A 72,089-nucleotide genomic window follows, 5' to 3' on the forward strand; every position below is an offset into this window, starting at 1 on the left:
TTAATTGATGTTCTTAGCTTTTCACTTTTCCTGGCCCAGCAAGGTTTTGCTGTGGTTACTATTAAGGGTTACTTGTCGGCTTTATCAGCCTTCCTTTGTTCGTCTGATCAGCCTTCGTTGTTCAAGTCTCCCATAGTTATGAGGTTTAATAAGAGCCTCACTATTCATTTCCTCCCACTCCCTTCATTATGCCTCAGTGGGACTTGAATTTGGTTCTGACTTTCCTGATGAATTCTACTTTTGAGCCTCTTCATAGTTGCTTGTTGCACTTCTCACATTCAGGGCTGTTTTTCTAATTGCTATTACCTCTGCCAGTAGGGTAAGCAAGCTTCAGGTTCTTAGTTTTAAGCCTCTTTTTACATCTATGCAGACAAGATAGTTATCAGGACCAGAGCTGCTTTGCTGCCTAAGGTAGTCACTCCTTTTCATCTAGGGCAGACCATCACTTTACCCACTTTCTATCCTCCCCTCACCCTTCCAAGGAGGACAGACTTCCCCGCCTAGATCCTGGAAAGGCGGTAAGCTTCTACTTGGACAGAACCAAGGACTTGAGGCTGGACGATCCGCTCTTTGTTGGTTACGTGTGACATATGAAGGGCAAAGCTGTCCATAAGAGAACGCTTTCCAGCTGGATCATCTTGTGCATCAAGATATACTAAGCTTGGCCTAGAAGGAGCCGCCTGAAGGTATTAGAGCTCATTCTACTAGGGCAAAGCCTTCTTCTTCAGCTTTGGCTAGAGGTGTCCCTATGGTAGACATCTGTAAGGCGGCAACACGGGCCTCCCTCCACACTTTCGCAAAGCATTATTGCCTGGATTCAGAAGTGAGGAGGGACGGCCATTTTGCACGTTCTGTACTGCAGGATTTTTTAGTTTAAATAGGTGGACACCCTTTGCCAGGAGAGGGACTGCTTGGGGATTCAATTTAAAAGGCGAGGAATCCACAGGCAGATGAATCCATCAGAAGAACAAGTTACTTACCTTCGGTACTGCTTTTTCTGGTGGATACAGTATCTGCCTGTAGTTTCCTCACTGACCCACCCTCCTCCCTGTTGTCGACCTAGTCGTACCGAAAAGTTTTTTGTGCATGACATTTGTGTACTTCAATGTCATTTGCTTTGCTATGATGCTTGTTGTAAGGTAATGTCTCAGCTTTGGCTTTTCCTGTTTTCCTTTTTATTCTTTGATATGCTGTGTATATTTGCATATATATTGTATACTTGCAAAATGTGGTTGGTCTACCTGTTTGCCTCGAAGGCACTGAAACTGAGGTCAGCACGCCGACGAGGTCTTCTTATGGCTCTGGTGAGGTCATACGGAGTCACAAGCGGAGCCGTGCTATTGTGATGTCCTCGTCGATGTGGGAGAGCTATGAATAAAGTTTCTGTGTAATGCTGGCGTAAGGGTAACTCAGAAGGTGAGGAATACACAGGCAGATACTGTATCCACCAGAAAAAATAATACCGAAAGTAAATGACTTGATTTTCTAGTACTGCTACAGTTTCATTACTGAAGCAGCGCTATTAGTGGCCAGGTCTTACAAAACAGACCAAGGACTTTGTCTTCAAATGTGACATCTGCCAGCAGATGAAGGGTTCCGCCATAGCTTGTCCACCATAGACCACCTCTATTGATCTCAAACAGGCCTTTGGCGTGTGTATATTTGGATCACTGCAGCCCCTTACAATCTGGTGGGGCTTACAAGTACATTTTGGTGGCAGTATATTCATGATCTTGATTCCTATGAGTATGGCCACAGCGTTCAGCTGACGCCCGAACTGTTATCAATGATTTCTGAGTCTTTATCAGGACATATGCAATTGACACACTAAATTCCGACCAGGGTCCGCCATTTATCTCTCGGGCTTACAAAGAAGCCATGGGAAGTTTGAGTGTTACATTGCAGTACTCCTCCCCTTATCATATTGTTGAAAATTCGGTAGTTGAGAGGAAAAAACTGGACTTAACAGCAAGGGTACTAGGTTCAGGTCACAGTTGGGTCCACCACCTATAAGGGGTCTTGGGGGCATTCAATAACATGCCAAGAAAATCCCAGGCTAGTTGTGCTCCATATGAAATCCTGTTTGGAGGGAGAATGTGGGTCCCAGTCCTCGATTATGTCAGCATAGTGGCGGCAGACATCAATGAACGTTTCGCTCTTTTACAGGAGCTAAATTAATTGCGGGAGACACAAAGCAACGTCCAAGTAAAACGCACCGCCACTGGAAAAGTGAAGGTTGTACCATCAAGAATTGGCTGTGTCCCGAAGATTGGGGATCTGGTCAGGCAGATAATTGTGGACAAGGATGAATTTGGGCCATCTTACAGAGTGCCTGTACCTGTCCTTGCTGTCAAAGGCACCAGAACTGTACTTCTTCCACCCCTTACCAATCGCAGAGACAAAAGGTTTGTCTCAATTGATCTGATCAAACCACACTATGTGGCCGATTATCTAAAGTAGGTCACGTGGACTCCTGGGTAACTACCGCACTCCTCTCGCTACCATTCAAGAAGTACAGATGGAAGCTTTAATAACTAAAGAAGATTCCCCTCTCCAACAAGAAACAGCAAACAACAATGAACTATTTGTCCTTCCTGTTGAAAAAAACTACAACTGTACAGTCAACTAGTACAGACACAAATTTCAATTAAACATTTTTACAAGATCTACATGAAAATGCCATAGAGTGAGTCATCGCCCTGTGCTACAAAACCTGCTGAGCTGCCAAAAATAGACCAAAAGGCATCTGGCTAATTCGTGAACTATGATGATTTCTCATCGGATTCAACTGAACCTGAGATGCCACCGCTGTTGTTTCTTCTTTTTAAGCCACAAGTGCGTGCTCTCTATCTTTGACTGAAAAATACATACTTGGTTACACCTTTGGATTACAATTTGATTACTTTTCTTGGTCCTGTGGATTGGTTTGCTGACTGTCTTTTTCCTGCTTCTGAACAGACATTATCTACCAAAATTCTCTGCAGCACAACTTGTGTACTTGGTATGGACACCACATTCATCATCGCACTGTGAACAAAGGGACCTGTCCCTGGTGAACATTACAGCAGCTCCAGTTACGAAAGGAATAGTGTGGGATAGGGTATCGTATGATATGTATCGTCCTATTAAACTTTTACAAATACTATATTTGTTTAAAATTTACTTAATTGATATCATTACCTCTAGTAATTTCCCTGATGATTGGGAAATTGATACAGTGCATATCATGTCAGAAGATCTAGAGCAGTCAATGGTGTTTTCTTCTGATGAATTGTATCATGGTACATCTAATTACGGTGATATGCTCTGTTTTCAAAATTATGGTCACCATTTTTACAAAATGCAAGTATCCCACGTGCTGTTTATTATTTCACCCAATGGGAACGCTGTCCAACACCGCCAAAAGGTAGTTCAAAAACATTTGCACAAAAGTTTGCCTATATTTCTGGTTTTGACACATCAGACCCGGCCTCTTATTATAGGTTTGCAACTAAACCTGCAAAGAAAAATATGCTAACAAACACCAAGCTGATATACTTTGCTTTCTTTCTTTCCCAGCTATATGTACAATGTTTCGACTTTTAGAAAGACGCAATACATACAAAATCTGTTTGGGGTACAAAAGATTGGCAGGTTCAAGAAACTGAGGCCATGTTTAGAGCATGCCTATTACCACATCAAATAATGTTCCTGAATAAAACAGTGCAAGAATCTTCCTGTCTTGGAATAGCCAAGATGAAAGATTTGAACACACCTCGTATTCCCACATTCACACGTTGTTAGAACTGGCAGCATTTCACACAACACAGTTGATATGTAATGGCTCTTACAATTCATCAGACCCCATTTGGAAGGGATGGTTGGTTTTGCCTGTGGACACTAATGGGTGTCAGTCTAAATTCCTGGCCAATGCTGAATGGTTTAAAATAAATATGCCTGACCAACGATAAGTACAATCAGAACAATCGGGTGGTGACATCATATAGCGTGGGAAGTTGTGTCTTTACTGGCTAAAAACCTCAACACTTTCTCGGGTGAAACAGTAATTGTCCCTTCTTTCTGGTGACCTGGATCTCAGAGATTTCTTGTTTGGTACTTGGAACCCACGTCAATAACGCTTCTTGTATGCAATATACCACGAGCTGTGGAAAGTTTCTCAACAGGAAGCTGCTGAGAGACTGCATGAGATTGATAGGATTAATTTAGAAATAGCTTTGGCTGTGGTTGAATGGTATGATCACATTATTCTCCAAGATATATTCGCTGGGCAACATTGTATCTTCTGTAATTGATTTATTACAGCAGGAAATACAGCATGGACAATCACAACTACAGGCCATTGTATTATTAAGCTGGACACTTCAAACATTAGGTTCTGGCCATGTGCCATGGTGTTATATAAACAGCATTAGTCTGTTTTATGGATACGATCTAACTGAAAGACAGATATTGATGGTTCGAAGAGAAGCAAAATAAACCATGTTGCAGATTGGAAAATCAGATCAATTACCTTTCACCATGGCTGAGACACCAGCCACAGACTGGATAATCCATGGATACATTACCCTAATGGTCACAACTTTCCAATTCCAATATTGTCTACAATACCCCCAAGTAGGCAGATCTGAATCGCTAGGAAAACGTTATGTGCATGAATACTGGGAATTACCATTCAAGTTTAGATTCAGGAATGAGGACATGAAGTCTTTCTTAGCGGTTCAGACTGTATGAATGTTTTGAGCTGGTCCTTAGTATGCAAGGATATTTCACTTCATGGGGCTTGTAACGCTTTGGTTGTGAACTTCTCCTGTTATCTGAAGGGTTCTCCAGCTGCTGTGATCTGACCGGTTTTCAGACTGTTCTCTATTGGGAATTACTTGATGCTGAACGATCAAGGCTGCTTCGGTATGGAACCAGGCATTGCTTATCTGTTGACGATTAATTCCATAGTCACTTGTTGCACAGAAGTACTGTATCCACCTGTCTGCACAATTAGGGATGCATCAATATGGACGTTGATTAATGTTCCCAACATATGGTTTGATTGTCTGAGAAAACTGAAATCAATGTGTTTCGAAAAGATGTGGATTTAACATCAGCCAGAAAGACATTTGATCTCCAGGTTGTAAGGTCCTCGTCTAAGATACATAGGGAACTTCATACTAACTTTCAGCTGCAGATTGGGGAGCTGGTCCATCGTATCTTTAATATTTCTGATACGAAGAGAATAGTGCACTTTTTAAATGTATTGGATCTGGACTGGTTAGCACCTTTCAGAATATTTTGAAAGGTATACCATATTTTATTCACTCTCTGTAGGGAAACGTTTTTGGAGGTCTTCAGTTTGCCTTCTACTTGTGTTGGGAATTCTGATTTTAATTTTTCTGCTCTGCAATGGATGTCCCAGATCAACCTGGAATGGAGAAAGCACTGGCTGTGCTGCAATGCCATGAGCATATGATACACTGCTTCGGCATACATCGGCTTCAAGAACTGAATGAGAACTGGTTCTTATTGTTCAGGCCTGTGCTGCTTCTCCTCCTACAACCTGTATTCCGCGGCCTGCTTTGCAGCCATGAATGTGTATTGGATTTCTGTCTCTGATTGTAATTGGTTGCGCCATTGTACATTTAGGTAGCAATGGACCCCTTAAAGGCCCTGAGGGATGGGCGTATGTATGGATGAGGAGGTTGCTTTTTAGTCTCAATGATGGTTCATTAGAGAACCCAATTGGTAAAGAAACCTGTTTTTCATGAGCTATAGTTCGTAGATATGGTATGGTCTGGTTGTTCCTGATTTTTCCTTCTTCTTTCATCTTTTTTCTCACAATGTCCGCAAGATGGTATGGCGCTCAGGGTCTCGGAGAAAAGAGAAACAGCACCCGTAAGTATTTTGTCTCTTTTCTGGGTTTATTTAGGATACCCGTATCCTCACACTTGGTCGTGTAAAAGTTCATTACGAGGCAGAAGAGTGGGTTTTCTTTTGCCACTCTGAGAAGTTTCTTAACCCCAGGGATTTTTCCTCCAAATAACATGCACTTTTGTTTCCTGGATTCTGTTTTTTAAAGCACTGTTGGGATTAACGTGAACAAAAAAAAAAAATTACCTGAAATCATAGAAACGCAGGAGCAAATATCCTTTGAATGTCCTATGCTCTCTCCCACTTTTAATGCCAAAATTACTTCAGGGTTTCACATGCTACCCTAGTTTTTGGGACTTTTCGTGTACATGCAAACAATAAGAAAGTGAAAATAATGGGCAGGCACAGTGAGAGGTTTCTTTGGTAATACCTGATCCCTTATTACACCTAAGGGCCCGTCCCACAAGCTCTCTGTCCCTCCTGTCTGCCAAAATCCATTCAACCCTCACTTATTTGGACTCACCCGCTACGCTGCAACTTTCCTGGGTTGCGCCAGCCTTCTCAGCGTCAGCATAACCACCAATATTCGATCCACACCTTGGTGTCAGCTTCTAAATCCGTTGCATCTTCGCTGGCCCGATGTCTTCTCTGCCTTCCGCGCTCCTGAGGTCCTCTTCTAAGCAAACCAGGCGTCTCCCTTCTTCTGGTGTCTTGCTTCTTGACATGCGCGCTGGGTTACTGATGCCAGTGTCTTTTTCAATTTCTCTTGATGAACACCATTGGCTCTCTTCCAGGCAGAAATCGGTGTTCTGTTTAAAGAGACAGGACTCCTTTTTATACATAGATGTGTCTTTGGGGTTTTGTAGAGGAGCGTGCAGGGATTGGTTCCGATCCACTGCACAGGCCCATGGGTATTGTTTGCCCCCATCGTTTTCCACTGCTAATTAATGCATTCTTCGAGCCACTCTGAGATGCTTTGACTCCTAGGTAAACCGATACTGACTCTGCGGAACACTTACAGGGTGCAGTCTCTCCATCGGCTGATGCTGTGGGAACTGGATGGAATCCATAAACCTGCTTTGAGGTGCGCCTCTGGGAACATTGTCTGTGGTTGCCAATGACAGCAATATCTGAAAGAAACACGTTAGTGCTAGATTCCTTACCTTAGAATATCCCCAGGCGTCAGTCTGGATCCGGAAACTTTTGCGTAGCAGTACCCCTGCGCGTCGGTAGGCGTCGTCTGCAGGCGTCCCCTGCGGCTCCGCGTCCGTCGTCGGCGTCGTGCGCCGTGATGACGTCGCTGGAGTATATAGACGCCGTCTCCGCGCGCTGACGTCAGTTCTTCTTTTTTCCGCGCCAGTGGACGCAGATCTGAAGAGCAGTACTCCGGTCTTTTGACCAAGTTTTTCGATAGTTATTTCTCTCTTTGTGCCTGATAGGATGCCTGGGTTCAAGCACTGTGATGACTGTGAGCGCACGATGTCGGTCACAGACCATCACCGCCTCTGTCTCCGGTGTCTGGGCCCCGACCACGACGTGGACTCCTGCGTCGACTGCCGGGCCCTCACCAACAAGGCTAGGCGGGAGCGGTCCCGCAAGCTACTGGAGCTCCGGGTGTCGGCCCCACGTCGGGACCGGGAGCGGTCCCGGTCCGGCCAGAGGTCGAGAGAGCGTTCGAGGGAGCGGTCGCGGAGCCGCGCCGAGCGTTCCGGAAGTCGACACCACTCGTCAGGCTCATCAGGTAAGAAGCACAAGAAGTCGGGGCGTCGTCATCGTACCCCCGACTCCCCCCCGACGCTCGCGCGATGCGGCCGGGGGCTCGGGTGACCCCAACCCCGCGGCTCCGCGAGAGTCGCTGGCGCGGCCTGCCTCATACCCTCCGGTCCCTGGGCACGGCGCGACGCCTGAGGAGATCGAGGCGTTCCTCATGGCCATGAGGGCGCTCGCTTCTCCGACGGGGCCTACGGCGCCTTCGGGCCCAGTGCTACCGTCTGGGGGCCCTGGCGGTTCGGGTGTCCCTGCCTCGGCGCCGTCGGGTGCTCCGGCCCCGGCGCCGCCGACGGCTCCGACCCCGGCGCCGCAAGGGCCTTCGGGATCGGCGCCGGCTGGTCTTCCGGCCTCTCCGGCGCCGTTACCATCGGGGTTACCCCCGACGCCGCCCCCGCGCGGCGCCGGTTCTCCGGTGCCGGCTCCGGCTGGCAGCGGGGCTCCGACGCCGGCTCCGGGCGGCGCCGTTCCCCTACCTTCCCCGACGCCGGACGCGGAGCCGGACCGGCGTCGCTCGACGCCGGTCCCGGCGCCGATGGGGCCCATGAACCCCGAGGAGCCGGTCTACATCGTTCACTCCGAATACGGAGAGGATGAAGAGTTCGGTGAAGGTTGGGAGGGGTCCAAGGACCCTCTGTCACGCGAATGCCAGTATGACCCGGACTGGACAGGTGACTTGGGGGATGCCAGTGGTCTGGACGACTCTCCTAACCCTGGTTTGATCTCTCCTCCAACCGTGGCATCGGTGGAGGGAGCTGCATATTCAGTGGTGCTGATGAGGGCTGCCAAGGCCTTACACCTTGAGCTCCCCGTCGCGGCCGTGAGGCCTAACATCCTCACTGAGGTCTTCAAACCGCAGTCATGCCCACAGGAGCCACTGCTGCCGTTTAATGAAGCCTTGTCAGACGTTCTGTTGGGCACGTGGTCCAGGCCCGCTTCAGGTGCACCTGTTGATCGGAACGTGGCCAGGCGCCACAGTCCTTGTCCGGACGACCCCAAGTTCCTGTCTACCCACCCCACTCCTGAGAGTCTGGTGATCCAGGCCTCGACCTCCCAGTCCGCAGTCCCGTCGGCCCCGCCCGACCGGGAATCCAAGAGGTATGACCAGTTTGGCAAGAAGGTCTTCTCGTCCATTAGTTTGGGCCTGCGGTCTTGCAACACCGGTTGCCTCTTGGGCCGCTACACCCACTCTGTGCGGGACACGGTCGCGGAACTGCTGCCAGAATGCCCCATGGAGGTACGGGCAAAACTCGGTCAGGCTGTGGCTGAGGGCCGAGATGCAGCGAAATATTCGATACGGTGTGGTCTTGATATGACCGACTCGCTGGGCAGGGCTATGTCAATGACGGTGGCGATTCGTCGCCACGCCTGGCTGAGATCCGCCAACTTTTCGGCTGATGTCCAGAATACATTGATGGACATGCCGTTCGATGGCTGTCACCTGTTCGGTGACAAGGCGGACCACGCGCTGGAACGCTTCAAGGACTCCAGGGTCACGGCCAAGTCCTTGGGTCTCTCGACCCAGCGTCAGCAAACGGGTTCGTTTCGTCCCTTTCGTGGCCAAGGAAGGGGCGCCCCCACACGTGCTGCCAGCCACGCGCCGCAACAATCCTTTCAACGCGGTGGTGGCCGTGGAAACCGCCGTGGCGGCGGTCGGGGACAACGGCGGGGTCAGACCACACCTCCCCCCGCAGCATCTGCCTCAAAATCCTCCTAGTCCGTGCTTTCGGCCCCACGTGACGCCAGTGGGTGGCAGGGTTCGCCATCACCACGCTCACTGGCGCACGATCACTTCGGACAGGTGGGTGCTGCAAATCGTCCGAAGGGGCTACTCCCTCCCCTTCGAGACCACTCCTCCAGCCATGCCACCGCAGAACCACCGTGTGTCGGGGGACCACTTGACACTTCTGCAGGAGGAAGTTACGGCCCTCTTGGCCAAGGGGGCCATCGAGCGCGTTCCTGGGCCAGAAGTAGGGCGTGGTTGTTATTCCCACTACTTTCTGGTACCCAAGAAGGACAAGGGGGGCCTACGTCCTATCTTGGATCTAAGGAACGTCAACGGCTTCCTCCGGAAGGAGAAGTTCAAGATGTTGACGTTAGCTCAGGTCTTGGCTGCTCTAGACCCACAAGACTGGATGGTAGCGTTGGACTTGCAGGATGCCTATTTTCACATCCCCGTCCTGCCGGCCCACCGGCGTTACCTGCGGTTCACGGTAGGCCAGGAGCACTTTCAGTTTATCGTGCTTCCCTTCGGCCAGCGCCCCACGGGTGTTCACAAAGGTGATGGCGGTGGTCGCAGCCCATCTGCGCAGGTTGGGGGTTTCAGTCTTCCCCTACCTAGACGACTGGTTGTTGAAGGCGGGCTCGCCCCAAACAGTCGTCCACCACCTTCAGATGACGGCAGACCTCTTACACGACCTGGGGTTCTCCATCAATGTGCCAAAATCACACCTGTGTCCCTCTCAAAAGCTCCTTTTCATCGGAGCGGTTCTGGACTCGGCGCAGTTTCGGGTTTATCCTCCGGAACGGCGGGTCCGGGATATTCAGGCTTTGATTCCCATCTTTCAGCCGCTATCCCGGGTTTCGGTCAGGTTGACGCTGCGGCTGCTGGGACTGATGGCTTCCTGCATCCTTCTGGTGCATCACGCCCGGTGGCGGATGCGGGCTCTGCAGTGGGACCTGAAGTTTCAGTGGGCCCAGCATCAGGGCAACTTGTCCGACCACGTCTTGATCTCGGAGGGCACTGCGAGTCGACTGCAGTGGTGGCTTACGGACCGCGATTGGGTCAGAGGCAGATCCCTCTCCCTTCCCCAACCGGAGCACGTTGTTGTGACGGACGCGTCCCTCCAGGGCTGGGGGGGCCACTTGGGAGAGGCAGAAATCAGAGGCATCTGGTCTCCGGCGGAGTCCCGGCTCCATATCAACCTGTTGGAGCTGCGGGCGATTCGTCTGGCACTGAAAGCATTCCTCCCCTTTGTCAACGGGAGTGTGGTGCAGGTGTTCACCGACAACACCACCGCCATGTGGTACTGCAACAAATAGGGCGGAGTGGGGTCGTGGACCCTTTGCCAGGAGGCTCTGCGCCTCTGGCAATGGCTGGAACGTCAGGGCGTGACTCTGACGGTTCAACACCTGGCAGGTTCCCTGAACGCCAGGGCGGACGAACTCAGCCGTCGGTGCTCGATGGATCACGAATGGCGTCTGAACTCGGACGTGGCGCGAGGCATCTTTCTGCAATGGGGAGAGCCTTGGTTAGATCTATTCGCCACAGAAGAGAACGCGCAATGTCATCAGTTCTGCGCGTTGGAGTTTCCAAGACGGCACTCGCACGGCGACGCCTTTCGGCGCGAGTGGAGTTGCGGTCTGTTATACGCCTTTCCGCCTATACCACTTCTGCCCAGAGTGCTGAAGAAGATCAGGCGCGACCGGGCCCAAGTTATCCTTGTGACTCCGGACTGGGCTCGAAGGTACTGGTATCCCGAGCTACTCAGCATGTCAGTCGGTCCCCCGATCCGCCTGCCTCTTCAGGAGGACCTTCTGTTGCAGCAGCAGGGGACGGTCCTCCACCCGAACCTGTCCAGTCTCCACCTCCATGCTTGGAGATTGAGCGGCGGCAGTTGAGGCCATTTGACTTGCCTCCTGAAGTCTGTGATGTAATTCTGGCAGCCAGGCGTCCCTCCACTAAGTCGGTATACGCCTGTCGGTGGAACAGATTTGTGGCATGGTGCACAGCAAAGGCTGTGGATCCACTCTCTGCCCCTCTTTCCGAGGTTCTTCTGTTTCTTCTCTCTCTTGCCCAGCAGGGCTCTGCTCTGGGCACTATCAAGGGCTACCTTTCTGCCCTTTCAGCTTTTTTAAGGCTTCCTGATCAGCCTTCTTTGTTCAAATCCCCGATTGTAACTCGATTCTTGAAGGGCATCACTCACATGTTTCCACCTGTTCCGTTTGTGATGCCTCAGTGGGATTTGAACCTGGTTCTGACCTTTCTGATGTGTGCTCTCTTTGATCCCCTTCATTCTTGCCCTCTCCGTCTCCTGACTTTAAAGACGGCTTTCCTGGTTGCCATCACCTCTGCCAGGAGGGTGAGTGAGCTCCAGGCTCTTTCTGTCAAACCTCCTTTCTTGTCCATTCATCCTGACAAGGTGGTTCTGAGGACTAGACCCTCTTTCCTGCCCAAGGTTGTTTCGGCCTTTCACATCGGGCAGTCCATCACCCTCCCTTCCTTCTTCCCGCCTCCGCATCCTTCAAAGGATGAAGAGCGGCTCCATCGTCTGGACCCAAAACGTGCGCTTTCATTTTATATGGATCGCACACGCCAGTTCCGGGTGGATGACCAACTGTTTGTTGGCTAAGTGGGTGCGAAGAAGGGACGGGCGGTCCATAAACGGACCATCTCTTGATGGGTCGTTCTCTGCATCAAAGCGTGCTACTCTTTGGCTCGGAAGGTGCCTCCTGTTGGGCTGAGGGCCCATTCCACTCGGGCCACGGCGGCTACTACTGCCTTGGGCCGGGGAGTCCCTTTGCAGGACATTTGCCAGGCGGCTACGTGGGCCTCGCTGCACACTTTCGCGAGGCACTACTGCCTGGACAGTCAAGTCCGGAGGGATGGCTTCTTTGGCCGTTCTGTCCTCCAGGACTTTCTGGTGTAGGAATGTATTGGTTCGCAGACCCACCACCGGGGTTGGTATTGCTGGGGTATCTATTCTAAGGTAAGGAATCTAACACTAACGTGTTTCTTTCAGATGAACAAGTTACTTACCTTCGGTAACGATATATCTGTAAGAAACATTAGTTAGTGTTAGATTCCTTACCGAACCCACCCATCCTCCCCGTTCTGCGAACTGATACCTAGGGTTAAGGACATCCCTTTCAGGGCCCTAGTTTTACATGGCACCAGTGTTGGTTCTCTCATGGCTCTGCGTCTCCTGGCGCGGAAAAGCTGTGTACAAAGAACTGACGTCAGCGCGCGGAGGCGGCGTCTATATACTCCAGCGACGTCATCACGGCGCACGACGCCGACGATGGACGCGGAGCCGCAGGGGACGCCTGCAGTCGACGCCTACCGACGCGCAGGGGTACTGCTACGCAAAAGTTTCCGGATCCAGACTGACGCCTGGGGATATTCTAAGGTAAGGAATCTAACACTAACTAATGTTTCTTACAGATATATCGTTACCGAAGGTAAGTAACTTGTTCGTTGCGACTATCTAACGAAAAACATAAACAATTGGCTTTTCCATGTGGTGGGAATGATTTGGTATATTTTTTAAACAAAATGACTATAATAATGATTTTCTGCTTTTCTAGGCACCATGGATTTCTGAGTGGGTGGGGGTTCAAATGGTATAATGATTTTTAAAAGCTTTTATGAATATTTTAAAGGGAAACTTGCTTTTAGATGATTTTGAAGTGGTTTAAGATGTTTTTAGTTTGAATTTCATTATAGCCTGCTGGCTTTTCAGAATGCTTTTATATATCGGCCCTTAGTATGAGGAGTGGGTGTTGAAGGACTGGGTTAGGACCATGTAGCAAAGCAGCACATTATCTTACATTGTCCTCTTTTTGTACAATAACATTGCTGCTGTGACTTTTTGCACATATTCGCTTACATGACAATGTTGGATTGGTTACTACTTTCTCTGAAACAACTTCTGTTTAAACATCTGTCTTTGCATAACATTATCGCAATGGCTCGAACACCAAGTACAATGTCCATAGCATTACTAATCTATATGCACATCGCAAGTATGCTTTTTAATTAAAAATAATAAGCATCTCAGAGGATTAGTAGAGAAGGCACTTCAGCTGCCACCGAGGGTCCCTGCATGCTGAGACTTCACCAAGTAGCAGTCTGACATCTCAGTGAGGGGTGTCCAGTTTGTGACTAAGACAGGGTCCTACATTCTCTCCCGTCAGGTAATGGGGTTGGATCATCCCTTGGGGGATTCTTGGCTATACACCTACACACACCCTAGGCACACACAGAGCACGCCTGTACAGTAGGATTATGCCTGATTACTAACCTGTTTTATATGCCTGCCTATATATACATACTGTTTTAGCACCATGGTAGAACAATGTCAACTATTTACTCTTTTTGTGCTTGTAATCACTTTCATCTGCTTCTGCCTACTGATTATTGGAGCACATTTATTTTATACAAGATTAGCATTGGTTCAATAAATGTACTGAAAACGTCCCACTGTGTATTCTCTGTATATTTCTCTGAGAACAAGTAAGTGTGAGTGACTGAGCCGAAAGGTTCTGATCTGTTACCACGATGCCTGAGGGGTCATGGTTGTCATGTTCAGTGGTTGCCAGAAAGCATTCACTCCATGGTTGGGTTAGGGGGGCTCATGGTGGCACTGTGAGCTAGCGGGTCTCTAGGCTAACATATCCTGCGGGTGTTTGAAATCAGCCTAGGCACCTCACCCAAAGTTTATGTTGTCCAACAAACGCTCAGATCCTACAGATTAGTGGGGAACTAGGAGTTCGTTCCCAATGTATCTCTCATGCTTTGGTTGGTTGATCTCCGTTCACCTACCACTGGTGCATCTCTAAATGTGCTCCCCAACTCACCATGTTACCGGAGTACTGTTTTTTCCAATTCGCCAGAAGAATCTGCATGAGTCTCAGAAGGTGGTACCTCCTCCGAATATCTGAAGGCGGTGAGTGGGGACTGAAAGAAAGCAGTTAGAGAGCGTGGTGTCAGGAAACACATGCTGCCTTGATTTGTAAGAAGACCGAAACATCTCTCTCAAATCAAACCTCTTGAGTGTTTGGCTCCTCGATGTGGCAACTCCTTTCAAAACCAAACACAAATATCAAACGCAGCTGAAAGGACACAGCCTCTTTAAATAAAGGTACCATCTCAGAAGGCGGTGCCCTAAAGCATGGTCTAATACTTACACCTGTTGACAAAAGGAAACAACAATGAAGTCATCAGAGTTAGCACAAACAGATGAGTGATCAGGGTCAGCAGGTCATTTGTTCCAGAACCTACACCTGCTGCCAAAGAGAAACAACAAATGAGTCACCAGAGTCTGCACAAACAAATGAGTCACATAGTGAACCCCATTACTGGTATGACTGTTAAAGCACACACAACAATAACAATAAAGACATCACATAACACAACATACCTTGCTGCTTAAGCATTGTACTATTATTTGTACACACATGTTTGTTGGTGAGATGGACTTTTTAAACTTGTTTTAATACTTGTGGCAAAGAGTTTGTGACAGCTGTTCTTCTCTGAATGCCATGAGAGATCAACCTCTGAGGCCAACGCCTCACATCTCGAGGTTCAATGGATGGCTTCAGGAAGACTAACCACACACAGGCTCAGCATCCTTGCCCCTTCTTTGAGCATCTTCAGCATCCCGTATCCCTTGCATCAGGACCACTCCATTAAGTTCAATGGTGACTTTACCATAGGGTTCAGAACTTGAAGGGAGACTTCTAAAAGCAACAGGTATCTGTCACCCTGGACTGTCTCTTCCCTGTGACTGGCTTACTGTCACCCCAAGAGTGCGCTTATAGCTGTTTTCAACTTGCTTGTTTTAGCTAATCCTAAACCGTGATCATGATAGATTACATTGAGGTGTCTTTTTAAAGGTGGAAAATATGATAATATGAAATATGATTGCATGTTAAATTTTGATTGTGTTGCATTTTCTTCTTATTCACTTTTTTGGTACTTCTTAATCTTTTGCACACATTCTTTTTGATAACACCTAACTGCTATGTGCCACAGCTTCCCAAAGCAGAGCTAAGGGTTTACAGATAAAGCTGACTGGACCTCTGACGTATTTTGATAGGGTGAGACTACACAGAATGGGGAAAACGGCGGATGATAAGTGTCTCCGTTGCCAAAGTGAGGGAGGGGATTTCTTTCATATAATATGGACCTGTCCCACAATACAATCCTATTGGACCCTCATCTTTACTGAACTGAGGGAAGTTCTGTCTGTACCGAAGGAGCAAGAGCCCAAATTAGCTATTCTGGGAATGACTAATGATGTCGATCTCCTCCGTCCCCTGTTTGTGTTCCTGGCCTTGGCTTTAGTGGTGGCAAAAAGGGATATTGCAAAATATTGGGGTGCAGCGACCGCCCCTAATGTGGAGGAGTGGAGACGAGGGTTGGACCTTTATATGGCAGCAGAGCGGGTGACATATAAATCAAGAGGATGCCTGAGAAAGTTCAGAAAGGTCTGGTCTAAGTGGAGACACTATCACGGTCTAGATGGAGGGCTGGGAGAGGGTGGCACATGGATGCATTACACGCTGGCGGGGAGAGATGGGATGGGGTGGAGACACGTGTACTGAGTGGATCCTGCTGTATTAGGACTTGCGGGTGGACGAACATTATATGCATCAACTGTATGCCAGGTGCGGGGGAAGGGATGGGACCTAGGGGAATGTATAAGGCCACTGACATAACTGTACTGTTGAGTTATGAACAAAATGTTAACATGCTGATTTTTCCATTAAAGCATTGTTTGGCGGGGGGGGTGGTATATAAGAGAAAAGCGGATGCCCAGATGGCTTCAACGGATGCCCACTATGTTAGGTTGACCATGTTTGGATATCACACCATCGCTATTGGCAGATTGATACTTGAGATGAATATCGAATGGACATGTGTGGCTCCGCTGCCTGTATTCTGATATGTAATGTTGTTTATTAGAATAACTGTCAATGTTTACCCCTCTTTTCTCTGAGTATATGGAATAAAAAGAATTTAAAAAAAAAAAAAGCTGACTGGACCTCATACAAAACTGAACCATTATTACATGCCAAGGTCACACAACACCACCTTATAATGATCCACTCTACATTTCTCACAGTTTTGGACAGTAAAAGTGGCAAATTTGCTATTGCCATTCCAAGCCAAACCATTTTGCAGAAGAATTGGCACACTAAAGGGGATATGTTTGCTAATCCCAATCTGTGTGTGTGGTGTGTGTGTTTGTTAAAGTAACCTTATAGTTAGGGGAATATGTCAGTGACAACATCAACTTTTAAAAGGAAAAAACAAAAACACAAAAATCGCCAGTTATAGTTAGCAGAGCTAACTATAATTTGCGCCCCCACCATGCACTCCTTATGACCTCACATATTACATCACTCATGACATGTTCTATGTCATCATTTAAGACATCACTCATGACATCTCAAAGTACATCTTTGATGACATCACTGATGATGTCCCCCAAACTTATTTTGTACACAGTACTCTATCAACTAGTGTGGCATTAGAGGCCAGACAGTAAGCATAAAATAGCTCAAAATAATATGAAGCATCATTACAGATACAAATCCCTTAGATGTAGCAGCCATGTGTTACGTGCAACATTGACCCCATACAATACACTTCCCAGTTCAATTTAACAATCAACCACAGATATATAGGAAACCCTCATTGCACTGTGTTCAATATATAAATATATATAACTGTTCAGAGAAAGCCAAGTTCCTCAAGATACTCAAAGTCTGTTCCAAAATGAATACCCTACTATGGACAATTTGTACCTGTATTAAACCCCTCCAAGTCACCGACCTTACATTGAGAAATTAAGTTAGCATGACTAGAAAAGTGGGTAAAGTAAACAGTGTTTATTGTGATCCAGCGCTGGACCAACCCTCTTAGCATTGATTATTCGATTCATCTTTTTGTGCGACTGAGAGGTGGTGGGAGTTAGCTCTTGGTCAAGCACTTATAATTAACAGTGTAATCCATTTGGCTACACAATGAGGACCAGGAATCAGTAAATAATGTCAAGAAGGTTTATTACAAGATAGCAAGCAGGTTAATATTAGTACCATGCTGTAAAGATACAGAATAACAACTGGATAGCCAAACCTCCTGAAGAAATACAGGTCCATAAGTACAAGACAAACACGAAGTTCAGTCAAGCAATACAAACAAAACAGCAGAATCTGATGCTCAGAAAACAGTCTTCAATGTTATCTTCTAAACATTAATAATACCAAGTTCCCCAAATTTAGTCTAAAACTAGAGAGGATGGTTAAGTGTAACAGGATCTCAAAAGGTAGGGAAACTGCAGCAAAAGAGAAAAAAAAGGGAAAAAATGCAGGAAGTTGTGGGGAGGTGTCAGCATTTCTGAAGCTCAATGAAGAGTTTTCTAGGGATAGGGAGATAAGTGTTAGCCTGAGCCACTCTCAGCAAAGAATCAAAGGGGTAAGCATAGAGGTCTGTACCTCTCAAACTCCAAGGAAAAAGTAGCCCACATCAACCTGTGACAACACTAGATAATACCACAAGACTCATATGGAGAACACCAATTGTTCACACCATCAGGGGTCCTTTGTCCATTCCATTCTCATGTTGTGAGCTATAACAGCAGATTTTCCTATGCCAGTCTTGAGAATGAATTTGTCCTTGGTCACTTGTAACTCCTTCGCCCCATTTCAAAATAGAGGCTGTCATTTAATGCTCTGGCTCTTCATGTTCTTTGTCAAGGTATTCAATTCAATTCAATTCAATTCAAAATCTTTATTCGATTGTAAATTTTACAATCATAAAAGTACAACTCATAAGTAAACAGTTAAAAACAATCCAAGCAATTCATTTCATGTAACATATAAGAGACACAACATACAGTACAAGGTAGAAAAAGGAGAGCAACGGGCACTATGAGCAAGAGCAATATTAGGTGTGTATTAAAAACATAAATTACTATATTGATTAAAAAAATACCTAAAACATTCACAGCATAATTAACCATCCATACTTTTCCTGAAGGAGATGGCTTTTTAAAAAAAGTTACAGACAAATAAAGTGCAATCACAGTTCAGTAATTGGAGGTAGTAAATTGCAGGTTTGATTTGTGCAAAATTCAATTTTTTGAGACACGGTTTAAGATATAGTTTCCGTGGTATAGTGTAATAAGGGCAAATAAAAAGAAAGTGTGCCAGGTCTTGAGGAGACTTCCCGTCGCAGCCACAAGCTGGCAACACTTCACCCCGTTGAGCCCCACTTGGAACCGCCAGTAGGAGATGAAATAGGTCAAAACGGAACCTTATTAGCAGAAAACGTTCATAGCCAGTCATAGGCCATGACAGATAAGGTTCCATTCGTGGGCAGGTTTTAAGTAGTAGGTGTTTCCTGACACTGACCTTCTGTATCTCAACCTCTTCTCTGTCTGTACATCTTAGTAATAATATGGCATTTTTTACCAAGATAACGTCAGGTTTTGTGATCAAGTTGGGAGCATAAAACAAATCAGGTCGGCCAATTGCCGTCAAACAGTCCTTTATATACTTCAACCACGGGACTTTAAACCTCCCATCTTGTGTTAAGGCTTCTTTCAATATAGCGTGAGTGAGCGGAATATCGGTATTGAGCCAACAATTCAGCCAGCACAGAACCGGGTTTACTGCTATTCTATCACTTAAGGTATTCTTTTCAGGCTTACTATCGCTAATACAGTGTTACATCTTTTCTCAAATTAACAAACCATGTGAACGTACCGGCAAGGAGAAGACAAGCAAGGAGAAATGGAAAGCAGTATTTTTCAAAGAAAAAAAAACAGGCTTACTCATGTTAACTTAACGTGTTAACTCCAGTGTACACATTTAATATGCATGTGCACATACAACTACAAATGACTAAGAAATGTCAGTGCATTAGGTTCAGAATTAGATTAAATAAATGTAAAGCAAATTTGAATGTACGAATACAAATTTAACTAAGAACTACATAATGAATACCAATGCAAACACAATGGTGCACACATTCACATAAATCAATCTCGTTTCTAATGTAAAGACATTTTAATAGTGTCAGGATGTTTTTTTATCAAATCTTTAAGTCGTATATATCTCTTTCAATAAAGTTAACGCACACAGTATATATGAATTCCTAATTCTACAGTGAATGCACTTCAGTACTGAGTTCAAGTGCAACATTTTTACATTAATAACGTTATGACACGCTGGAAAACGAGTTGACGAATATAGACAGTTCCAATGACATCACAGACCCTTCCCTTAAATGGGAATCTCTTTTATTAGAATTCAATGACCTCGCAGAAAGGGAGGCCACCCTACTAGTCAAATACCAGGCAGCTGGCAGATATGGGGTGGGAGAATGTCCTAGTAGGACATTGGCCAGCCTGGTACGCTCCCCTTTAGGGGCCGGACACATCACATCCTTGCGTCTGGAAGTTGACACGGCTGTCACGGATAACGTAGAAATATTAAGGGAATGAGTAACATACTACAAGATGCTATACACCAGTAAGCTCCCTGCAAACGTCGCTTCCCATCTGGCCTATTTGGAGGAGGTGGTGATGGTGCGGCTAACTATTGGACAGGCTCAATTCCTTAGCGAGCCCTTCACTGCTGAAGAGTTCGGTCAGGTAACTGATTCGCTTGTTGGTTCGAAGGCACCTGGTCTAGATGGCCTATCCGGAACATTCTACAAGGCATTTAAATAGACGCTGACACCCCATCTGCTAGAGGTCTATTCTGAATCCCTTGACAGCAGCGTACTCCCGCCAACAATGCAGGAGGCAGCAATCTCCCTCTTACTGAAACCCGGTAAGGATCCCGCCAGATGCCCCTCCTACAGGCCTTTATCATTGTTAAACTTTGACAATAAGCTATTGGCCAAGATGTTGGCAAACAGGCTATCACTGCTTCTAGACCAGATCCTCTCCCCGGTGCAGTCCAGTTTCATACCCACAGGTCAACCGCTCTCAACCTCAGAACTGTCTTCTCGGTGTTAAACAGGATAGCACCTAAAACTCCTGTAGCAGTAGCGCTCCTAGATGCTGAGAAGGCCTTCAACTCATTGGAGTGGCCTTTTCTCTATGCAACATTCCGCAAACTTGGCATGCCCAACAACTTTTTTGTGCTAACTTGACTTTTGTACTCCTTTCCCACAGCTAGGCTTCGGCTGAATGGGTCCCTTTCCGAGCCATTCCCGATATCACGTGGCACACGACTGGGCTGCCCATTGTCGCCGTTGCTTTTTATTATAGCCATGGATCCCCTGGTTAGGCATTTGTAGGAGAAGCACATGCACCGAGGACTTCAGTTCCATTCTGGCTCTCTATTAATCTCCATGTATGCAGATTACATTCTGCTGTTTATAAGGGACCTGCTGTAATTCTGAACCCTCTTATGGATGAGAATGGCCGCTTCTGAGAAATGTCGGGCCTGCACATAAACTGGGGTAGTCCGAGCTTTTCCCTCTGATGGACTTGACGATTCCCCTCTAGCGGCACCGGCCCCCTTCGGTGGGCGACCAATATCTCCAAATATCTAGGAATCACACTACATAGGAACAAGGAACATATACTCCATCTGAATTACAGACCTGCCATGGATAAGCTGACCACCTAGGAGGACCGCTGGATCCAATTGCCGCTGTCCATGGCCGGCCGTATAGCCCTCATCAAAATGAACATCCTCCCTCGCTTTTTATATTTCTTCGTAAACATCGCTATCCTTCTGACAAAAACAATCTTCTCACAGCTCCGCGGCCAACTGCTCCGCCTGGTCTGAGCTGGTTAAAGGCTGCGAATAGCATGGGACACACTTACACTTCCTTATGAGCACAGTGGATTTGCAGTCCCTGATTTCAACTTATATTATATAGCCGCACAGGCCCAGTTCGCCTACAACTGGTTTCATCCTGATGCCCGAATACCCTATAACAAACCCAAGCAGGACCTAGCAGACCCCGTCCCACTCAATGTGATATTCCCGCAAGGCATTCCGAGGGACCCTGACGAAGTACAAACTTCTCTTCTACATGTTGGGCCTGGCAGACGCTTGGCCAGCTTTTGGGATCTGGCTCTCTGTATTCCGCTAAACTTCCACTGCCTCAAAATTCATGGATCCCGTAAAAATTCGTGAAATTAGTACAACGTACCTTACGAAAGCTACGTGTTTACACATTCGGGTATCTGGTCCCTGTTGGGCACATCAGAACATTAACAGATCTCTCTACTCATACGGAATTATCATACATGGATAGATTAATTATTACTAGACTGCATGGTGCCTTACATGCAGTGATCCCGTCCTTCCCCCTCCCCCAGAGGAAGTCCCACCTCTTACACTCCTATCATAGGCAATGATGGTTCACACCTGATTACTAAACTCTACCGCTCTTGCCTGACTCTAAAGCAGGTACAAGGCAGAGGGGCGTGGCGTCATTGGGAGGAGGATCTGGGACAACCGCTCACAGACAAGAAATGGGCTTGTTGCTTCGAGCAAATAAAGCGGGTCTCGATTAACCACCGACACAAACTCCTACACTTTAAGTTCGTCCATAGATTTTATATAACCTCCAGAGAATTGGCCAAATGTGAGTCCTCTAAAACTCCACAATGCCCCAAATGCCACCACCTAAGAGAGGACTTCTCTCATATGACCTGGACCTGCCCTGTCATATCCGCTTATTGGAAATCTGTGTTTCAGGTGCTATCAACCATGATATTCACAACACTCACACCATCTCCCAAGTTAGCACTATCAGACATCCTGACCAGCTATTGGTTAAAAAAAACATTTTTTTTATATATTTTGTTGGCATTTTCAACCTTAAATACAGTTCATTCTGCACAATATGTACATTTGCATGTAATAAGACACATTTTTTAAACCAGCATTTATACAAAAAAGCATGTGTTGGACCATAAATAGCAGGCTCTGGCATCCCCCAACGATGTGCATGCCCAGCAGTAGTGCCTGTTCATACCAGCTAATAGAACTTTAGCAGAAATTAAACAATAACCAATAACCCTTCCTTCTGAACCATACAATTTCATTTTTTTTGTGACTACCATTAGTCCAATATGATATATCTATTATTCAGGTGTCGGGTGTGTCTATCCGGGTTTCCACCTGAGTTATCCCCATGAGTATCATGCCTGTCTTGAGAGTTTTGTGTAGGGTGACTCTGCATTTCCTGCAAATCTGATATCATGGACACCCAGGCTAAGTTCTCATCCTCTGCTTTTTCGTCTTGCCTTACAAATCGCAGCCGGACCAACTCTGCCGTTGCCCACTCATTTATATCTTGTACCCAATTTGAATGCTTCGGGGGTCTTGGTTGCATCCAGGGAATTACCACCCATCTTTTGGTTAACACTAGTCCCAGTTTTACAAAGCGACTGCTCAGTTCTTTATTTTTAGGAGTTGGTAGTAGGCCCAGTAACACCGTCCTGATATCCTGTGTAATAGTCCAGCCAGTGGCCCTTCCCAGTTTTCCTAGTACTACCTCCCAGTAAAACAGCAATGTGAGACAAGTCCAGATCATATGAATGAATTCCGCCCCCTGTGTATGACATCTAGGGCAGCAGTCTTCCAGAGCGGGGTATATTACATGTAACGTACGGGGGGTTAAATATACCTGGATAACATTGAAGTGGAGTAATTTATAGCAAGCATTTGTGCTAACTTTACGGACACCCCCATGTATTTTCTACCATTCTGCCTCCATCAGGGGCTCTTCCAGTGCATCATCCCATTTCTGCTGAAGACGCAACAACTCTCTTGGAAGAGCATCTCTTACAGCTCTATATAAGTACAAATTCAGTCCCACCGCCCTCCCCGGACCATTCCTAGCATATTTTAAAGGATACTAGTAATGGGTGGCTCATCCGGATAAGTCTGCCATAGCTCTTGTGTGATCCTCGATATTTTGGCATATTGTAAAAATTGGCCTGGACCTAGGTTAAATTCAGTTTGTGCCTCTTCATGGGTCATGAAGCGCCCATTCCTATACAGGTCCCCCATCAGCAGACAGCCCCCTCCCTCCAGCGACTAACTGACATAGAATCCGCTATTGCTGTAAATGGACGAATCGCCCGTAAAGGCATGTCTGGTGCATAGGGGGCTTGTCGGACTATCCTATGTAACACCTGCTTCCACACAGTTGCCAAATGTTGTATTATATAGGGGTATTTATCAGAGATCGAAGATCCCTTCATTATTAATGCGGTCAGCGACTCGTCTCCATATGTTCCGGCCAACAGATTTTTCTCCCAGTTATCTTCGTCATCTAACCAGTGAACTGCATATTGCAATTGAGATACCACATAGTACATGTCCAGCCGTGGTACCTCTAAGCCACCTCCCTTCCATGTCCTTTGTAATGTTGCTAGTCGGACTCTTCTTCGTTTTTTCCCCGACAGGAGTGTGCCAATTTGGGTGTCCAGGTTAATAAAACATGATCTCGGTATCACATAAAAAGATTGTTGTAAGATATATAGATACTGGGGGAGAATAATCATTTTAACAATTGCTAAACGTTCCATAAGCGATAGAGGTAGATCAGTCCAGAAGCGTATCGAGCCCCGTAGCCCTTCAAGGACACGCCCAATATTGGCTGCATAAAAGGTGTCCTCAGAGTAAGCCAAGATTATTCCCAGGTATTGTTCCCCTTCCGCGGCCCAAGGGAGGTCTATATTTGGTCATACTTCCGGTTGGCAAGCAGCCATCCTACCCAGCGGTATCACCCTTGACTTGCCGGGATTAATACGCAGCCCTGAGTTGTCCCCAAATTGCCCAGTTCACGTAAGAGCACCAGGATGGATGTTCCTGGCTGACGCAGATATTGCAGCGTATCGTCTGCATATAATGAAATTACATGATGGGTGTTACCTAATTCTATCCCCCAACTGTCCATGACTGCCCGTATGCGAACTGCCAGTGGTTCCAGGGTGATCGCAAAAAGCAGGGGAGAAAGCGGGCATCCCTGTCCCATTCCTCTGTGTAATTTGATCTGTCTTTAAGGTACCGCTGTCCAAACCTCAGGACCTACCACATGTAAGGCCACTCCACAGAGTCTAATGCCTGCTCAATATCAAGGGATACTACCACACTATCGGAGTCCGCTAGGCAGTGAGCATGCCAGACATGTGCCATCCGTTGTAAATTATATGTAGTATTCCGTCCAGGAATAAACCCGGCCTGGTCTGTGTGAATCAAAATCCCATATAAGGGAGGAGGAGGTTAGCCATAATACCACTCAGTATCTTGGCATCTATATTCAGCAAAGAGATAGGCCTGTAGGAGCTCGGCAAGTCAGAATCCTTGTCCTTTTTGGGAAACATAGCTACTAGTGCTTTGCTCATAGTGGGTGGGCAGAAGCCTATCTGCAACGCCTCATTATAAACTGCCAGTAGTCGATCCACGAAGAGCGGCGCAACTCTGTAGTATAGCAGTAGTTGGTGTCTCCTGCTTTACAAGGCATGCTAACAAGGCCCCAGTTTTATCCCCCTCCCTATAAAGTTGCTGACGATATGTTGTATAGACTTATTTCTCCATTCTGCCGAGGTCCGTCATGAGTGCTTCCTTAGCATCAATCCACTCTGTCAGTTTCTGGGGGTCTGTACTTAGTTCTGTCTGCAGTTTCCCTAGCCTAGTTTGGTGGAGAGCGACATCTTTTTCTAATTGGGTCCGCACTCCATAAGCCGTTTTTATACAAACTCCTCTATCAACAACCTTCATAGCTTCCCATTCACTAGCCGGGCTTTTATAGCTTCCCATTCACTAGCCGGGCTGGTGGCTGTCTCCTAATTTTCTCTGAAATAGTTATTCAATTCTGCCGATACCGTGGACAAAAATGGAGGATCAGTTAACGCCTCACTTTTTAATCGCCACAATGGTATCTGAGATCTGACCCAGTTAGTCCCCATCTCCAGCAAGACCGGGGAATGGTCCGACAAATAGCTTGTTTGATACGTTATACCCCAACCATGTGGCCCAGCTCAGAGGATAAAAACCAGTAGTCTAGTCTGCTGGAAGTGCTCGAAGCAGGAGTACAGCAGGAGAACTGTCTCGTGAGGGGCAAGCGTTCTCGCCATACAACTCGGAGTTGTAAGCCCTGCAATATTTGATGGAGCGCCAGTGTCATCCCTGGTTTTGTGTGCATTTTGGGGGGTTCTCTATCCAGCGCGCCATCCAGGACACAATTAAAGTCCCCTGTTAATAGTATTGGAGCCCCATGATATGGAGAAGCTGCTTCTAAGAGATCACTAAAAAAGGAGGAGCTGTCATTGTTCGGTGCATACACATTTATACTACAGATTTCGAATCCATCAAGTCTCCCATGCAGTACAACATACTGGCCATCCACATCAACCATGTGATGTAAGTGTTGGAATGGGACTCCCAATGCTACCCATATGAGGACATCACTTGCAAACCCGGAATAAGGGGTGGCATAAATCTACTCTCGCCACCTTTTTTTCAGACATTTTATGGAATCACCCCAGACATGTGTTTCTTGAAGACACACCACTTACACTTTGTATCTCTTCAGGTAAGCAAATACTCGTCTTTGTTTATCTAATTTAGCGATACCGCATACATTCGATGTAAGTAATTTAGTCATGGTGGACGCCATAGCATTCCCCCTCAACACTCCTCCCAGAAGAATCCCTCCTATCTCCCAGGACAATAAGCGGTGTCCCCTGGTCATGCAACCTCTGGCAGTTCACAAGGTGCTCCACATAAAGGAAGGCCCAATCCCAAAATAGAACTACCCCAACAACACCCCTCCCCTTTGGCAACTTCATATTTTCCTCCCTGGCAAACCCACGCTCAGTGAGGGCATGTAGACAATGCCCCATTCCCCTATAGTATAACTCTGCAAATTCAAACTAACACAACTATAGTAACTGCAGCACAGTCGTGTAAGCTCCCGCCCACCCCGTTCTACAGAAGTGAGTTGCAAGCCGCTGAGGTGTGGGGCCAAACCTCCAACTCCATCGACAGGTACCAGTCACTAGGGGGGCATGCCCCCGTCAAAGAAAGCATTGCGTACGGAAAGAAAAGTCAGTGTATCAATGGAGTCCCCCTTTCATTATACCTCGAAACCCCACATTAGGTCTATCTTACCAATCAGGAGTGTCCGGTCACATATCGTACCAATTGTCCCACTTAAGGAGCAACAAAGCCCTTGAGTCTGGAACAACCTCCAAGGCCTGCAATGTGCCATCTGGGCAGACTGTTATTCTTCTAGGAAAGCGATGACTGGTGGTCCCCTGAGAGTATTTCTACAATCTCTGGCTCCTAGACAGATCACGAATACCGGGCTTGCTAGGCGTTATCATAGAGGGAACTAGACATGGTCCCGGAGAGCTGCTTGCATCCAGCCAGTCAGCCGCCTCTCCTGTTGTAAAGAAAAACAGAGCCTTTCCGTTGTGCTCCACTCTCAGTTTGGCTGGATAGAATAGGCTATATTTAAGATTTAAGTAACGCAGGTGTCGCTTCACAGCCAAAAAAGAGCTTCTTTGTTCTTGTACCCGCTGGGTATAATCAGGGTATATCACAATTTTGATGTCCCTCAAGAATAATTTGTCTCTTCGTACGTGCTAGTTTCAATAGGAGATCCCAGTCCCGGAAATTGAGAAAACGGGCTATGATGGCTCTGGGAGGTGTCCCTGGTTTTGGAGGAGCCACAAGTACCCTATGTGCTCTCTCTACTGTAAAGAACTTTGAAAGCCCCCTGGGGGCTGAGATCTCCATCAGCCATTCCTCGAGGAACAGTTCCGCTGATGATCCCTCCGCCTTTTCAAGAAAGCCAATGAAGCGAAAATTGTTCCGCCATTAACGTTCCTCTGCGTCTTCGGCCGGGTCATCCAGGTGCACTCATTTTTTCTGGAGGGCAAGCACAGTGCCCCGGAGACTGTGCAGCTCCAATTACATTGTATCAACAGTTCATTTTGTGATTGTAACCCTGTCTGAGATTTTTCGCAGGTCGCAACAGAGTAGATTAACGTTGATGGTGACCGCTTCAATTCTGTTTTTCAATTCGCCCCTTGTATCGTGGATATCTGTAAGTATTTTGGCAATATATTAGGTCTATCCACAGCTGACGGTGGGTCAGCTGTTTCCGCAGATTGGGGCATCGCTGAGGCTCGCTGTTCCATATTAAGCGGCTGGGCATAGTTTGATATTTTGTTGGATTGGGGTTTGCTTCCTTTATCTTTTGCCAACATATGAGCAGGTGCACAGACTGGGGAGACAAACAGTACAGTCTCAGTGCCCTCTCCCGTGACGTGGCTTGGCGATATGCCACAGAGCAGCAACCACCACCAGCTGGGCGTTCTTGTTCCTCAGATCCTCCCCAGGCGCCACACCGCAGTGCAGCCAGACTGGTGCAGATTAATTGCAGTAGTACTCCCTGTACAATATGGAGAGCAGCAGTCAGGGCCCCAGCAGCAATGTGAATCCTCTGTATAAGCACAGGTCCGGGCACTACCAGCCCTCTGTTTTAATTGAGAAAATGACAGTCTATTCCCAGCATCTCACCCATTTACATTAGCACTGAGTCACAACACATCTAGGATCCATATGGGGTGAATTCTCTCATGGATTATGCAGGCACCAGGTCCCTCGATAGCAGCCTAAAGCTCGCTGGGCAGCCTCCACCCGTTTGGAAGAGCAACCTAGGTCCGGCTCATAGGACAGGCGTCTCTCATGCAGTACAGGCAGCAAGTGGGCAGGCCACAGACATCCAGGCACAATTCAGGCTCAATCGGCGTGGCTCCAACATACGCCTCTTCGGGCCATCAGGTGCAGCAGTGCCTCCACCGCTTCAATATGGCACAAATACAGCCCCGTAAGGCACCATACACAGCGAGCCGGTTTCACCCCCACAGTCCGGACAAGGAAACCAATTAAACACTGGCCTGGCCTCAGTCGCAGATTGCCAGGGGTTCACGCCCATGTACTGGCTCTGCATGCCCCGTCCTGTAGCGGCCAGGACAATCGTAGCGGAAGGCAGCGGCACCACTTCGGTCCTCCAGCGCGGCAGTCCCAGCAGGACGTCCAGCTCCACAGTCTCCAGACACCAAACCCCAGCCGTACACACTGTTCCGGGAAGGCCGGGAAAAAGGCTGACAGCTCCAGCAGTCAGCTAAAATAGCGTGCAATACACCATCCCACAAGGTCCATGGCTACAAAAACAGGTATCCCTTATTCAGAAAAGGGGTCACATTATCTGTATGTGTTCAAATTATTAAGGTTCCTACGCCAGGATGCTGATCGGATTCATGGATGACAGGAGCTCTTCACAGGCACGTCTACTCCGCCATCTTACTTAGCCAAGCCCCATCCCGACCTGCTATCGTAGGTTCATAACTATAGTATTGTTACAGACCAAAAGGGAAATTGTAGTACATTTTGCGGCTCAATGTCACCCCACAAAAGAGGCATGGCTCTGCAGCATGGCATACTGCGACATGCAAACCGAGATCTTCTCTACACTGCAGCCTCCCGCCCAAAGGGCATTTGGCACATATACCGTACCTATCTATGCACCCATCAACGCGATTCCACTGCATCCTTTTCCCCCTCAACTCTTGGATATGACAGGACCCCTCCTGTCCCTCTACAGCCCGCGCCCACCATCGGTCTAAGCCACACGAAGCCCTGTGAGATTTACATGCATGTATCTCCTCCCGTATACATCGATAAAGCTGGACTTTTCCGCAAAGTTATATCCTTGGCTGAACAAACTTACCCCAAGTGTTTATATATCTACTCTGTCCTCCCCCCGCTCACCTCCCCCTGATTCCTTTATATGTAAGATGCTACTGCTTTATTTTTGTCATCTTTTTATATAATAATCTTCTCAAACGCTGTTAAGTACAGTTTATAAAAAAAAGTATTGTAATTGTAAATTGTAATTGTAAGATAGTTTTTATAGAGTGCATACTATCGCTCCAAGGAGCATCTTGGCGCTGTAATTCCGTAGCCTAGAATGGTGGGCCGGAAATACTACTCACATCAATTTCAAAGTACCTGAAGGTTTATTAGAGCCTAGACTAACTGTTTACTAACCGTGTCTGGTAGATTAAAAATCCAGGTTTTCAGGGCTTTCCTGAATTCGATTTCAGTGGGGGTTTGCCATAGGCTTTGTGGGAGTTTATTCCAGGCTTTAGTACCAAGGACAGCAAGAGATCTTCCTCCTTTTGTGGCTAGTCTAAATCTGGGGACTGTTAGAAGACACATGTCTGATGACCTCAAGTTCCGACTTGGTATGTACGGCTTGAACCGAGGGAGCAGATATTTAGGCCCTTTTTTATGGTATGCTCTAAAAGTAATTACCAGAATCTTAAAGAGCACTTGCTTATGTATGGGGAGCCAGTGTAACTGTTTTAAGGCAGCAGAAGCAGAAGATCTCCTTGGAAGATTGAGCACCAGGCGTGCAGCAGCATTTTGGACAACCTGCAACCTGTGCAGGGTAGATCTATTCACTCCTGCGTATATGCTGTTGCAGTAGTCTAAACGTGATGACATTAGTGCCACTGCAACTGTCTTTTTTGCTTCCAAAGGGATAAAGTTGAAAAACTTTCGAAGACCACGTATGATGTTGAAACAGGATCCTGCCACTGCATTCACTTGTTGTTTAAAACAGAGTTTTTCATCAAATCTGACTCCCAGGTTACGTGCGGATAGTACTGTTTTTGGCGGAATTTCCTCATTAGGGGGCCACCATAGCTGGGGGGAAAACAGATTTTGGGGACCCACAGGGAGAATTTCAGTCTTGCCCGTGTTGCATTTCAGATGGTTAGTCTTCATCCAGTTAAAGGTTGCGGTGAGGCATTTTCCAAGATTCTCCTCCGCTCTTGTAGATTTGCTGTCTAAGACTAAGATGAGCTGAGTATCATCTGCGTATGATACTGTATTGATGTTAAATGATGTTATTAGCTCAACTAGGGGTGTCATATATAGATTAAACAGCACCGGGCTTAGCCTTGATCCCTGGGGTACACCTGTTGGATTAGATTTTTTAGCTGATAGATACTGTCCCAGGACAGTAGTTTGTTTCCTGTCCGCAAGGAGATTTTCCATCCATGCCAAGGCCGTGCCCCCTATGCCCACCGTAGCTAAACGGTTGATCAGTATCTCATGCGAGATCATGTCGAAGGCCGCCGACAGATCCAGGAGAACAAGGACTGCCCTGTCCCCCTGGTCCATGGCGGCCCTCAGTGTCTCCGTTGTGTAAAGGAGAGCTGATTCCGTTGAGTGGGCGGCTCTGAAACCCGTTTGGTTGTGGTGTAACAGATCCTCATCCTCCAGAAATTTGGTCAGTTGATTGTTTACAACTGCCTCGGTGAGTTTGAAGAGAAACGGTAGTAATGAGATTGGCCGTAGGTTTGATAGAGTGGTGGGATCGGCCATCGCTTTCTTCTGTAGGGGTTTGACCGCCGCTAACTTCCATTCCTGAGGGATTTTAGCTGATGTAAGAGAGGAATTTATTATGTTATTAATAATCGGGTTCACTAGATCAATCAAAGAGTGTAGTATCTTGGGGGGGCATGGATCAAAAGGTGAACCGGATCTTCCAAGTATCATTGTGTTGTTGCAGGGATTCTGCTCCGTCACAGGACTGTGCACAGAGACTCAGGAGCTCAGTGAATTAGGGTGTGCCAAAACTCACCTTAGTATCCAAAATCCCCTACCAGACTAGCATCAGTGTCACATTAGCTCTTTGTCCTTTAGCAAAGTCACCAATGATTAGACAACCCAGAACATGCATCTTTGGATACTTCAGGTAAGGTGAGAAACATGAGCACTCTTTCGTTATACTCTCATACCAGTCCAGAACAGGGAGTAAAGGGAGACACGAGCAAGTTTAAAATATTTATTTCAACGCCGTGATCTCAGATGCAGCATCTTAGCTAATACAAGCAGACATATGATAAGAAATAAGATTGTCAGCATAGTTACTATTCCATAATATACAAAGGGAGAAAGCATGGTATAATGCTAAATGGAAACAGGTTAAATATATACCTATATTTCACCCTCCCTTGCTAGTAGGTTATTTTATAACTATAGAAGGTCTCTTAGGCTTGTGTAGGTGACCCCATACCTCAGAGTTTAGCGAATCACATTGAGTTCAGCACAAGCTCTCAGCATATGAATGTTCTCCAAGAGCGTTCAATCATGCCTACACAGTGTATTATTAAAGGCGCCAGTATCTGAGCTGTCCACAGCTGCATATATGTTATGTCTAGAACGTGCACTGATCAGTTCGAACAAAAGCAACATTGTTGATAACCTTGAAGGCCTCGGCACTCACTGTTCAGACTATGCTTACGCGGCAAGTCTAGCAATGTAGAAAAACAAGTTATTCTCATGCGAAGCAAAACTCTCAGCCTAGCATGAAACAATAACTAACGTGTGTGTTGTGTGCAAAAGAAGGCAAAAAGGTAAAATGGCTTTTAAACTTCTAATAAGCTAATGCTAACTTAACACTGTGGAAATGCAAGGCTCAGCCCCACTACACCCTCCCTTGATCGGAGCACGGATAAGAAATGTGGGCAAAGCAGGAACGCAGAGTTCAAGTTCAAGTGATAGAATCAAGATCAAATTTGCCATAATGGAAAATACGGGAGCAAAACTTCTAATTTTGAGAAGAAAAAAAAACAAAACCTCAAATTAGTAATCACTTCCGGGCATACTAAAGCCAATAGGCCTCCAAAAAAATAGCAAAAATCTGATGTCCAACATGTGACTCCAGTCGTGAAAGAGAGAGTGCAGGAAATGCACCTCACTCCAATAGTGTATATGCACAGTACGTTGCAACAGCCTCCAACAGGAAGTCATTGTTCTCATCTGAAAACATTTCAGCCACCCAATTCAGTAATGGGAATGAATATGCATGTTCCTCAATAACCGGAGCCTCTAGTACAGTGGTCTTCAAACTTTTTGATGTCAAGACCCCCTTGTCAAACCTTTTAGGTGTAAGGACCCCCTTCTGACAACATTTTCTAGAAACTGGTTCTTCTAGTCATCAACATATATCGATAACTATAAATTCCCCTGTTATACCTGCCATCTTTTGGCATGTTTCTCCTGTTTTTTTCCTTTCTGACCTAGTTTTGCTGGTTCAGTGTCTGCACTCTTCCTCATTGATGTTCAGTATTGAAGTGCAAGTGCTCTTATTATAAATCGTACTATGGATTGGTGTTTCCATGATTGGCATGTATGACTTACTGGTAAGTCCCTAGTAAAGTGCACTGAGGGTGCCAGAACCTGTAAATCAAATGCTGCTGGTGGTCCTACAGTACTGATTATGCCACTCACCCAAGCAGCCCTTAAAAGGGTTATCAGACCTGCCACTGCAGTGTCTGCGTGAAGTTTGTAACTGCCATGTCGACCTGGCAAGTGCACCCACTTGCCAAGCCCAAATCTTCACATTTCTTACATGTAAGTCATTCCTAAGGTAGGCCCAAGTTACCCCTGTGGGCAGGGTGCTGTGTATGTAATAGGTAAGACATGTACTGCTGTGTGTGACACGTTCTGGAAGTGAATTACAGTGTGTTCCTTTTTTCACTATCGAAAGGCTATCTGTCCCATAGAATAGAATGGGAGTTTACTTATAACATTATATGAGCATATCCAAACCAAAGGTCATTGAACGTAGGGGTGTAGCCAAAGGTGTAGCTAAAAACAAAGGGCCTTATTTATGAGGAATTGGCGAAGGACATCGCTGCAAGTCTTCTTGCGGCGCTGCCCAATGCCAATGTGAAAGGGCAGGAATAAACTATAATTATGAAATATGGTGTATTCCAGTTCTTTTCCCTTCACAAATTACTGTCTAGCACTACTATGGGAAGAGGCACCTTCGTTCACCAAAACAATCCTGAGGGGCGTTTTCCTATTTCTATGAGAGCTGCAGAATGCAGCACACATGGAAAGAGGAAAGAATGAGGAGAAATTAGAACATTGCTCCTCGTTACGCCTCCACTGGAGAGGTGTCAGTTTCTGGAGCTGCCCCAGGTTTACATGATTTTGTAAATATGGGGCAGCATCAAAATCCATGGGCTTTTTGTGGGAAACCCACGCAAAGCCCATGGAATACCTCCTTGATGCAGAGTAAAGCAACGCAGTGACTTGCGCTGCAATGTCTTACTGATTACTCCATATGAGGCAATGCAAAGCCATGCTGGGTGACTTTGCACTGCCTCATAGGTATGGTTGAGATGGTTGCTCCACCGAAGCATCAAAAAAAGTCATGCTCTGGCGATGCAAGCCTCCCATAAATAAGCCTAAAAATTCTTACGTTTTTTAGGTATTTCACCTTCAGGTATTTACATATGAAATAATGGGCAGTGTAAATGAAAAATAAATAAAATAAGTTATTGCTCAGTAGGAAATACACTGTCGTACGTTATGAAACCTCTATTAGTTAATGCACTGCAGAGGTCTATGTGTAACCAGAGACCCACAGAATTACATCTTGATTGGTACAGTGGAGAATAGTGATGTGTATTTTTAGTGCTACAAAGTCACAGCCTGTGACAGAAAGCACTGTGAATATGCAAGTCAATTTTTTATACTTGCATTACGCACAGTAAGATACAATGCTGAAAAACTTGTGAATAGTTTTACAATAAAATGGTGCTTTCAAATTGTAGGTTTAAATAATACCAGACCATATGTAATGCAGTTTTCTTTTTTTTTAACATAACTATCCCTTAACCACCTCTTTAGGGGCACAGAGAGCTGTGTAAATACAGGTAAAATTAAAAGAAAGAACTTCCCAGCCCAGTAGTTAACGCTTTGCACTTCAACTAAAAAAAACACACATCTTTGTCTTCACAAAGAGCCAGAACAGCTCCCACGCATCCTTTACACTTACAGATTACCCGCGCATTTGCCTTTCATTCAGGCAAACTGCTGATAACAATCTCAATTAGCCGTCGCAGGACAGCAGATGGCCGTCCTTTTACAGGGACAAGTGAAGCTAGGGACTCTGCAACCCCTTTCCTAGGACTCCACGACCCCCCTAGGGGTCGCGCCCCACAGTTTGAAGACCTCTGCTCTAGTACCCTCAGAGGACAACTCGGATTTACTTCAATATAACTGCGTGCCAAGAATTCATGCGCCGCTGCAAACATATTTCAATGTCCCAGGACTCCATGCATCGCTGCAAAGGCCATAATCCCGCCGCCAGAACAAAGCAATTCGTGAGCAACTAAGGGGCTCATCAGTTGATCATAATCTGCGTTGGGAGACACCGTACTGCAGAGACACAAATCCAGAGCCCATTCGAAATCGTAGCGCCGGCAATGAAAGACAGGCTAGACGCATGTGAAAAAGGAAAATCAAAACGATAATCCATAAGCCGCACTCAATGTAGCAAGAGGCAGCGCTCCATAGAAATTAATCATTCAGTTGTGGAGCAGCAACAGCCGGGGCAAATCGTCTCATGTCACAGGATGTGCATCCATTCTGAAATAAGCAAAGCAGTAGAAGCACTCCGCCAACCAAAGCAAGCATCAAGGGAAATCCACCAAAGAGGCTGGAGAAAATCGAATGAAAAAATGCCGGGAACACACCGAATATAGTTTGGAAAGAAGTCACAAGGCCACTACTAACAATTTTAGAAAAGTGAGCCAGCCATGTTGTCGAGGAGGCATTAAAGATAGTGTGAATTAACTCCCCGAAATGCAGAGGCAGATCGGTATTTAATAAGGCATGCAATTCTATGCATGTGTATGCCACGTGAAGCACAAATGTTTCACGGGCCGAAGTAAGGGTGACTTCTTTCTGGGACAAAAGAGCTCTTATTCAACTCATCTTGTTGAGCTCTGCCTTCAAGGTCGGAATCGATGGCCAGATGGAAGCATCCAGCTTCCCATGTGGAGGAGGAAACATTACGTTTTTCAACAAACTAGACGTTGGGAGACCGTAACAATGTAAGGAATTCCTGCCAGCATCCCACAGCAATCTTCATTATTTAAAAGTAAATAACTACCGTTTGCTAGTAATGTGAATGTGGGTGTGATAGCAGGTGTCAGTGTACCTTTCAAAACCAAATCAGGCGCATTCTGATTACACGAGCCATGTAATTGGATATTCCTACACACTAACGAGTGATCAGGTGGTGTTGTGCAATCTTCACCATTCAAATAAACCTCTTTTCCCTCCCTCAGGCACCTATAGGTAAATGGTAGTGACCAAGCTTCATGGAGATAAGCGGTACCCAGAGGTTCATACCTGCCAATAGCATAGTACTTCATGCAAGCTTCGACTTGAATAGAGGGAAAGGTAATGTTATTAGCCCATGTACGAGCCACACAGCAGAATTTGTCACGGCCACAGAGAACGGCAAAGGTTCTAACTTCTCAATATGTAACATAGAAAAAGTTGCATCTTTCATAGACATAAACTGCTGTTTGTCAGTCAAATTGAAAGGGGCAAATAATGAGGAAGTATTCATGCAGTCCCAAGGCACTCTCCCAGTCTTTAACGTTTGTAAAGTCCATGCAAACTGCATAATGGAACGCAATTGATTTTGCCATGGTACAAAACAGAGACATCTTCTTGCACAATATCAACAACAGACGAAACAATATTATCCAAAGTGTAAATGCGGGAAGAGAGCGTGTTAATGCTGTTATATACAACTGCTAGCACTTTTTCTAAATTAGCTTGATCTATAGCTCTTAAGCGGGAAGCAGCTTGAATTTGGGACAGTTTCCAAACTTCGTTGTAAATAGCATATATCCACCTTTTGGATCTGCCAGAAGCAGGGCCCTTGACAAAGTCAATCAGATCAACATTGTCAGTCAATTTAGACAAATGAAGTTTAACTGACGCTAAAGTGGAGTGTTTGAGACAATTCTGACACAGCTTGCCTACGGAATAGGTAGTCACAGAATGGTCACTCTCAAAACAGGGATCCACCCTAACCTGTGTGTAGCCAGGGGCTAAACCCAGAAAACGATGTTGGCAAGAATCTGCACTTCTGTGCCACAACAACCAACCCTTAGGATCCAAACTGGATATGTTAAAAGAAGAATTCAGCAACAGGGTCTGTAATTCCCTGATAGAAATACTGGTATTATTATCCCAACCGGGGTATTCTTCCAATTCTGGAAAAGAAGGAGCATTTAATTTTTTAGTTGTAGCCAATCCAAAGCATGTTTTTTGTGAAATAGTCGAATTAAAAAACAACATATGGATGAGACATGCACGATGCAAAGCCTCTATGCCTTGCACTTGCCAACTTTTAGAACCCCAAACAGATATAAGATCAATTGTATCTTTCCACGGTTCATAGCCCCCAATAGCCAATTGGTCAAGAAAGGACTTGGAATATAATAATTTTGTGTGGGTAATCTAACTTTGGAAGAGGACTTTTCGGTCATCTTAAACTAAAATGCGTCAGGATTTGACTGATTGAAATCAGTAAAATAAGTGAAAATCTTTAAAAGAGAATTTGAGCTGCCTTCCACAGGAGCAGGGCAATGTTCCCATTGCGTATAATTAACCATATTCCTCCTTGTGTTTGCCTTATGCAGGTAGTGATTGCCATAGTGTTGATAACAGAACAGATCACCATAATTAGCAGAATCTAAGTACAAATCCTCAGCATCAAAGGCAGCATAATATTTCAAATCTGAAAACAAAGCCTCTACGGCTTGAACATCCCAATCATATATTTTGTTTTATCACATCCCCCATAGAAACTCTTAGTACATTTGGGACATTTATAACCTCTGTGGGACCATGTATTTGAAATTTGACAGCATCCCATACAATCCCATCCAAAACTGGCCAAGCAGTAATGTTTACAAAACTCAGGTCCCTCCTCAATCTGTGTGATGAGGAATGGGGTACTAATGTTCCATTAATATGTCGAATAGCAGTCCTCTCTTCAACGTGGTGTCCATTCACAAGATGGAAAAATACACCACAAATCAAATTGACATGAAAAAAAAATTGAAAAAAGTACTAACCAAATGTAAGTCCAAGGAGGAATCAAAAAATGCTTTTCAAACCATGTTGCAAAAACAGAACGTTTTGAAGGGGACTTCGAGGTGGTAGAGTTAGTGTCAAATGAAAATCTGGATTCAGTGGCCAAACAGGTTTGTAAATCGGGTATCGATAAGTCTGTGGGGTAAGTATACTCTGTCCCATCAAGTTGAGCATCAGGTGGGGTATTCAATAAAGGACTAGAAATTGCAGGCATCTCAAAGGCACCTCAAAGGCAACGTCAGGCCTGTTGTTAGGGGCAGGAGCCAAAACAGAATTTCTCAGTATCGATGGACAGGAGACCCCAGGAGTCATACTAAGAAGAATCGGCCACTCTTTGTAATTTGACATTGTCAATGGAGATGTACCTTTTTTCTTTTCGGCCTGGAAGTGGTGGTAAAATGACTGTTTGTGTGTCCTGCACGCCAAGTACAGGAACTGGAGCTCGGTATGAGGGACCAAATTCTTTCTTGTTCTCGATCTTCTCCTGGACCAGTTCTCCAACTCGGGGTAGCCAGCCAACTACCGGAATCTGCATCGCAGCATCAGATGTGGAGGGCAAGTGTTCCTTTGCAAGACTGTCGCTCGTCTCTTGTAAACTCTGTAAAACATCACAATGTTCATCTACGTCAAAGGGGGCAGCAGCCACCGCCTGGTCTAGACCTTCAAGGTCCAGGACAAATATTTTGATACCAAAGAGCATCTTGTATGGGGTCCGCCCACCCAGAGACCTTCTAGGGAGATTATTAAGTGCACGCTGTGCGCTATTGAGATGTGCCAGCCAGTTCCTATCGGTACCTATAACCCTAGCCTTCAATGATTACTTTAAATCACGGTTCATTCGCTCCACAACACAATTACCCTCAAGTTGGTATGGAGACGAAAATTTGACCTGGACCCCCAATGAACTCATGGCATCCTTGTACGCCTTAGAGGCGAATGCTGCACCCTGTTCCGAATGTAAGGTGTCACACGCAAAAATTCCCACAAAGACACCTACATCTCTTATGACAGTTCGTGAATCAGTACTCCGGTGGGGCCACACCCATACAAAGCGCGTGTAAGAATCAACTGCAACTAAGATGTACTTATACGCAGTATCAGAAGAAAAGGGACCGCGGTGATCCAAATAAACACAACCAAGTGGTTTATTGAAAATGTACAACTGTGTTTGGAGCGGACGCGCAGCAGACAAAGGCTTGACCTGCTGACAAATGTCACATTGAAGGACATAATCACGCGTCTGTTTGTACAGTTCCCGCCACCAAAAGCGAAGTTGTAGCTTAGATACAGAAGCCGAAACGCCCGTATGTACGGACGCAACACCTTCGTGGGCAGCTGTAATCAGCGCTGACCTGCGGTCCGCATTGGGAATCAGTCTATCACTAACGTCTGGTATTTTCACTTAAGGAACTTTATCAGGACTTAAATGATAAGAATACTTTGAAGGAAACCCCGTAGGATATTTGCTTCCCTTCCCAGTAGCGGCAATTGCTGCCAAGATGTCATCATCAATCTTACTTTTGGAACGTGTAACTGCTGCAACTAAATACGTCAAAACTGCTGTTTTCGCGGCCTCATCGGCCAAACTATTGCCAACAGCGTGAACTCCCACACGCTGATGACCAAGAGTATGAATTACATACACGAGTGGCAGTTGCTCTTTAAGCGCCACTCGAACCCAGATCACTTTGTGTTTTATTGTGCTACCTTTGGAGTCACGATAGCCGTTTTGATTTCAAAAGAAGAGATTGTCATTGCAAGAATGGACACAGTAGTAAGAGTCACTCACAATAAGAGTAGTCACACAGGATCTGCGTACTCCAATGCAACCATCAGAGCACGGAGCTCCGCTAACTGGGCGGTACAGTCCCCTAATGTCTGTGTATGCACGATATTGGACATGAATTCTCCATCCACCATGGTAACAACCACAATAGCGCAAGCTTAGACCCAGGCGCAACTTACGCAGAACCATCAGTGTAAATGATACAATAGAAGTCTTCGAAAGGGCGCATAGTCAAAGGGGCAGGATGAACAAATTCATACTGCAAATACTCCTGCGACTGTAAGGAGACATCTAAAATGAACGTGACATCCGGAGACGTCAATGATGTCGCCCATTGTATCCACCGTGGGCGCAAAGCTTTAGAATTCGGTACACTGGCTTTCGCCACTGCCTCGGAGGCAGGATACAGGGTAACAACCAACATGTGCTTTCCCTGCGACAGTGCGCGTTCCTTTAGAATCGTCATTTGCACTGCTGTCAACTTTTTCCACAGTGGAAAACCGCATTTCAGCCGAAGTGTACAAGTGTAACTTGTAAGCGATAGGTACTGTGTCACCTTCGTTAAAAGTAAGGTATGTGAAACCAACCACCCCAGGGACAATTCTTATCACCAGGTTGGTGTGGTTATCACGAGTCAGGTAAGAATTTAGATTCAAGCAGATCAGCCTGCAAAGATTGCAAAATGGCTGAATGTTCAGGCAGCCAGCACGATTTGGTAAAAGTAGGTTGTATCAAAGCATATAAAGGCTTGATACGCTGGGCATATTCGGGAATATAAGTACGCCTGAAATTCAAAAAACCCAGCAAAGATTGCAGTTTTTTCAGTGTTGTAGGAGGGCGCAGTTTTGCGCATTTCTCCAAGAAGTGAGGAGCCAAATCTGGACTTTCATTGTTGAGCTCATAGCCCAGGAACAACACTGTGTACTCTGTAATATGAGACTTTGCAAAGTTAAATTTGTAACCGAAGTCCGCAAAATTGCAAATTATGCGGTCAGCGCGGCACAGATGCACCCATATCTCGTCGAATTTTTCTGTGTGTCACCACTGGTAAAAGCAGTCCATTGACTACTCAAATCCGAAAGATTGTGGGCAAAAAAAACATTGGATATGTCAAGCGTGGTTTTAAACTGTTTACGCACAAGACCATCCACAAGAGCAGAGCCGTGGGTATTCTGTACTGCATAGGTACGGCAATGTGAGTTAAGATGCCGGTAATCCAATACCAAATGGGAACAACCATCAGGTTTGGTTACAGTAAAAAGAGGGTTATTCATCGGAGACACACAAGTTTCACTTACACCTTGATATTCCAATTGTTCAAGGATCTCTGCGACAGAAGCCTTTGCTTCACGCCATATGGGATATTGAGGTTAATGCTGTGGCATAGACCGCAAGGGAATCTCATGTTGTGAAGAGAATTTAACCCAACCACAGTGAATGCAGTACAAAGCAGGCGCAAGGGCCTTAGCCCACTCTTCTGCAAAATTCAGCGCATGCTCCTTAGACACTGTGTGCGCGAAACTAGGGAGGATTACCTCCTTCCCTCTCGGCCCTGCAAGAACAAAAGTTGGGGGCCAGTCATCCTCCGCTAACAAAATATTGTATGTAGTTGTAAGATTTTCTCAAAATACCCCTTTTATGGTACGTTGTATGTCACCTTCAATTAAAAGGCCGATTTCAAATAACCTATCAGGGTGAGTCACTCTAGTATCGGCTGTCTCACCAACAACTAATTTGTAAGTCGCTGTCACCTTCAGTAGTAGACGCAGGGCCTCTCGCATTATGGTAATCTCCGCCGCGCTGTCCAACAACGTCAGTGCCCATGTCTGATTCTGAAGCTGCATTCTCACTATCTGTGGCATATCTCGCTGTTAAAGCGGCAACTTTCTTTTTCTGAAACTGGGGTATTTTCTGTGAAGAATCGTCCTGCTTGCCTTTCCCGTCTTTCCGGCTGGGCTGGTCGCTACTCTGCTGGCCACCCCTTCCTCTGCCGCTTCCTCCACCACCGGACAATGAGGCTGATTTTTCCTGTAAAGAACGAGGAGAACGTTGATCAGAAACTGAAATCGATCAGGTGACTTAATCGTAGCGCGGTCGCGCAAGTCATAAGAGCGCTCAGTAGACGCAGGCACTGGTGACGCAGGACGGGACTCCTGTTTCTGTTGTTGTTTACCCTGTTTCTTGTTTTTGTTCCAATTTTGCTTTGGAGCTTTGGGTTGATCGTCTTTATCAGACTTCGACCCCTGAGTTTTTTTTAATCTTTAGTAGAAAAGGGCTTGACGCCCAAACTATTACGGCCTATGGTCTTATAAGCCGCCATAATAATTCTCAGTAACTGGCGGGGTTTATCGGCATCGGGGACCTCGTGTAAGGCATTAGACACTTGGAAGTTCACCGCATCTCCCTTGATATTAGAAAGGACGAGATCGAAAACTACATCAAATGAGCCAACGAGTCTCATTCCCAATTCAACCGCAGCCTTGGTCCATGTTCATCTTGAACACGTTTAATGACCGTGGGCAGGGCAGCCATTGACGGAATGCCAAAGCACCTCATGTACACCTCCGCAAAAATTTGACCCCATGAATCGCAGTCACCGGCTTCAGGCACCAAGTCCTTGGGCAAACTAATTGTAAGAATTCTGTGTTTTTCTACAGGACTCGAATGAAGAAAAACAGCTTCCAGCTGATCAAATTTTTCAGCAAGCCAGAAAGGCATATCATCCTTATCCTGGGGATGCTTGCCCATAACCGCATTAACCATGACAGGACTAAACTTCATCCCGCTCGGTCCAGCTGGGTGTCCCCGCAACGCCAGGGGCTCCACCCTGGAAATGTATTGAACCAAGGCCCTAATAACTCCAATAGCGGAGGTATAAAGGGGCCTCAACTCTGTAACGGGGACTGCCCCCTCACGAGGATGCAGGGTAAATCCAGCCAAAACAGCCCAAGAAGCTCCTGGAATGGACAAAGGACCTAACCTAATCGCACTCGTACGATTCCTGCACACCTCTCCCGATACTTAAGGGAAGGAGGTGTCTTTGCTTGTATTTTGGGGGTTATATATGCCCTTACTATTCCTAAGCTGAATGATCCTCCATTTAGGGTGACCCAGATCTCTATCCCACTCTACATTTCACCTCAAATTAAACTGAACAAACGTCGCGTTGTGTGACACAATGGGTGGACCCATTTGCGCTTTATCATTCCTAGGCAATCCACATATAAGTAATAGGGTAGCACCAATCCTATGCCAGAATTAGAATAACTATGAATTACTAATTTAAGAAGAATGAACAATTCTAATAAAAACAACCATTTATCAAAAAGAAGAGGAAAGTTTTACAGTTTTTGCAATTTTTAATTATCTTGAATAGTTTAAACATCCTTACATAAGGATGTACATAATATATTTATCAATACATGACATTTATAAAAAGATTGACAAGAGAGAGATATCAATATGCTGTGTATATTATATATCAAACAATTTAAAAAGTGGCACTAATACTATTGTATTCTTAAAAAGAATAAAATAGTATTAGTGCCACTTTTGAAACTAACCTAATCTCAGTTAAACTGTCGGAAAGGGCGCCATTAAAGCAAACACGGTGCTGCCATGCAGAAATCCTGTGTCCTATAAGGAATATATTCAACGGGCACTACTGTGTGAGTGTAAGTGTGAAACACCTGAGTAGCTGCATCCACAGCTGGAAATGTCACCCATGAGTAGAAGATCTCAAACGGGTAAGCTACCTCAGCACTCGCCACCAAAATAACTTCCATGCCTCCAAGCCAACGTTATATGCCTGCAAATGATTGCGGACCGTAATGCGACTATGCTGCGGTATGTCAACGTCAGCCATAACCACACAGTTAAGAAAGGTACAATGCAAAACAATGTAGCACAACTGGGTAGTAATTCAAAAGGAAACCGTTTTGAAAGATTCAAGCTTGAAAAGACCTATGTAACTGTAGGTAGGTTTATCCGTCACCACCGTTAACGGGAAACCATAGTGAGGGGGTTAAGGACTGATACATGCACTACTCAAACATCATGAAATAAAGCAAACCAACGTATGGGCGCCAAGTTGCAGGGATTCTGCTCAGTCACAGAACTGTGCACAGAGACTCAGGACCTCAGTGAATTAGGGTGTGCCAAAGTGCACCTTAGTATCCAAAATCCCCTTTCAGACTAGCATCAGTGTCACATTAGCTCTTTTTCCTATAGCTAAGTCACCAATGATTAGACAACCCAGAACATGCGCCTTAGAATACCTCAGGTAAGGTGGGAAACATGAGCACTCTTTTGTTATACTCTCATACCAGTCTAGTACAGGGAGTATAGGGAGACACGAGCAAGTATAAAATATTTATTTCAACGCCGTGATCTCAGGTGCAGCATCTTAGCTAATACAAGCAGACATATGATAAGAAATAAGATTATCAGCATAGTTACTATTCCATAAAATACAAAGAGAGAAAGCATGTTATAATGCTAAATGGAAACAGGTTATTTTAGTAGGTTATAGTAGGTTATTTTATAACTACAGAAGGCCTCTTAGGCTTGCATAGGCGACCCCATACCTCAGAGTTTAGCAGGAGTGAATCACATCGAGTTCAGCACAAGCTCTCAGCATACGAATGTTCTCCAAGAGTGTTCAATCATGCCTACACAGTGTATTATTAAAGGCGCCAGTATTGGAGCTGTCCACAGCTGCATATATGTTATGTCTAGAACGTGCGCTGATCAATTTGAATAAAAGCAACAGTGTTGATAACTTTGAAGGCCTCGGCACTCACTTATCAGACAATGCTTACGCGGCAAGTCTAGCAATGTAGAAAAACAAGTTATTCTGATGTGAAGCAAAACTCTCAGCCTAGCATGAAACAATAACTAGCGTGTGTGTTGTGTGCAAAAGAAAGCAAAAAGGTAAAATGGTGTTTAAACTTCTAATAAGCTCATGCTAACTTAACACTGTAGAAATGCAAGGCTCAGCACCACTACAGTGTAACTATAGAAACATATGCCAGCGTAGGGGTGCAATGTTTCTCTTCTTTGATAAGATGAAAGTTTGCCCTCCATTTGTATGTTTCTTTTTGTTTTCTTGAAGCAGCAATAAAATCCTTTAAAAAAATGACATTATGACACACAAAAATGTAGTGCTAAGTGCACATAAATATGCTTATTTCTGACGTGTGAGGGAGGAACCAAAATGACGATTCTCCAATCTATGAAAAGAGTTTACTTTGTACCACACTCTTTGCAGACAATAAAACTCTCATAAGAAGTACACCACAAAGAAGTTTAAAAGTGTCTACTAAGAACAGTTTACACTCTATGCAACACTTGTCAAAACAGACACTATTCGCTTAAAATAACCACGGTCTGAGGGTGCTGAAGATAATACTACTTGCAGTCTTCATACTGGTGTGAAAACTTTACAGATAGCCCACCCTTTAAAGCTAAACAATTCTCTATGTTACGTAGAAATTGTCATGCTACGACGATTCTGTCTAATAAATCTAGGCTGCTTACAATACTTAGTATCTGCTATGTAGGTTCTTTGCCTTGTTGAAAACTATTTCTGCCGATCCAAAGAATGTTTGTGGACATACTAGATACAAGTCGTCAACTGTCATCTGCACACAGAGTTACTCTTTAATGCAAAGATTTATGATCTTTTAAATACCTATACACACCTATGATGCATTATCAGCACATGCGTTTTGTAAACACTTACACCCATTAGCTGAACACAGGCTGTACAAAATTATATTGAAAATAACATGCTATCTTCCAGCCACTATGTAAACTGTAAAATAAACTAACACACTCTTTAGATGATGTCATCAGTGATTTCAACAATGATGTCATTTAAGATGCCATTGGTGATTTCATAAAACATGTCATGAGTGATGTAATATGTGAGGTCATAAGCAGTGCATGGCGGAGGCACAAGTAATAGTTAGCTCTGCAGTCTCAAGTCTGCTCCCGGGTGGCGGGAGCATTTTTTAAGCTCACATCCACTAGGATCAGACTTTGTAATTGCTATGTCCTGGGGTTGGGCTCACCGGGACACAGATTGTGAGCTCCCCAGAGGGATGAGGTCCAATAAAGGCTCAAAGAGGGGGGCTGTGTGGACTCCCTACCTTTTATATAAAATCACAGGCCTTAGGGATAGGGTCCCCAGATCGCCCTCTATCCCTAAAAAATACATTGGGCCCTGGGGCCCCTAGGGCCAAATGCAGCTCAGGGAGGAGGCCACATACCTTCCCCTAAACAGTTAAATTGGGTCCACGGTGGATGGGGTCCCCAGTGCCGGATACAGCTTGGGGAGACACACGGCCTCTTTCCCCTTATAAATACCAACAGGCTGTGCAGCCCCCTCCCCTTAAACAATAAACCTGGCCCCAGGGATGGGTTGCCAGGGGTCCAAAATGAGCCAAGAGAGGGGGGGCGTATTCATGCCACTCTCCCCATATAGTTATACAAGCTTTTGCAATGCACAAGTTTGAGCTATTGGCACTGTAAATGGCAACTACTTTTATTTATGTGTTTTTAAAACAGATAAATAAAAGACATTGTTATTTACAATGCCAAGAGCATAAACTCTCGCAAATACAAGGCCTATTGCATTGCAAATGTATTTGGGGTTAGGAGAGAGTTCTGCCTGCTGCTGATGCTTCTCTTTCCTCTTGCTTTCATGCAATGAGCAGGGGATCTTTAGCCTGCTCTGTCCTTGATTCAACCACTGTCACCTGCATGCCCCCCCGCTGTTTTTCTGTACCGATCAGAGGATTTCGGGTAAAAGGAAAAAAATGGGGAAAACGGGGAATTTAAAAAGGCCAATTCTTAAGCCTTAAGCATAAAAACACAAAAATACAACACGTAGTGGACCCCGAAAAAATCACTCTTGACTCTGGAAAAGAGATAGGGGTTGAGGGGCGGGCTGGCCATCCGGCTATTGTGACATCTGGCTTTTGGCTTTTGCTGACAGTGGGAAGTTTTGCTAACTTCGTCACTGTTGCTGTAACAAACCAGAAGGCCATTAAAAGGAAGCTTGGACGGCAACTGCCAACTGGTGTTATACCGAAAAAGTGGTATAAGCCAAATGAGATCAGGACGGGTTAGGCAGGTGCCCCTGTTACAAAAATCACACCAACAAAAAAAGTCACAAAATAAATCAACTACAACAGGGGGGCATCTCCAACAAGATCTCAAGGAATAGTAAGTCATTCTTGCCCGATAATTCTACCACTGGAAACTTATTTTGGAAAACGAAAAGGTCAGAACAAAAAAATTATTTTTCATTTGGAAAGACCCGGCAGCAGCAATCTTCTCAGAACTAGGGCACATAAAGGGTCTGCGCACACCTCTTGTCCTACAAAAAACAATTGCTTCAGAAACACGAGAGGTACAACAACTAGCACCTTATGCAACAGCATCAATTATAGAGCCCAGATACATGGAAAGTGTAGAAAAAATGTATCAAATAATAACAGACTCAATAGATAGGGAAAATCAGGCAAAAATCCACCAAGAAAAGAGTACAAAAAAACCCACTGTACTGGCAATTATACACTCTGTGAACAATCACAAGAATGATTCGGATCACCAAGCAAACAGTTATAGATTTGACTACTGAACTTAAGGGAAAAAAACAACAACATGGTGAAATAGAAATAGCACCAAAGATCAAAACACTGGATCACCTTCACTCAACTCCTAACAGAGATAAACTGGTTGAGCATACTCTACGCTACAATTTCCCTTTAACACCCTATGTTTCAAAGGTTTCAAAGGAGGATGATCTGCAAACTTCATAGTTGCACTCCACATTAATAATGGATAATGCTGAACTTGTAAAAGCCTTGAAGACAAAAACAATAAATCAGACAAACTTGGCAATCACTCCTGTAACACCACAAATAGAAACTACAAATCAATTATACAAAACAAATCAAGTTCTTGCGACAAGATCAATTGCCACTGCAACCAATAAGGACCTTTCCTCAATTATAGAAATATCAAGCCACTCTTCAATCAATCAATCATAGCATTTGTATAGCGCGCTACTCACCCGGAGGGGTCTCAAGGCGCTTTGGGGGGGTGGGGGTGGGGGGGGGGGGACTGCTACTGCTCGAAGAGCCAGGTCCTGAGTCAGTCGGAGGTGGATGGGGAGGGAGTTCCCTGTCTTGCCTGCCAGGTAGGAGGAGGATCTTCTTCCGGTGGAACGGCGGCGAGGGCGAGGCTAGTGGAATGTAGCTGTCGGGTGGGAGTGTAGAAGGTCAGGCGGTTGTTGAGGTACCTGGGGCCCAGGTCGTGGAGAGCCTTGTGTGCGTGGGTGAGGAGTCTGAACGTGATCCTCTTGCTGACGGGGAGCCAGTGCAGGTCTCTCAGGTGTCCGGAGATGTGGCTGTGTCGGGGGATGTCCAGGATGAGTCGTACGGAGGCACTCTGGATGCGTTGGAGTCTTTTCTGAAATTTGGCTGTGGTTCCGGCGTAGAGGGTGTTTCCGTAGTCTAGTCGGCTGGTGACGAGTGCCTGGGTGACCGTCTTCCTGGTTTCGGTGGAGATCCACCGGAAGATCTTTCGGAGCATACGCAGGGTGTTGAAGCATGACGACGAGACGGCGTTCACTAGTCTGGTCATCGAGAGGGAGGAGTCCAGGATGAAGCCCAGGTTACGTGCGTGGTCCGTTGGCTTGGGAGCGGTGCCCAGGGCAGGGGGCCACCAGGAGTCGTCGCAGGCGGAGGGCGATGATCCCAGGATGAGGACTTCCGTCTTGTCTGAGTTCAGTTTCAGGCGGCTGTTCTTCATCCATTCGGCGACGTCTTTCATCCCTTCATGTAGGTTGGTTCTGGCGGTGGCGGAGTCGTTTGTGAGGGAGAGGATCAGCTGGGTGTCGTCTGCGTAGGAGATGATGTTGAGGTTGTGTTGGCGTGCGATGGCTGCGAGGGGGCTCATGTAGACATTGAAGAGGGTGGGGCTGAGTGATGATTGTTTTAGTACGATCTTCCCCCCAAATCCTAATGGATTTAAAGAATAATTCAACATATGGTCCAGTACCTAACCCAAGGCAGGATCAATTCGATATACAAACTGGAAAAGGTCTAAGTATCTCACCAAAATATGAGGATATGAAACCTGAACACCTAAAAAATATATCAACCAATGGATACAGACAACCTATCCTGTCTACATTCTGCATTAATAAGCATTCTGCAAATGCCTATTTCAGTATTAAATATACAAGCGGATAAGTTAGACCTTCAGATCGATCTCATGAATATTATGGCAACACACGTTTCCAGCATTAATACCAAAGTAGATATACTTACCAAACAGCTGATGAAGGTTCAAATACCTAAGAGCACAGATCTACAATGTATCTGCAAATGCGACCAAATAATAGATAGTACTCTGCAGTCTATATTAACAGACATACTGAAAGAAATAAGGCATAAGGATGATCATAAACCATTTTTAATGCAATTTCCAGAGGAACATATACAATAGCAATTCCAGTTAATAGACAACTCAACAAAAAAGGAAACCTATGAACAACGAGGAGGACAACCAAATGTGTCAGATTGTGTAAGCACAAATGAAACTCAAAACAATTTATCGCTGTTTCATTTAACATCTAATGGACCGCAACCTCTTACTACAAACGCAAACACTACATTCACTCAAGTATTAACAAAAAGGCAAAAAAAACGCTAGAAAGGGAAGAGTGAACATGAATAGTTCCATGCAAAAGGATGCAGAGGCCAAAAACTTCTATTCAGTGTTCAATGCCACACAAAAAAGAAATCTCTTCCACAAATAAAGGTCACAGAAGAAAAATTCACATTACCGGATAAATCAGTGGACAGAACATCGCACCCTTTGATTAACAAGTTAAAAATTAAAGTTAGCGAAAATAGCGCAAAAAAGTGGAAGGTAAGTCAGGATAAAGACAAGCATACACTACCCAAACAAGTCTTACCTCCAAAGGAAATAAACGAAAATAAAAAAACATTAAAAAAGGACATCCTTCCAGACACCTTGCAATTGGAGGCATTAACTTCGGACACTGAACACGATACATCATCAGAGGATGCAAAAGGACAAGATCAACTTAGACGCCCCTAGGTACCATCTGGCAATCTCTCTGAACAGAACCTTTCGGTAAGGCCCAAACCATCCAGTAATAGTCTAATAGTGGCTTCTGCAACTAATCACCGTAATAAAATTAATAAAACGAATGTATAATAACTTCTAGGGTGGACAAAACAATAGTGATCCCATGTTCCCTATTAGAAAGTAATATGGAGTATGAGCCTCTCTGCACAAGAAACATCACTTTGTTCCCCAATAATGACAAAAGTATTAGAAATAATTATTCTCATTGTGCAGGCCAAATAAAATATAAAAGCCCAATGCAGGATCATATAAATGAAGGATCGTCAGAACAGATTTTACCAACAGAAGCAAAGGATACCAGCGACCGGTGGCAAATCACATTAATCCCTCTATGCAGTTCAAGAGGCAAGCAAGACATTCTAAATAGGGGAAATATTTTGAGGCTGCTAACTGAGGTGCGATCATTACGTTTTATCAAAACAACAGACTTATTATCAGTGAAGTTTTTGCCAAACACACATAGTCATCTGTCAGAGATAACTGTAACATCATGGAAGTCAGAAAAAATTAGCAAATCAAATTCTCGGCGCTAAAGAGCAATTTGAATCATGGGGCATATCAATTATAAAACTTATACTACAGCGCTACCCAGCTCCATTGGCACATTGGGACAATAAGAATAGCTCAGATTCTTCTGTATATTCGATTTTGCATAATGCCCGAGGACCAACGGGTACAGAAACAACAATACCAACAGAAAGAAGACATAACTATAGGCATTGGTCACCGCTAATATAAAAAAATGTAAATATGCAATGACCAGTTTCTGAACCAATACGTACCCTGCAATCTGCTAAACTAAATATATATTCCTGGAATATTGCAGGTGCAACAACCAAGCTTACTGATAGGATTCTAATGGAAACTTGGGCTCCATACAACATCATAGCATTGCAAGAAACCTGGTTGACAGGCTCAATGCAATTACTGGGATTTACATTACATTAGGTGGATGCTGTAAAAACTAATCGCTTTGGAAGACCAATAGGCAGATTATTGGTCTATATATGAAACAACATTAAGGTAGAATCAGAACAGATGTCGACAACTTCAAAAAACATACAAATAATCAGACTCAATTTTGGTAGTGATCATGGATAACCTCTTTAATTCTTTTCAACATTTACGCCCATCCAAATGCCCAAGACAAATCAACAACATTTAAAAATGTAATACACAAAATATCCGAAGTATGATATAATGGTAGACAGTCAAAATATCGAGTTGTTAATGTCGATGTACCATATTATCGAGTCCAAAATATCGATGGTAAGAAATTTCGAAAACAAAAATATCGTCGTAGAAAATATCGATTTATGTGTGTGTCAAAAATATCGAAGACATGAATTTCGAAATCAGTAATATCGATGCTGAAAATATCGATTGTCAAAAATATCGATATGTAAAAGTGATGTTTTAAAGTATGTTAAGTAATGATCTACTTAAATGTTGTTTATATATAAGGTAATTTTTACATTTAATTTTATTATTTTTAGTTAGAAGTCTAGGAGCGGGATGTAGAGTTTATAGGGGATAAGGGTGGGTAGTGTATTAAAAAAGTATAGTGTAAATATGGAATAATAAATTTCGCATTTGAAGTAAATTTTTAAATTTGCGAAATTTTAATCAAAATATTTAAAAAAGCTAAATTTTATATAAAATTATTGAGTATTGTTAAATTATTTGTTCTGTGCTTTTGGATATATATTATTAAATTGTGTAAATATATTTAAATATTTCTTTTTTTACTAAATAATTGTATATTAATGTTAGGAGCGGGATGTAGAGTTTATAGGGGATAAGGGTGGGTAGTGTTTTAAAAAAGTATAGTGAAATTTAAAAATTTTAAATTTCGCATTTCCTTTAGATTTCAAAATTTCGATATTTAAAAAAAAAATTTGGGAGTAGTCGAAATTAGATCGAAATTTAGGGAGTACATTAAACATTATGATTAATATTTGTGTATGTACAAAAAAGAATTATAAATATTAAAATATTACATTACATTTTTATAATATTTGTACAATAAATTTAGGAGCGGGATGTAGAGTTTATAGGGGATAAGGGTGGGTAGTGTTTTAAAAATATATAGGGTAATTATATAAATTAAAATTTCGCAATTTCATATAAATTTGCGAAATTTCTAAAATTTAAATTAATATTTCCAATTATGCGAAATGATATCGATTTTATTCGAATATAGTACTTATTTTTTAAGTTTGTTGTTGTGTATGTACTAAAATATGTTTGTAATTATACTATTTTTATATATTTTCTAAAAATATTTGTCTAATTATGTTATGAGTGGGATGTATACTTTCAAGGGGATAAGGGTGGGTAGTGTATAAACAAAGTATACTCTAATCATAGAAGTAAAAATTTCGCCTTGTATTTCATTTTAGTTTCGATTCGAAATTTTATATAAATATTATTTAAATACGAAATTATGAACACTATTATGTTGTTGTTCTAAATTGAGGTATTTTGTGTATGTAGTAAAATGAATCAAAAATATATAATGTAGTAGATATTAAATAAATAAATGTATCATATTTTTAGGAGTGGGATTTAGAGTTTATAGTAGATCAGGGTGGGTAGTTTTATCAAAGGTACATTTTGTGCGTTTAGGGTCTGTTTTTTGTGTATGTGCGAAGGGGTTTTTTAAGTGTTCAGGGTCAGTTTTTGGTTTGTGGGTGAAGGGGTTTTGTAAGGTTTAAGGTTCAGTTTTTAGTTTGTGGGTAAAGGGGTATTTTAGGTTTCAGGGTCAGTTTTTAGTTTGTGGGTAAAGGAATTTTGTGAGGTTTCAGAGTCAGTTTTTAGTTTGTGGGTAAAGGGGTATTTTTAGGTTTCTGGGTCAGTTTTTAGTTTGTGGGTAAAGGGGTATTTTTAGGTTTCAGGGTCAGTTTTTGGTTTGTGTGTAAAGGGGTATTTTTAGGTTTCAGGGTCAGTTTTTAGTTTGTGGGTAAAGGTGTTTTGTCAGGTTTCAGGGTCAGTTTTTAGTTTGTGGGTAAAGGGGTTTTGTGAGGTTTCAGAGTCAGTTTTCAGTTTGTGGGTAAAGGGGTATTTTTAGGTTTCTGGGTCAGTTTTTAGTTTGTGGGTAAAGGAGTTTTGTGAGGTTTCAGAGTCAGTTTTCAGTTTGTGGGTAAAGGGGTATTTTTAGGTTTCTGGGTCAGTTTTTAGTTTGTTGGTGAAGGGGTTTTGTCAGGTTTCAGGGTCAGTTTTTAGTTTGTGGGTAAAGGGGTATTTTTAGGTTTCAGGGTCAGTTTTTAGTTTGTTGGTGAAGGTGTTTTGTCAGGTTTCAGGGTCAGTTTTTAGTTTGTGGGTAAAGGGGTATTTTTAGGTTTCAGGGTCAGTTTTTAGTTTGTGGGTAAGGGTGTTTTGTAAGGTTTCAGGGTCAGTTTTTAGTTTGTGGGTAAAGGGGTTTTGTGAGGTTTCAGAGTCAGTTTTCAGTTTGTGGGTAAAGGGGTATTTTTAGGTTTCTGGGTCAGTTTTTAGTTTGTGGGTAAAGGAGTTTTGTGAGGTTTCAGAGTCAGTTTTCAGTTTGTGGTTAAAGGGGTATTTTTTGGTTTCTGGGTCAGTTTTTAGTTAGTTGGTGAAGGGGTTTTGTCAGGTTTCAGGGTCAGTTTTTAGTTTGTGGGTAAAGGGGTATTTTTAGGTTTCAGGGTCAGTTTTTAGTTTGTTGGTGAAGGGGTTTTGTCAGGTTTCAGAGTCAGTTTTCAGTTTGTGGGTAAAGGGGTATTTTTAGGTTTCTGGGTCAGTTTTTAGTTTGTGGGTAAAGGAGTTTTGTGAGGTTTCAGAGTCAGTTTTCAGTTTGTGGTTAAAGGGGTATTTTTTGGTTTCTGGGTCAGTTTTTAGTTTGTTGGTGAAGGGGTTTTGTCAGGTTTCAGGGTCAGTTTTTAGTTTGTGGGTAAAGGGGTATTTTTAGGTTTCAGGGTCAGTTTTTAGTTTGTGGGTAAAGGTGTTTTGTAAGGTTTCAGGGTCAGTTTTTAGTTTGTGGGTAAAGGGGTTTTGTGAGGTTTCAGAGTCAGTTTTCAGTTTGTGGGTAAAGGGGTATTTTTAGGTTTCTGGGTCAGTTTTTAGTTTGTGGGTAAAGGAGTTTTGTGAGGTTTCAGAGTCAGTTTTCAGTTTGTGGGTAAAGGGGTATTTTTAGGTTTCTGGGTCAGTTTTTAGTTTGTTGGTGAAGGGGTTTTGTCAGGTTTCAGGGTCAGTTTTTAGTTTGTGGGTGAAGGGGTATTTTTAGGTTTCAGGGTCAGTTTTTTATTATAGGGGTACAGGGAAAACATAAATTAAGATTCTATTTAAATTAAATTTATTATATTAAATTAAATTTAATGATATTAAATTATTCATTTTTTAACATTTGATTTTTTATAGTAATTAATTATTATTTAATGTACTGCAGTTACTTAAATTAATTGTTAATTGGAGTTGGAAGAGTAAATTTAATATGTTCTGTGTCCTGCACTTACTCTAATTAAATGGTGATTGCATTTCAAATTGTAAATTAATCACGGTTTTTGAGAAGCAATTACCTAAAGTAAATGGTTATTGGAGTCGGAATATTTAAAAATTTAATTATGTGTCTTTCAAATATTGATATTATATGTATATGGGTGTATGAATAATAATTGTTATAACTTCAGTGTATAGTATGTTATGTATTTACATGTGGTATATAGAAATAGATAGAACATTACAGTTATAATACATTTGCAAAAATACATAAAAATGATTTTGTCATAGGTAATACAAAATAATGACACCAGTTTTCTTTCCTGTAAATTTTTTTATTCAACACTTGAAATATACGAACATATATACATTTTATTAAGCTATCTTTGGTATACATATAAACAAAAATGGAGGACAATGTTCTTTTAATAATCACATTTTACAGTAATTTTCTTGACAAGTACTTTTAATTTGTAAAGAAAAAATGGTTAGTTCACATAATGCAATGTATGATATTATACATACATAATACTATTATTGTTTCTTAATAAAACATCAAAATGTGTAATGAAAAACATAAGTCACAAATTTTTAATACATATAGTGATATACTGATGATGATATTAACATATGAGCACTTTTAAATTTATAATATAATATAAATATCCTAATTAGAACATGTACATCATCATCAATGATTCTTTTAACATTACAATATTCTTATGTATGATTATTATTATTAATAAATACGTTTTAATAATAACAATTTTCACATATTAGTCATATTGTAAACAATTAAATCTGATAAACAAATACAATATTACACATTTAGTTATATAATAATTTTAATAAATATTAAATTAAATATTTTTATATTTTCATACTTAATGTAATAAATATTAAAAGTATGTAATATATAATTAATATACAGGCAAAAACATTTTCTATTCACAATATACTATACAATTTTTTTAACATTACACATTTCGAGCCATATATATAACAATAATGGACATTTATAGTAGTACTTTTCACAGTTACATATAATTTGGATCGTTTATTTTGTAACCACTCTTTGTCTTTTTGCGTTATTTTGGTAAAGGGAAAGTCGCGGTTGGAAGCAGGTTCACTTTTGAGTAGGTACGAATCTACTTTTATATTGTTAAAGTATTGTAAATTAAAATTAAAGGTTATATTTTGTTATTTTGGGGTTGGTAATTAAAGTATGACTATTTACATATAATGGAGTGGAATCAATACGTATTTTCGTTCACGAATTTTTGAGCCATTTAAAATAGTTGGAGTTAATGAGTATGTGGTATAATTTAATTTAATTAAAAATAAATAGGAATGTTATGTTTATATATTCTGGGATACTCGTTAGTGTTATGTCGGTGGGATTGTTTAGCTGTTTTTTTTTCTCGTATTTTGAAACAGCTATTTCCGTTTCCGATAATTTTTTTTTAAGGGAAAGGAAGTGTGTTTCAGTTGTTAGAACGGAGATGATTTACATTCTTCCTTTATATTTTGAGTTCTGTGAAATATTTTTCACACTTTAAGATAACAGTCGTTATTTTAAATGGCATTTAAATAGTCGTTTAATTTGGATGATGGATAGTTTTTGCAGAGTTAAAGAAAACATAATTAATGATTTGTTGGATTAAGTCTTTGATATTTACACATTGTATTGTCGGTAAAGGATTATCTTTATGATGTTCTATTTAAAGGTAAGTTAGAAATTTATGTTATTTTATTTGGATGGAAGCAGTTTTTAAAAACAAATATTGTGATATAATAATATATTTATTTAGTCTTTTTAGAATAGTGTTAAAAAATAAATTAGACTAAATAAATATTTTTTTATTATATTAAAATATGTGTTTTTTTACATTAAGGATATTGTTTGATCTCTATCAATTAATTTAGTTATAGCAATTAGTTCAATGTTTTGGCTATCATTTTTAAATATTCCAGTCCTCTTGTTGTAGGATATAGTTGGACTTGCTGTTGAAGATATAAATACATTTGAGCAGTTTGTCTAGAGAGTTTTGGTTTCAGTTGTATGACTGATTGCTGCATACGTAGTTCCTGAAAGCTTTGCTCTTTTTGTATAGCTGTGACTAGCTTGTGTAATGTGGGTGTTGTACGTCCAGTAGAAGAGAGGAAGGCATTGTGCCAACCTTCAACAGCATTGTTCGTTTTTGCCTCTTGGTTGAGTGTTGGTAGATAGACATTCCACCAGGGAATTGCAAATTTTGGCTGGCGTCTGTGGCCTGACCTATGTAGTCTTCCTACCCAGTTGTCCTCAAAGTAATCTAAAAGTGGGGCGAGTCTTTGCTCATTTTGGGTGTAGAAAGGACTTTCAATTAACAAATTGTAATGTTCGGCCACATCAGTTACTGGTACATATGCCAGAGCAATGAGATGTTTGATTTGGTATGCAAAAGTTATATTTGTTGCATACTCAACACTAAGGGCAGATTTTTGTAAATGTCTCCAGAGACATTGATTGAAATGAAAATAACATCCTTGAATGGATGTGTGTGGGTAAGTTTTCAAAATAGAATTAATCATAGCTTGCTCGAAGTCTATGATGATTTTCATTGGGAAGTAGTCAGAACTTTGTTCCTTTATTTTTTGTAAGATTTCTGAGTAAGTTGTGGCTTGTTTGTTTGGTAATAAACAATATATGAAGGGGATACAGGTATTATGATATTGCCCATGAATTGTGTATAACTGGTAGAAAGGTTTTGGGCATATAGAAAAAGTACCATCCATCATCCAAGTAGTACTTTCAGTTAATTTTTTTATATTGTTATTAGTTGCAAACATGATTATTCTTTTGTCCTTGCTATGATTATCATAAAATATAAATGGCTTGTCATTATGAGTAATTACAAGCTCTGGCGGAATTATGACTTCTTCAAAAGTTTTATGAGTTGGTATATTGGGTCTACTTGCTTTTTTTGTTCTTGCTATTGTTCTTTTAATGGTAGCAATAGATGGTAGCTGACCTCTTGCTTCTTTGGGAACTTTAGGTAGTAATTCTTTCAGAATTACGTTGGTAGGTAGTTCTGATCTGGTACTTAATTCCTTGATATTTTCAAGAGTGGATCTCACTTCTATTTCCGAGATGTTTGGTGGGTGATTATGTTCAGTGGTATTTATAACACTAGTTTCCCTTGTTGTAGCACGGCCATAGCATTTATTGGAGTAATATTTTGTACACTTCCAATTCACTTTAAGGTCTTTTTGTTTCTCCTGAGTATAAATGTAGCCCATATAGCATAACAAAAATTTGCCTTTCTGAGATGTAATAAATGTTGCATCATCAGTCATTCTTGACTTCTGGTATCTAGAAAAGTTAATATACAAATATTAATACATTCTGAAATGTATAAAAGATTTTAAATAAAGCTAGTATTCTTCTAGTAATTTACTTACCACCAGTAATGTTCTATTTATCGAAAGTAGATGCTTGTTCAGTTAGATGTTGTTCTTCTATTGCCACGGTCTGTTGAGAAATAATTAAGTATGTTATAGGAAAAGTTACAATTTGTTTCTTGGTAACTTTTGTTTTACGTTATAACGTCTCTAAAAATAGTTTTGTTTATTTGAATTTAAAAAGAGAAATTTCCAAGATTATACTAACAGATGCATAAAAAGAGTCATTTTTATTTCTAGTACATTCTATAGAGTTTATAAAGACTAGTTATGTTTTATTTATGAACTTACCAAGAGAATTATAGTAGTAGCAGAATGTTTGTTCTTTGATGTGAATTATCTGTTTTCTGTACCTTTGAGTTCTGTTTAGAGAGAAAGTTGATGAAAATTACTAATGCGTTTATATGTAATATAAATAATACACATTTGTTATAAAGCATTGTTACTTAATTGCTAAAAAGAACCGGGGATGATACATGTATTATGAGTAAAAGCACAAAAAAAATATTTAAGAACAGGAAGATTATACTAACAGATGCATAAAAAGAGGCATTTTATTTCTAGTACATTCCATAGAGTTTATAAAGACTAGTTATGTTTTATTTATGATATTACCAAGAGAATTATAGTAGTAGCAGAATGTTTGTTCTTTGATGTGAATTATCTCTTTTCTGTACCTTTGAGTTCTGTTTAGAGAGAAAGTTGATGAAAATTACTAATGCGTTTATATGTTATATAAATAATACACATTTGTTATAAAGCATTGTTACTTAATTGCTAAAAAGAACCAAGGATGACACATGTATTATGAGTAAAAGCACATAAAAACATATTTAAGAACAGGAAGAAAATATTTTTTACACAGCATTGTAACGTTTTTTCCTCAAAAAATTCTGGCTTCACACTATGTATTAAGATTTATAGGCTAAGAAACAAAGTATAGAGTTTTAAATTAGGCCAATAATTGGCAAAGAACGTTAAGTAAATGTTAAACATATGTAGATACCTTTTTTAAATTTAAAGTGTCCTGTATCTTGAAGTTGAAGTATAACTTGATTTGTTTGTAGAGTCTGTTTAAAGGTAAAGTACATAAAGAAATAACAAATTAGGTTACAAATCTTGGTCTATAATTAATAGACAAAAAAATTAGAATTTATTAACAGAGCTATATGATTACTTACTTGTAGTTTCAGGACGAATTTTCTTGAAGAGAAGAATATAGATGGTGCTCCCAAAATTGGCAGTATGTGGTCACGAAGAATATTTCCTGCAACTTGTATGGCTGTTTGTGATTGGTTTATATAGTCTATGTGTAATTAAGTTTGCCATCTGATTGGTCAGATATGTAAAGACGAGTTACTATTGGTTAGTTTGAATTTTTTTTAAGTAAAACATTTAAGATATATCTTCTTATATAGTTTATGTTGAGGAATTGAAATGATATATTTATGTAAAAAAAAAGTCTTGTAATAAATAAAGATTATGTAAAATGAGTACTAAGTATTAAATAAGTATGTTTACAAAGAGTTTATATACAAATTTCGTCAGTTTGCGAAAACACAATTTTGTACACTAAATGTTACTTAATAATTTGAAAATACATTAGTGAAGTCATTAGAAATGTGTGTATTACTTAGAGAATAGATTTATTGGTGTTATATATAAAAAATGGAGCATAATTTAGCTATCGATATTTTGATATTGACGAAAATAGTGCTATCGATATTTTTGTATTCGATATTATTGTAGTGTGGTATATGTAGTATTGAGTGTCGATATTATGGTATTCGAAAATAATGCTAACGATATTTCTGTAGACGATATTTTTGTGCATCGATATAGTTTGCTCGATATTATTGTAGTTTTCATGTTAAGTATATGGTGTCGATATTAGTGCTATCGATATTAGAGACTCGATGTTATAGTAGGTCGATTTTTTAGAAATCGATAATCTGTCAGTGATTCTGATATAATACCCCTAATTGGGAAATAGTCATTACAGGTGATTTCAATACCCATCTCACTCACACCGGACGAAGACGACCAGTTAACAGTAGAAAATGAAATTTGATTGGTAAACCATCAAACAGCCCATCCCTGAAGGAAACCCAATAAAATAGGTAGGGAACTGTCATCACTCTAGAACATTTTGGCTTGAGAGTAATTAATGAGAGAACACCGGATGATAATCCTCCAAGTTTAACATATTATGGACCGACGTCTGGGTCCTTAATTGAGTATACTATTCTTTCCCTGCCACTAATCCAGCAACTAAGTACGTTTAAAATTAAGTGCACAATGGACAGCGATCACTCAATTCAGCAAATAACAATAAATATACATCCAGATAGATATCAATCTGTTCTAACAATCGACGAGGAAAGTGCAATAACTACCCATAAATGAGTGAATTGGCCATCTCATCAACTTCCATAACTCGCAGGCAAAGCCAAAACAATATTGCAAGATAGTATAGTGTTATCTTCTACCATATTAAATGCCTTGATCAAATTTGCGATTGAAATAACGAACCAGAAATCAAATTTAATATCAAGGCGGACCAAAGCTATATTCATCCATCATTACAGGAAATTGAAGAGCTAAAAAAAGAACTAAGAAAAGAAATAAGGAAGGTAAAGAAACGCGGCAAGCAAAAACAACTGAAGAAGGAATTTAAGAAACCTGTTTGGCAAGAAAAAGAAAAATAACAGACGGGTTTTGGGCAAAGTTGGTCTACAACTGCAAACAATCAAATTCCAAAGCATTTTGCTATGCTATGCTATAATATGCTATGGTGACTTGTATAGCGCACGGCTGCCCCAGCGAAGGGGCGTCCCGGCGCTGCAGAAGGACAGTTTACAGTGAGGAGGAGACGCTAAGGATGAAGCTATTGTTGAAAGAGGTGTGTTTTGACAGCCTTTCTGAAGGCTAGGAGATCTTGTATCCCACGGAACAATAAACAAGAAACAATAAATGGTTTAAATAAGATTAACAAAGTGTTTTACGGAACAAAATTGGGTAGTATATCTGAAAAAATGTTTTATTGACGAAGAACAGAATTAAGTAAATAAAACGAATAAAACTAAGAAATCCATTGAAACTGAATAAATAACCAGGATTAAAACATTGCCACATCATGAGTTTGTACCCACTTTAGATAATACATTGTGTGCGCTTACAAGAGTTGAAAATGTGATCAAATCAGGAAGAAGTGACAGTGCCCCCGGACCAAATGGCATTTCACAGTCCATATTTAAATTGGACCCAAAATACTGGGCCAATCCGATAGGGCTACTATTTAAAGAGGAGGAAAATACAGGTATGATTCCTGATAGTTGGAGGGGATCAATATTAAACCCTGTCTTTAAGGGTGGAGGCAAAACAAAACTATCTAATTACAGATTAATACCCCTCATTGTCTCAGAAGCAAAATATTATGCATCAATAATATTGGAAGCTCTAAAAGAGTGGTCAAATTCAAAGAACCTGATTCCACCCCAGCAAACATGATTTCGGAAAGGGTGTGGTACCTCAATTAATATGAAAACAGTAGCATTAATTGCGGAAAAAAGCAAACGCCTAAAGGAAAAACTGCAACTCTCCTTTATAGATCTGAAAGCTGCTTTTGATTAGGTGGGTCAACCACTTCTATGGGCTAAACTAAGACCGTGGGGTATACGATCATTTTTTTAAAGAGCAAATTAATCGCTCTATACAGAAACATGGTTTCAAATCAAGGTAGGGGACGGGACCAAACTATGAAGGAAAATACCTACTGCAAGGGGTCTCAAGCAAGGGTGTGTGCTAGCTCCACATATGTTTAACCTCTTTACGGTCGATTTATCCACCCTCCTGGATTTAGTCAACGCACATGCTCCAAGGTTTGGTCCAGTAACAATATCCCATCTATCCTACGCTGTTAATATTGTGCTGCTGAGTCACACAGAAATTGGACTTCGAAGATTGATCAAAGAAACTGCGGCCTATACAAAACTTGACAAATTGGAAATTAACATTGCCAAGACAAAATCCATGCTTATTTGGAATAATCCCCATGCCTCATTAAAGATCACGCTGGATAATGTGATCATGTCTCATTGCTTCCTTGGGCAGCGAAAGTTGCCGAGGCCCATGTGAACGGAATCCTCTCTAACCATCTCACTAGGCCTAACATCCTTGACCCCACTCAGAACGGTTTCCGTGCAGGCCACAGCACGGAGGCGGCCCTACTTTCTATGGTCGAACATCTGCGTTCTGTGCTTGATATGGGTCGAACGGCGGCACTGTTGCTATTAGATCTTAGTGCCGCCTTCGACACTATCTCGCACAGGATTCTGCTCCAGCGCCTAGAAGAAGTGCATATAGCCAGGTTCTGAGCTGGGATGGGGCAGTGAGATAAATAACGGTGATGGATCAAGCCCTGATCTTTGGACTGGGTAAGAGTGGTCTGCTTAATTCAGACACTCTGTTCATCACCACCCCCTTTTCTGAATCGTTTTTGGCCACTATAGGTGTGGCAGGGTATACTCAGACATGAGTCCCTTTCTCACTGCTCCATCAGGATTCAAGCAAGCCGGGCCGAAGATGGCTGAAATGCCAGAAACCGGTCCCCGGTAGCTTGTCTACTTTCTGGTGAAGAATTGGCTTGGTAGTTTAGTCTGCCCTGTTCCCATGATGCACTGGGCCAGGGACAGACTGATTTGCATATAGCCAGGTTCTGAGCTGGGATGGGGCAGTGAGATAAATAACGGTGATGGATCAAGCCCTGATCTTTGGACTGGGTAAGAGTGGTCTGCTTAATTCAGACACTCTGTTCATCACCACCCCCTTTTCTGAATCGTTTTTGGCCACTATAGGTGTGGCAGGGTATACTCAGACATGAGTCCCTTTCTCACTGCTCCATCAGGATTCAAGCAAGCCGGGCCGAAGACGGCTGAAATGCCAGAAACCGGTCCCCGGTAGCTTGTCTCCTTTCTGGTGAAGAATTGGCTTGGTAGTTTAGTCTGCCCTGTTCCCATGATGCACTGGGCCAGGGACAGACTGATTTGCATATAGCCAGGTTCTGAGCTGGGATGGGGCAGTGAGATAAATAACGGTGATGGATCAAGCCCTGATCTTTGGACTGGGTAAGAGTGGTCTGCTTAATTCAGATACTCTGTTCATCACCACCCCCTTTTCTGAATCGTTTTTGGCCACTATAGGTGTGGCAGGGTATACTCAGACATGAGTCCCTTTCTCACTGCTCCATCAGGATTCAAGCAAGCCGGGCCAAAGACGGCTGAAATGCCAGAAACCGGTCCCCGGTAGCTTGTCTCCTTTCTGGTGAAGAATTGGCTTGGTAGTTTAGTCTGCCCTGTTCCCATGATGCACTGGGCCAGGGACAGACTGATTTGCATATAGCCAGGTTCTGAGTTGGGATGGGGCAGTGAGATAAATAACGGTGATAGATCAAGCCCTGATCTTTGGACTGGGTACGAGTGGTCTGCTTAATTCAGACACTCTGTTCATCACCACCCCCTTTTCTGAATCGTAGAAGAAATGGGTGTCACGGATTCTGCCCTATGCTGGTTCCGTTCTTTTCTTGCCGAACGGTCTTTTAAGGTGGCGATCCCTCCCGGTCAGTCTATTTCCTATCCTTTGGATCTGGGGGTCCCACAAGGCTCCTCGTTAAGTCCCACTCTATTCAACCTGTACGTGAGGCCGCTGGCTGCGGTCGTCAAGCAATGGGGCTTGACAATGGTATCATACGCAGACGATACGCAGCTGGCGGTCACGCTGAGTGGGGACTCTGATGTGGAGGCCCCCAGGTTCCGAGACGGACTACGGGCAGTGGCTAACTGGATGAATTCCAACTGTCTCCAGTTAAACGCCAAAAAGACCGAGGTTATGGTGGTCGGCAAGCAGGCGGAGTTATGGGGTGACCGGTGATGGCCTCCTGAATTGGGTGTGACCCCTTCTCCAGCAGCGGAGATAAAAAACCTAGGGGTTTGGCTTGATCCGAACCTTAGTTTCATCTGCCACACCAAGAAGGTGGCGGCCACCTGTTACGGCATTATCAGAGGTTTAAGACCTATCCTGAAATTCTTCGACGCACCCACCAGGCAACTAGTGGTTCAAGCGTCAGTGTTGTCCCGGCTGGATTATGCTAGCTCGCTTTTGGCGGGGATTAATCAGTCGGAACTCACCCGGCTGCAGCGAGTTCAAAATGCTGCAGCCAGAGTGGTGATAGGTCTGCCAAGGCAGTGCTCGGTTTCTAACACTCTGCGTTCTCTTCACTGGCTCCCTGTGAGCCAGAGGATTAAATTCAAGGTCCTATGCCTTGCCTTTAAAATTCTCAAGGGCTCAGCCCCCCAAATATTGGAGAACTTGTTGGTACCATATGTACCCTTGCGAACCCTCAGATCTCTGGGCTAAAACCTGGCAGCTGTTCCGCGCTTCAGGTTGAGTAGAGCCGGTGGCCGCTCCTTTCGGGTGTTAGCAGCAAAATGGTGGAATTCTCTTCCCCCTCACCTACGGGCTCTGGAAGATCTTTTGCAGTTTAGACGTGCCATTAAGACCATTCTATTTGTCTAGCCTCGATCTTTTGTATCCTGCTGTTCCCTTTCTCTGACTTTAATTAAGTTGTGTTTTGTGTACCTTGTTAAGCGCCAGGACGCCCCTTTGCTGGGGCAGCTGTGCGCGGTATAAGTGTGAATAACATAACATAACATAGAAGAAGTCAGTACCTATAAATATTGGGTTTTAATTTTGATAAAAATTTCTACTTTCATGCACACCAACAGTATATGGTTAGGAAGAATAATGATTTAATACATGTATTCAGCTTGCTCGCAAAAAAACTAGATGGTCCCGCCTACCAATCACTTTTCTCTGTTGTTAAAGCAGAATTGCTTCCATCTCTAACTTACGCAAGTACGGTGAAGCATGGTAGCCATTCTACAGACTACAAATCAAAACATACAAACAGGTTTTTCGTTTGCACTGTAATGCTTCCCCTGCTCAAATTTGTTTGGAATTTGGATTGACACAGCAAAACATAGCAAAAAGGTACCATTCATTAAATCCATGCATAAAATATGAAATAATCAGTCTATCCCTCTAATCAGCGCTTTATGGGAATCCGTGACTAACAATAAGAATTCAAGTTACAATAAATATCTGTTTTCATCTTTACAACCAACCAAATCGGGTGACTTGTGGGACTTGAATTGGTTGCATCCTACTTTCTGTCAATTCATGGATAAAGCAGCAAAAATTCATTCGCTAGTTGACGATAAAAGTAAATTTTCGTGGCAAGCCCATGCATGGATGACAATTCAAACGTATGTCTCATTGCAACCGGCAACTTACCTACATCTAACCCATCTGGTGTATTTTAAGAAAAAACTATTGGCCATGCGCTTAGGTGATCTACCGTCTTTGTCAGACAAACCAATCTGAAAGAGACACGTTAGTGATAGATTCCTTACCTTAGAATATCCCCAGGCGTCAGATTAGATCAGGAAAATTTTGCGTAGCAATACCCCTGCCCACCAGCAGGCGTCGTCTGCGGTTCCGCGTCTGTCGTCCGCGTCGTTAGTGCCGGAATGACGTCGTCGGAGTACTTAGACGCCGCCCATGCGCGCTGACGTCAGTTATTTTTTCCGCGCCAGCTAGCGCAGATCCGGAGAAGCTCTACCCCTTAGTCTTTTTTGACTAAACTTTTTGATTTTTTTGATCATTTCTCTACTCGAGTCTTCGACTCCTACGGTGCCGGTAGGGACGCCCGGGTTTAAACCCTGTTCGAAGTGCGACCGACTGATGTCGGTTACCGACCCCCATCGCCGGTGCCTCAAGTGTTTAGGCCTCGACCACGACGACCGCACCTGCTCTGACTGCCGGGCCCTGACGTCTAAAGCTAGGCGGGAGCGGTCCTGCAAGCGACTGAAACTCCGGCAGTCGGCCCCGCGCCGCTCCAGGTCCCGGTCCCACAGGAGGTCGAGGGACCGGTCGCGGGGTCGGAGCCCTCGCAGCTCCGGGAGTGGACATCGGTCATCAGGATCCAAGTCCTCAGGTAAGAGGCATGAGAGGTCGGAGAGACATCATCGTTCCTCCGACCCACCCCGACGCTCGCGCGCTGCGGCCGGGGATTCGTGTGACACCACCCACGCTGCTCCGACGGAGTCGCAGTCGTCGCCACCTGCCCACACCTTCGGGTCCCTGGGCAAGACGCGACGCCTGAGGAGATCGAGCGGTACCTCATGGCCATGAGGTCCCTCCCTCCTCAGCTGGGTTCTGTGGCACCTCCGGGCCCAACGGCCCCGGCTGGAGGGCCTTGCGGGTCGGGTGCTTCGGCTTCGGCGCCTTCGGGTGCTTCGGCCCCGGCGCCGCCGGCGACTTTGGTCCCGGCACCGCAGGCCCTCCCTTGATCCGCTTCCTCACCGGTGCCGGCCCTGCGGGTGTCGCCTCCGGCGCCTGCTATGGGCGCCATCCCTGATCCTACCCTCGGTCCGGTTCTGGCACCGGAGCGGCGCCGATGGGCGCCGCTCTCGACGGCATTTGGAGATTTCTATTTCCATGAACAGGCCCCATCTGTTGACCCTGAACTACAGGAGATGGGTGACAAGGGTGATTGGGAGGGGTCTGAGGACCCTCTGTCACGGGAGTGCCGGTCTCCACAGGACTGAACATATGAGCTTGGGGAGGCCAGTGGACTTGGCACTTCGCCAGACACTGGATTTGTCTCCCCTCCCACCGTGGCTACGGAGGAGGGGCTGCTTATAGTGTAGTGTTGACACGGGCGGCCAAGGCCTTAAACCTTGAGCTCCCTGTTGCGGCCGTGAGGACTAACCTCCTCACTGAGGTCCTTAATCCGCAGGCAAGCTCCAATGAGCCTCTGCTGCCGTTTAATGAGGCCTTGTGTGACGTTCTTGTGGGCACTTTGTCCAAGACCGCCACAGGTCCGCCTGTGGATAGGAACGTGGCCAGACGCTACCGCCCGGCCCCGGGGGACCCTTGCTTTTTGTCCAACCACCCCACCCCCGAGAGCCTCGTCATCCAGGCCTCCACTTCCCAGACCGCATTCCCAACGGCTCCGCCCGATTGGGAATCCAAGAGGTATGAACAGTTTGGGAAGAAGGTGTTCTCGTCCCTGAATTCGGGACTGCGGTCAGTCAATACCGCATGCCTCTTGGGCCGCTACACCCACACCCTGTGGGACGCGGTCGCGGACGTGCTGCCACAATGTCCGGAGGAGGTCCGGGCTAAACTCACCCAAACTCTTGCGGAGGGTCGAGATGCAGCTCGGTATTCCATCTGGTGTGGGCTGGATACAAAGGACTCACTGGGCAGGCCAATGGTAACGACGGTGGCGGTTAGACGCCACGCCTGGTTGAGGTCCGCCAACTTTTCGGCCGATGTCCATGCCACTCTCCTGGACATGCCGTTTGATGGCAGTCGTCTCTTTGGCAACAAGGCAGACCATGCGCTTGAGAGATTTAAGGAGTCCAGGGCTACGGCCAAGTCCTTGGACCTCTTGGCCCCACGCCAGCAAACGGATGCCTTTTGCCCCTTTCGTGGCCACGGAAGGGGCGCCCCCACACGTGCTGCCAGCCACGCGCCGCAGAATGTTCAACAGCATGGTGGCGGCCGTGGAAACTGCCTTGGCGGCGGTCGGGGACAACGGCGAGGCCAGTCCACACCTTCCCCCGCAGCACCTGCTTCAAAACCCTCCTAGTCCGTGCTTTCAGGCCCATGTGACGCCAGTGTAGGGCAGGGTTCGCCATCATCTCTTCCACTGGCGCACTGTCACGTTGGACGGGTGGGTGCTGCAAATCGTCCGAAGGGGCTACTCCCTCCCCTTCGAAGCGACCCCTCCAGCCATGCCACCGCAATTCCACCGCGTGTCAGGGATCACTTGCAACTTCTGCAAGAAGAAGTCACGGCCCTCTTGGCCAAGGGGGCCATCGAGCACGTTCCTGGGCCAGAAGTAGGGTGTGGTTGTTACTCCCACTACTTTCTGGTACCCAAGAAGGGCAAAGGGGGCCTACGCCCTATCTTAGGCCTACGGAACGTCAACGGCTCCCTCCGAAAGGAGAAGTTCAAGATGCTGACTCTGGCTCAGGTCTTAGCTGCCCTGGACCCCGGAGACTGGATGGTAGCGTTGGACTTGCAGGACGCTTATTTTCACATTCCCGTCCTGCCGGCCCACCGGCGTTACCTCCGGTTCACGGTAGGCCACGAGCACTTTCAATTTACCGTGCTCCCCATCGGCCTTACCAGCGCCCCACGGGTGTTCACCAAAGTGATGGCGGTGGTCGCAGCCCATCTGCGCAGGTTAGGGGTGTCAGTCTTCCCCTACCTCGACGACTGGTTGTTGAAGCTCGCCCCAGACAGTCGTCAGCCACCTCCAGACTACGGCCGATCTCCTGCATCTGCTGGTGTTCTCCATCAACGTGCCAAAGTCACACCTGTGTCCCTCTCAGAAGCTCCTCTTCATCGGAACGGTTCTGGACTCGGCGCAGTTTCGGGTTTATCCTCCCGAACAGCGGGTTTGGGATATTAAGGCTCTGATTCCGATCTTTCAGCCTTTATCCGGAGTCTCGGTCAGGTTGACGCTGCGGCTTCTGGGGCTGATGGCCTCCTGCATCCTTCTGGTGCATCACGCCCGGTGGCGGATGCGGGCTCTGCAGTGGGACCTGAAGTTTCAGTGGGCCCAGCATCAGGGCAACTTGTCCGACCATGTCTTGATCTCGGAGGGCACTAAAAAGACAGTAGCAGTGGTGGCTCATGGACCGCGGTTGGGTCAGTGCCAGATCCCTCTCCCTACCCCACCCGGAGCACGTGGTTGTGACGGACGCGTCCCTCCTAGGCTGGGGGGGCCACATGGGAGAGACGAAGATCAGAGGTCTCTGGTCTCCGGCGGAGTCCCAGCTCCACATCAACCTTCTGGAGCTGCGGGTGATCTGACTTGCACTGAAGGCATTCCTCCCCTCTGTCCGGGGGAGTGTAGTGCAGGTGTTCATAGACAACAACACCGCCATGTGGTACTGCAACAAACAGGGCAGGGTGGGGTCGTGGACCCTATGCCAGGAGGCTCTGCGCCTCTGGCAGTGGCTGGAACATCAGGGCGTGACCCTGGTGGTTCACATCTGGCAAGTTCCCTGAACGCCAGGGCGGACAAACTCAGCCGTCGGTGCATGATGGATCACGAATGGCATCTGAACTCGGACGTGGCGCACAGCCTCTTTCAGCAGTGGGGAGAGCCTTGGTTAGATCTATTCGCCACAGAAGAGAACGCACAATGTCATCAGTTCGGCACATTGGAATATCCAAGGCGGCACTCACTCGGAGACGCTTTACGTCGCGAGTGGAGTTGCGGTCTATTGTACGCCTTTTCGCCGATACCACTTCTGCCCAGAGTGCTGAAGAAGATCAGGCGCGAACGGGCCCAGGTTATCCTTGTGGGTCTGGACTGGGAACGAAGATACTGGTATCCCGAGCTACTCAGCATGTCAGTCGATCCCCCGATTCGTCTGCCTCTTCAGGAGGACCTTCTGTCGCAGCAGCAGGGGACGGTCCTCCACCCGAACCTGTCCAGTCTCCACCTACAAGCTTGGAGATTGAGCGGCGGCAGTTGAAGCCATTTGACTTGCCTCCTGAAGTCTGTAATGTCATTCTGGCAGCCAGGCGTCCCTCCACGAAGTCGGTATACACCTGCAGGTGGAACAGATTTGTGGCATGGTGCACAGCAAAGGCTGTGGATCCTCTCTCTGCCCCTCTTTCCGAGGTTCTTCTCTTCCTTCTTTCTCTTGCCCAGCAGGGCTCTGCTCTGGGCACTATCAAGGGCTACCTTTCTGCCCTTTCCGCCTTCTTAAGGCTCCCTGATCAGCCTTCCTTGTTCAAGTCCCCAATTGTAAATAGATTTTTGAAGGGCATCACACACATGTTTCCTCCTGTTCCTTTCGTGATGCCCCAGTGGGACTTGAATCTTGTACTTACCTACCTAATGTGTGCTCCCTTTGAGCCGCTCCATAACTGTCCTCTCCGTCTTCTTACCTTGAAGACTGCTTTCCTGGTTGCCATCACCTCTGCCAGGAGAGTGAGTGAGCTCCATGCTCTTTCTTCTACACCTCCTTTCCTCTTTGTCCATCCGGACAAGGTTGTGTTGCGGACGAGACCCTCTTTCCTGTCCAAGGTTGTCACGGCCTTCCACATCGGGCAGTCCCTTGCCCACCTTCTTTCCACCTCCGCATCCCTCGAAAGAGGAAGAGAGGCTCCACCGTCTGGACCCAAAACGTGCGCTCTCTTACTATCTGGATCGAACACGCCAGTTCCGGGTGGATGACCAACTCTTTGTTGGTTACGTGGGCGCTAAGAAGGGAAAGGCGGTTCACAAGCAGACCATCTGGCGGTGGATCATCTTGTGTATCCAGGCGTGTTATTCCTTGGCTAAGGGCTCATTCCACTCGGGCCACGGCGACTACCACTGCCCTGGGCCGAGGAGTGCCCTTGCAGGACATTTGCCAGGCAGCTACGTGGGCCTCGCTGCACATGTTTGCAAGACACTATTGCCTGGACCGCCAAGTCCGGAGGGATGGCTTCTTTGGCCAGTCTGTCCTCCAGGACTTTCTGGTGTGATTATTGGTTCGCAGACCCCCCACCGGGGTTGGTATTGCTGGGGTATCTATTTTAAGGTAAGGAATCTATCACTAACGTGTCTCTTTCAGACGCACAAGTTACTACTTGTGTAACGATATATCTGTAAGAGACAATAATTAGTGATAGATTCCTCACCGACCCACCCATCCTCCCCGTTCTGCGAACCGATATCTAGGGTTAAGGTCATCCCCTTTCAGGGCCCTAGTTTTATGGCACCAGTGTTGGTTCTATCATGTCTCTGCGTATCTGGCGCGGTAAAGCTGTGTATCAGAACTGACGTCAGCGCGCATGGGCGGCGTCTAAGTACTCCGATGACATCATTCCGGCGCTAACGACGACGACGACGGACGCGGAGCCGCGGACGATGCCTGCCGGCGCGCAGGGGTATTGCTACGCAAAATTTTCCGGATCCAGTCTGACGCCTGGGGATATTCCAAGGTAAGGAATCTATCACTAACTAATGTCTCTTACAGATATATCGTTACACAGGTAGTAACTTGTGCGTATGGCAATATAAAGGACCAAAAATGTGCAGACTATGTGATGCCCCAGATGAGGATTTTGTGCATTTGGTCTGCACATGTCCCAAATTGAAAAATGTGCGCTGTGCACTTTTAAAGCGCTTATTTAATGAGAGAGGGATTCAAACGCGTAGAACACCCATCATGAGAAGTCTGGACTCTACAGATCCTCAGTTAAATTGCAAACTTCTAAAGTTTTTACCATTTCATGACAAAGCAGTAAAACAGAATTGTAAGCACTATACAACAGCATAAGGAACTTTTCCAGTCGTAAGACCATAAGACATTGATATGATGATAAAACAGTAGCAGGATGTTGATATCTGGAGCTGCGGAATTTTTTATAGACGCATGCAGTACTTTATCACAACAGTGAAGTGTACCTACAATTATGAATTGAATGAATTTTATAAAGTTCTATTTTAATAAGTCCATTGATTATTTTAGAAAGGATTCCATTTATATGTTTTTAACTTGTATTGTGATGGTTTTTTTAACTAATAACAATAAACTGAACTGAACTAGTATTGAAATATAATTATTTATTTTGTAGTTGGCAGTAACAAAAGTAAAATTGAAAACATAAAATGCACCCACCTTGCTTGTTCATATAATTAATGTCCTGCTGTGGGACTGAAGCAACCCAGACAGTTTTTGGTGACCCTTCCTGCGTCTGTGCGTGCACACAGCAACATTGTTGGAAGATTTTAGAGCAACGCTCTAATTTTGCATTGTTCCGATTTCTACTGAATGCAACAGTAAGCTGAAAGTTCTTTAGTATATACTGCTAGATTCATCAAAGTCCCGATTTGCGAGTCCTTAATAGCGATTATTAAGGAATCGCTATTAAGGACTTGCAAATCGGGATTCATGTAGAAATCGCAAAATAAATTGTGATTCCTACAGCCTCCTTATTTGCGATTAGCGAATTGCTAATCGCAAATAAGGAATAACTCCCCATTCATTCCTATGGGCCTAAAGGCCCATAGGAATGAATGAGGAGTCAATCCTTATTTGCGATTAGCATTTTGCTAATCGCAAATAAGGATGCAATTTCAAGGGTGCCAGGGGTGTCCAAAGGATACCCTGTAGCACCCCTGAAATGTGAATTTACACTGATCTTGTGCACACACATGTCCAAAGGACATGTGTGTGTGTAACATGCAACTTAGAAAAATGCATTTAAATGCATTTTTCTAAGTTTTCGCTATTTACCACGAGGTTTGACTTCGTGGTAAATAGCGCTCTTAAATTGCGAATTCACAATTTTTAAATGTTTCATGAATAGCATTTAAGGAATCTCTAATAGAGATTCCTTAAATGCTAATCCTCGCAAATTTGCAAATTCTTTATTAGCGATTTTTGCATTTGGGATGATGAATCCCAAATGCAAAAATTGCACTCGCAAAGGGCCAGATTCTCAGAATCTGGCCCTTTTGCGAGCGCATTTCTCTTGATGAATCTGGCTGATGGTGATGGTAGGGTCTTAGACTAGCAGCCAGATTCTTCAATGTCCAATTCTGCGATTTTTAAATTGCAAGTAAATGCGAATCGCAATTTAGAAATCGCAGAACGGCATTCATGATGTTTTGCGATGTAAAAATGCGATTCTCAAGCGATCGCAATTGCCGATTGCGAGAAGTCCGAAATCGGTAAAT

The sequence above is a fragment of the Lissotriton vulgaris genome, chromosome 1_1 (assembly GCF_964263255.1).
Source record: "Lissotriton vulgaris chromosome 1_1, aLisVul1.2, whole genome shotgun sequence".
In the NCBI taxonomy this organism is placed as follows: Eukaryota; Metazoa; Chordata; class Amphibia; order Caudata; family Salamandridae; genus Lissotriton; species Lissotriton vulgaris.